This window comes from Tasmannia lanceolata, unplaced genomic scaffold (assembly GCF_043159265.1).
Source record: "Tasmannia lanceolata isolate RefF3 unplaced genomic scaffold, GAP_Taslan_0.1 ptg000025l, whole genome shotgun sequence".
NCBI classification, from domain to species: Eukaryota; Viridiplantae; Streptophyta; class Magnoliopsida; order Canellales; family Winteraceae; genus Tasmannia; species Tasmannia lanceolata.
In genome coordinates this window covers 13,279,596-13,330,161 of record NW_027518702.1, presented here as the reverse complement: position 1 = coordinate 13,330,161, position 50,566 = coordinate 13,279,596, and the positions used below count along the sequence as shown (strand labels likewise).

General features: G+C 40.3%; 2 protein-coding genes and 1 pseudogene across 2 annotated transcripts; 1 reads left to right on the top strand and 2 right to left on the bottom strand.

Annotated features, from left to right (window-relative positions):
* The first annotated feature begins 3,341 nt into the window (after window positions 1-3,341).
* On the top strand, window positions 3,342-9,647 carry LOC143857760 (phosphatidylinositol 4-phosphate 5-kinase 1-like). Its single transcript, XM_077368226.1, has 8 exons — window positions 3,342-4,770; window positions 5,359-5,526; window positions 5,699-5,864; window positions 6,177-6,287; window positions 6,409-6,602; window positions 6,725-6,819; window positions 7,011-7,104; window positions 8,713-9,647. Exons 1-8 carry the CDS (start codon window positions 3,596-3,598, stop codon window positions 9,020-9,022), a joined length of 2,313 nt encoding a protein of 770 aa, XP_077224341.1. The 5' UTR covers window positions 3,342-3,595; the 3' UTR covers window positions 9,023-9,647.
* Window positions 9,648-22,949: 13,302 nt separating this feature from the next.
* LOC143857663 (alkane hydroxylase MAH1 pseudogene) lies at window positions 22,950-24,479 on the bottom strand (annotated as a pseudogene).
* A 2,356-nt stretch (window positions 24,480-26,835) lies between these two features.
* Window positions 26,836-47,630, bottom strand: LOC143858304 (oxysterol-binding protein-related protein 1C-like). The gene is made up of 10 exons (XM_077368957.1): window positions 46,797-47,630; window positions 45,607-45,963; window positions 40,256-40,355; window positions 39,120-39,568; window positions 37,973-38,128; window positions 30,656-30,823; window positions 30,422-30,562; window positions 28,027-28,257; window positions 27,811-27,924; window positions 26,836-27,303 (listed from the first exon to the last, which is right to left on the bottom strand). Exons 1-10 carry the CDS (start codon window positions 47,361-47,363, stop codon window positions 27,133-27,135), a joined length of 2,454 nt encoding a protein of 817 aa, XP_077225072.1. The 5' UTR covers window positions 47,364-47,630; the 3' UTR covers window positions 26,836-27,132.
* Between the last annotated feature and the right edge of the window lie 2,936 nt (window positions 47,631-50,566).

The following is a 50,566-nucleotide window of genomic DNA, read 5'->3' as shown; positions in this document are numbered from 1 at the left end:
AGTCAACTTCTGTTTATCCTTTACCTATTCTTGAAGAGCATGATAATGATACACGCCCATACCATCTCTAATTCTCCGCCATCCGTCGCCACCACCACCTCACTCAATTTCACCATTCTGCTCGTCACTCGACTACTTTGCACGTATCCGTCCAACTTACTTAAATGACTATGTTTGTTCTACTGCTACTTCTAATACTACCATCATCTCTCCACAAAAAGAAGCTTCCTTAGGTAATCCATATCCCCTTTCTAACTACATTTCATATCATCAATTTTCTGCTTCACATTTCACTTTTCTTTCAGCCATCTCCTCGGTATATGAGCCTACTAATTTTTCTCAATCAGTTCATGAACCAAGATAACATGAAGCAATAGGACAAGAGGTGGCAGCCCTTGAAAAAAATAACACATGGATATTAGAGGCATTTCCTCTAGGAAAAACCCACATTGGGTGGGTGCAAAGTGGATATATAAAATCAAGTACAAGGCCGATAGTTCGATTGAAAGAAATAAGGCCTGACTGGTGGCAAAGGGTTACACTCAAGCTGAGGGCATCGACTATCATGAAACCTTTGCCCCTGTAGTCAAATTAGTAACTATTTGTTGCCTCCTTGCAGTCTCGCATCTCCATGAACTCGATATCAATAATTCTCTCCTTCACGGTGATCTCCAAGAAGAGGTGTACATGAAATTGTCACATGGTTTTACTCGACAGGGGAGCAGAGAGTATGCAAACTTCGAACGTCTTTATGTGTAGGCTTAAGCAGGCCTCACAAAATTGGTTTGAAAATTTTACTAATTTCTCTTCAAGAGGCTGGTTTCCATCAATCAGTGACCGACTACTCTCTTTTCACTTTAACAAAGGGAAATAACTTCATTGTCGTCCTTGTTTATGTGAATGATTTGATTATCATTAGCAATGGTCCTCAGCAAATTACCTCTATGAAATGCTTCCTTGATGATCACTTCCATATTAAAGATCTCGGCACCTTGAAATATTTCCTTGGGACTGAGGTTGCTCGTTCTCCTAAGGGCATTTTCTTATATCAACGTAAGTACACTTGACACTCTTACCAAAACTGGATTATTGGGAACAGAATCGCCTGCATTTCCCATGGAACAACAACTCAAGCTCATAAATGAGGTTGGAGATCCCATTTCTTATCCTAGACGGTATTGTCAGTTGGTTGTCTACCTAATATACTTAACTATTACACGATCCAAAACCAGTTACTTCGTCCACATTTTGACCCAGTCCATGCATGATCCAAGGGCCACACTACGATGTTGCCTTGCGTTTGAAATCTTCTCCAAGAAGAGGTATATTTTTGCCTTCCAATGGTGATCTATCTTTAAAGGCATACTATGATTCGCAATGGGCTAGTTGTCCCATAACTCAGTGTTCTACTAATGGTTTATTTCACCATGCTAGGCTTGTCTCCTCTTTCGTGAAAACCAAGAAACAACCTACAGTTTCTCGTTCTACTGATGAGGCTGAGTATAGGTCTATGGCCACGGCCACATGCGAATTACCATGGCTCAAGATCCTCTTGTTAGATCTTGGAGTCCCAAAAGATGGCCTATGCATATTTTTTGTGACAATCAAGCAACACTCCATATAGTTGCTAATCCCGTTTTTTCACAAGCGGACAAAACATATTGAGATTGACTGCCACTTTGTTCGTGAAAGAATTCAATCCGTGGACATCTGCACTGCATTCGTCTCTTGGCCGTGAGCATTTTCAATCCATGTTGAGCAATTTTGGCATTTTGGATCTCCATTCACCAACTTGGGGGGATACATATTAGAAATTTGAGATGGCAGGAAAATCCCGAAAATCATGGATTTTAATGTTTGATCTCCTTTGTATGGTAATTCTAAAATCACAGGACGGGCAACGTGTAACATTCACTTTTCTTTGCCTATTTTTAGTTCTTTCCCTGCAATCCCAAAAATCATAGGATTGAATGTAATCACATTGTAACACTATGTTTACCTCTCACCTAGAGAAAATACGCAAGAATCAAAGGATAATTTGAAAGATTCATTTTTTCAAAAAATGCACATGGCTTATTTTTCTTAAAATACCCCTGAAATAATACTTAAAGTTATAAAAAGATTAGAGGATATTTTTATAAAATAGTAAAATAAATAAGATTTAAGACTCTACACTGTTTTAGGAGTATCATTGTGATTAACCTTAGTGGTTGGGGGAGACTGACTTTGTTGGTCTCATTCTCATACTGAGAGTTGGTCTCATTCTTATACTGAGACGGAAGAGATACGAGTGAATGGGAAAGAAAAACTTAAAGATAAAGAGGAATTCCATTTTTGCTAGAGAAATCTTTTCTCGATCCAATCCGTCCTTCCGTGCCTCTCAACACACTCTTGATACGAATGAAACCTCCCGCCATAAAGAAGAGAAAGTCTAGGTCACCAACAATTAAAATTAGAAAGCGACACACAAGATGACAGTGATTGTATCTGCAAATTTGATGAGCCCTCCATCTCCGAAAAAAAAAAAAAAGGAAGATGCACTAATCATTTGGTGGACCTTCTGGAAGAGTTTTGAATAATTTTCATTGAATATATTGAATCTAAAATAGAAATTATGATGTAGCATGTTTTTTTTTCCAGTTTTATGGATTCAATAGGCAATGGTTTCGGATCCTACAATAGGGTATGGAAATGTGTCCATGGATCCTAGTAATGTGTCTAGATCCTATTTGTTTAAGTCCGGAGGCTTGTCCATCGGACCGTCTGACACCCACTTTGTTTGGCTGAAAAAGTTTGGAAAGAAAATATGTCCAAATTTTCCTAATTTTTTAACACATGAAAAAAGATAAATTGACCAACCCTGTACAATTTTTACTTGGGATTTGCTAGGGCATATCGCAGAAGGCATTTCGTTGGCTGGCTGTCGCATGAGAGAGCAGACACACAGGCACAAATCCTGTCTGATTCATTCTACTCATCGGAGGTGGCTGCACTCTCATGCAACAGCGGGGCCTACGAAATGCCTTCTGCAATGTTCCCTAGCAAATCCTTTTTTACTTAGTGGGACCTTTAATTTACAATAATATCCCTCTAAATTAAGCAGAATCATATCAGAAGGAATTTCCTTCTGGATCATATTTTATGACTAAAATCAAGTTAATGACTAATGAATCACATCAAATTACCTGATACCCAGTTGCAATTAAGAATCATTCTGTCATAAAAAATAAAAAAATCATAGAATGAAAAAAAATCCAAGAAATCAGAAATTTTTTTCTCACCCATTAAAAAAACAAGAAATGTTTCTCTCAAATCTCAATCCAAACAAGGCCCATCAAAATTGAGACTGTTGAGGGGAGAGGGAGAGAGAGAGAGAGCTCCCTTTTTCTCACTCACTAGTCACTATCACTTTTCTTTTCTAATTTTTTCTTCTTCTACTGCTTGTTTGTCTTGACTCTCCTTCTCCCTCTCCTCCAAGGCTCCTCCAAAAAGCAAACAAGAAGACCCTTACAGAGAGAGAAAGAGAGAGAGAGAGATGATGCCTCCATTTGAGAGGCAGAGATTAAGAACCCATAAAGGGTAACAAAACAGAGAAATGAGAGACTCATTGAGAGATGAAGAAGACCCAGAACTACACCACCAAATACCCTTATCTACAGTGGGCCCCACCACCCAAAGAAAAACCGATACTACTACCAAGCTCCTCCCAAACGGAGATCTCTACACCGGAACCTTCACCGGAACCCTACCGCACGGCACCGGAAAATACCTCTGGAAAGATGGATGCATGTATGAAGGCTCATGGCGGCGCGGCAAAGCCTCCGGAAAAGGAAAATTCTCATGGCCCTCCGGCGCAATTTACGAAGGCGAATTCAAGGCCGGAAAAATGGAGGGTTCCGGCACGTTTACCGGTCCGGCCGGTGACACATATTCCGGCGACTGGATCGCGAATCGGAAACATGGGTTTGGGAGAAAGAGTTATGTGAATGGGGATTTTTATGAAGGGTTTTGGAAGAGGGATTTACAAGAAGGGAAAGGAAGGTATGTTTGGAAGAATGGGAATGAGTATCTTGGGGAATGGAAAAATGGGGTTATTTCTGGAAGAGGGGTTTTGATTTGGGGGAATGGGAATCGGTATGAAGGGGAATGGGAGAATGGGGTTTTGAAAGGGAATGGGGTTTTTATGTGTCCAGATGGGAGTTTTTATGCTGGAATTTGGAGTCAAGACCTTGATTTTTATCTTAATGGGATGTTTTATTCAGGCAAGGAGATGGGTCTGATTAGAAACCCTAACCCTAGTTGCCCAAACCTTAACCCTAACCCTAACCCTAATTGTCTTAATTTTTATCTCAATGGGATGTTTTATCCCAGCAAGGAGATGGATCTGATGAGAAACCCTAACCCTAATCCTAATTCCCCTAATTTTTATTTAAATGGGATGTTTTATTCAGGTAAGGAGATGGATCAGATGAGAAACCCTAACCCTAATTGTTCGCCTTTGAGGAAGCGGTCTTCTGTGGACAGGGTTTTTCCACGGATTTGCATTTGGGAATTGGATGGGGAGAAGGGTGATATTACTTGTGATATTATTGACAATGTTGAGGCGTCTATGTTTTACTGTAATGGGACGGCGTTGGATCGGGGTTTAGGTTTAGCTCAGTTGCGGCGGAGCCCTTGTCGTTTCAATGGTGAGGTTAAGAAGCCCGGGAAGACGATATCGAAAGGGCATAAGAACTATGATTTGATGCTTAATCTGCAACTGGGTATAAGGTAATTTATTGATTTGATGTCATACATTATCCGTAAACTTGATTTTTGTAACATACATTCCCAAATCAGCATAAACACTACAAGAAGAATCAAAATCAGAATTTTTTTAAAAGAAATTCTACGCTAGAACTATGATTTGATTCTTAATGTGCAATTGTAATTTGTTGATCAATTTGTGTAGCTTGTGATTTCCTTTACTGCCATTGTTTTTGTTATGAACCCAATTCGGTTTGCAACGAGATTGATCTTCTTAGAGCGAAGATCAGCCTCTTGACCCACTTCAAGGGAAGGGTCGGTCCTCCTTTGTGTGCAAAACCATAGTTTTCAGGATAAATTTGTTCTTAAGGTTAAAAAAAAGCTACTTACATGTTATTTATAGAAAACCCACTTGACCACTTCCTCTAAATCTCTTACACAAGCCAATGTAGATCATCCTTATCTCTCAGACTCCTATCTATACCAAACAACTAGAGAGAAAATCCCACAAAGTATAAAAATATGAACTAATTTATTCTACCCTAAGTGGTACCCATCTAGGCAGGTAACATTTTTGTGGTGATTTCATAGTTGGGTTGATTGGTTTTGTAGGTATGCGGTTGGGAAATCTGTTTCAGTTGCTATGAGGGATCTTAGGCCGGCCGATTTTGATCCTAGGGAGAAGTTCTGGACGAGGTTCCCTTCCGAAGGATCCAAGGTCACTCCCCCGCATCAGTCCGTGGAGTTCAGATGGAAGGATTATTGTCCCATGGTTTTCAGGTATACATTCTGTAAATGGTTTGTCCAGACTTCAATTCACATAGTTTTGATTCTGTTGGGTCATGTATTTGGGTTCATTACTCTGTTTTTCAAAGGTGTTATGAACTTGAATTTCTTTATTGTGTCGTTATTTCATATATCATGCTTATAATGACTTTTGGTGTCTATTCAGACATCTGAGAAAATTGTTTGCGATAGATCCAGCGGATTACATGTTAGCCATTTGTGGAAATGATGCATTGCGAGAGCTATCTTCCCCAGGGAAGAGTGGCAGTTTCTTTTACCTGACTCAGGACGATCGGTTCATGATCAAGACTGTGAAGAAATCCGAAGTAAAGGTTAGCCAGCTCACTTCTGTAACAATTTCCTTCTATAATCCAATGTTAATTAATTTCTGCGTACTGAATACCCGTCTGTCGAATTCTTTAGCATGCCATTCTGTATCACTCTGAAATCCCTGAATAATGCAAACTCAATAGTATTTTCTTATTAATTGTTTCGGAAACGGAAATTCTATCTCTTCTACTTTTAACACCTTTCGGTTTTGCATTGTGATTTATTCGATATACTTTGATACTGTTTATCTGAAGTTCACAAGCCAAGTTTGAATTCAAGCACACATATTCATCTGATTTATAATTCATGTGCAGGTACTCCTTAGGATGCTCCCCAGTTACTACGAACATGTTTATCGGTATGAGAACTCACTGGTCACTAAGTTCTTTGGTGTGCATTGTGTTAAACCAGTGGGAGGTCAGAAGGTATGCCCATACACTTTGTTGTGGATATTGAAATCTTGATTGCTTTTGTTCTATAGATTTTGCGATAATGTTGTTTATGCATCAAATTGATCATTTGTCGTACTTTTATGGTTAAAATCAGGTACGCTTCATTGTAATGGGCAATTTGTTCTGCTCAGAGTATTGTATTCATAAACGATTTGACCTAAAAGGATCCTCTCATGGCCGTTCGGCAGACAAGGCTGACGGTGACATTGATGAGACTACCACCCTTAAGGATCTAGACCTCAATTACGTGTTTCGGTTGCAACGGTCTTGGTACCGAGAACTTATCAGGTATTTTGGTCTTTGTGGGAACAACTTAATTTATCTGCATAAAAGATAGAGTGATAGACCATATCTGGTTTTTCTTTCTGGTCTAGAATTCACTTACATATCTGTTTGTGTGATATATTCAGACAAATTGACCGAGACTGCGAGTTCTTGGAAACAGAGAGGATTATGGATTACAGTCTCTTGGTGGGTCTTCACTTCTGTGGTGACCTATCGGCCGGTAAGATAGGACTGTCACCATTTTTTGCACCTTCCAATAAGTTTGTTTCTTCTTTCCTTTGTTTTACTGGATTTTCTGCAACAGACTGACTTTATAAACTTTAAAGAATCAATGAACTGAATTTATATGACCATTGCAGAACCTGCGATAACCATACAAAGCTAAAGCAGTAGGCCTTTGGTGTTTTTCAGGTGAAAGGAAATCATTCAAGGGTGAAAGAGGTGTATCCGAGTGTCAGTTCTTTAAAGCAGAGGCCTGGGACATGAATCATATTCCATCTACACGGTAAGATATTCAATTTTAGTTTATTCCATCTTGTGTGTTTCATTTTCTAACCAAGCATGAATCCAAGTACCAGCTTCTCAAGATTAAAATAGAAAACAATTGTTTCTTAAAAACTGTTGTCGAAAAATCCGACCGGCAAAAAATGTATCTGATCAGGCACAAAGTAATTGATAGGAACAAACCACAAGATACACCCACCGAGATTTTATGTTGTTCGGCCATGATGCCTACGTCCACAAGCGAGACCACGATCTTCCACTATGAGAAATAAATAAAATGGTGACAACAGGATTAACCTGTAGCTCACAAGACATAATCCTTTTACTTTTTCTTCTCAACCAACACCATACACAAAACAAAGAGAAAAGATCCCCTCTCAATTTCTCACCAAAAGAAAAATCCCCGAGAAGAAATCTCTCTCTCTCTCTCTATGTGTGTGTGTGTCTGTAGAGAGAGAGTTTCTCCAAGGCCAAGACCTAGTTTTAGTCTAACTAGGAGACCCATATATGAACTCCCATCTTCCACTCTTAATCCAACAAAGAACTATGCTACATAATAATCATAGTTACACTAGATAACTAGTACAAGGAGAAACTCGCATAGAGTGGTAAACAAGACAAAAACCCAACTGTTTCTCCTCCATTTAATTTCAAGTATCTCTGTTGATGTGGTTTCTGTCACTAGGTAATGATGTCAATATGTTGTGGCAGTTGTTTATTTTATCCTCTTTTTTTGGCTTGGGCAGATGTAATATATCGTGGTCTCATATTCTTTCTCAACTGGATAGAAACAACCTCTCTTCAGATAACCCATGTCTTGATTTTCTCACTTCTTGACTGTTCAAAATAATTCTGATTGTATTGAGAGAGCATAATTTTCTCATAGTCAGATTTTAGATGTGGGTTTGGCTTCTAATTATCACTGCCCACAATAAAATTCACCTGCTGGCAGTGGAGTGTTACTCTGGTAAATAGATGGAGTTCTACGTCATGAGTAGGTTCTAAGTTCTAACATTTGATTCCATGCTGCCTGTATTATTGGAATGCCAGAAAACAAAGAATCAAACGTCGCTCTTTCAAATCAGGCAGCATGTATGAAATATTTGCTGTTGATTGATGATTATTTATGATTTTACGACAAGTATATAAAATTCTTGGATGCTTCAGTCAAAGTTCAATAATTTGTTTTTGGCGACGGCAAGATTGATTGCCTGCAACAATTGCGTTTGGTGTGAACATCATGTTTGAATTATTGTAGTTGATTGATGATTGTTTATACTTCGACACCCCCTGAACGTTGGGCCCCTCTTGTTTTTGGGGGTTAGCCCGTGAATTTTTAATATTTATTGGGTTTTGAACCCAAGACCACCTCTGAGGCAATAGCTCTGATACCATGGAAACAACCAATTACTTCATAAGATTAAGCTTTTAGAGTTGGTGTTATTTAATCATCTATACTTCGACAGAATATAAAATAATTTGTTGTTACTTTCAATCAAAGCTTTTTTTTTTTTGTTCCTAGTTCGATCTTGTCCGGAGCCGATTGCATTTCTTGTGTTTTTTTTTATTTTTGGACGTGTTCTAATATTCCAAAGCGCGTTTTGAACAGGAAACCATCGATAAGATTGGGTGCAAACATGCCTGGATGGGCAGAGGAGGTGGCAAGGAGGAGTGATTTTGATCAATATCAGTCTAGCAACGGATGGGATTCAACACCTGCCCGCAGAGGTGAAATCTATGAAGTGATCCTCTACTTTGGGATCATAGACATCCTTCAAGACTACGATATTAGCAAGAAGCTGGAACATGCCTACAAGTCTTTCCAGGTTGATCCTGCCTCTATTTCGGCCGTCGACCCCAAACTATACTCCAAGAGGTTCCGAGATTTCATTCACAACATCTTTGTGGAAGACAATTGATGCCCATTCTAAAATGAAGAAAAAGATCATTGTTAGGCCACCTGCAGATCATAGTGAGAGAAGCCGCTGAAAAGGAAAAGTAGGGAAATTTTCACACAATGGCGCGGGTTGGTCTTGGATCGAATGTGGATCAAATGTTGGTTCTTATGCGGAAATTCGAATTGGGGCCGCTGAGGTGGAGAATGGGAAGATGGGCAGGTGATGTTTGAGCTGAATTTTGGAGCTCAGCTAGCCCAAAATACACCGGGACCCACATTGTTTGGGTGATCCAAACCATTCATTTGTCGGGCCCTGAGATAGATAGGGGCGCCCACAAACCGGAGGGTTAAGATCATCCTATGAAGAAGATTTTCTGGGCATCCCTATCTATCTCATGGTCCAACAAATGAATGGTTTGGATCACCCAAACAATGTGGGTCCCACTGTACGTGCATGCACAGCCATCCACCATATAAAATCTTGAATATTTTAATGGGGGTTGGGAAATTGGATTATGATTTTTTTTTTCTTTTTGGGTAATTCAAGAAAATTTGAGAGAGAGAGAGAGAGTTTTACTTCAGAAAGATTTAGAGTTGGGGGTGAAGGGTGGATTGGGAATAAGAATTGTACAGTTAAAATGCTGAAAGACAGGCAGTGAATTTGAAAAAAGAGGTGGTGTGTTTTAGTTTTCTCGTTTTGTCTTTTTTATGTACGTCCAAGAAAAAAACTGGAAAACTCTCTTTTGCAGAAGTTTATTCTAGATATTATCGACCAAAAGGGTTGATGATGCATGAAAAGAAGAGAAAAGCAAACAGAGAAAGAAGAGATGCCTGTTTTTGTGGTGGAATGGGGTTTGTTTCCTTCTTTTCAAATGACTTGTTATTTTCTCATTGGATAAATTAACTACGAGGGTAGTTTAGTCATTTGAGGGGAACAAAGGGACAGTTATTGGGTTTCGTGTGTGAGCGGTCAAAGTCTGCCTACCTGCACTCTGCAACTTTGTGTCTCCTTTTTTTTTGGTGTGTAAATCTCATCAGCGTATTACCAATTTACCATTTACCCCTCGAACTTTAAATGTATTCTTAAAAAGCCGCCTGTAATTTTCAAATTTTTAAATAACCATCTACTCTTAGTCTGTCAGTCTATATGTCAAAAAAACCGCTTGCCATTAAGTAGGGCCCGTTTGGATACCTCATGCATTTGTATTTTGATTTGGATTTGAGTTTTGGGTACAAAACACATCAATCATCTTCATGATTATGTTTTAAGAGAGAGAGAGAGGGAGGGAGGAATGCCTCGCTGCTGCCGGAGCAACGTCGAGGAGCGGCGATGGTGACGGAAGTGGCCACAAATGTTGATTTCCAAATAATGTCTCGTAGAAAAGATTTGAAAATTGGAATTTTTTTCACTGTTGTAACTGATTTGGAAATTCTAAGGATCTGATCAAGTTCAAAATATCAACTAAATCCAAAATTTCCAAATCTAAATCTTGCTGGAATCCAAATGTGGTCTAAGGGCCCGTTTGGATACCTCCCATTTTGTATTTGGATTTGGAATTGAGTTTTGAATACAAAATGAATAGATCCGGCAGCTCATGGAGAGGGAGAGAGAGAGAGGGAATGTGGTACTTCCTAGTGGAGGGGAGAGGTTGAGGAGCAAAGAGGGTGAAGGAAACTGCCAGATCTGTGGTTTTCCAATTTCTTTTTTCCACAGCATATTTATAAATCTGATTTTTTTCACTGTCAGCTGCTGAATTAAAAATCCAAGAATTTGATCGGATCCAAATTACAATGCAAAAAGGGTTGCAAATGTGAGAAATCCAAATCCAAATCTTCTCGGCATCCAAACGGGCCCTAAGTGAATTTTTTTGCACGTTTGGCTGCCCTGAATTTCTTTTCCTGACAAATCAAAATCTCCAAGTGGAGATGAGAGTGAAATCACTACAAATCAAGAAACAAAATCCAGGCGACTGGTGTCTCTGGCGGTCATACCTATTTTGACTAGAGTTTCTTGGTTCATGATTTTTAGCCACATCAACACTAGGTTCCAGGATCTTCTTTCTGAAATTTTAGCATCTCACCCTCATCTCTACTTCGAGATTTCGATTTATTTGGAAATTCATAGCAGCCAAACATGCCCTTTACTAACGCCAAATGACTTGACGGTGCCCGGTCGGGCACCGTATGATTTCTCTAAAATCAGTTACTTACTTCCTAAGATGAGAAAAATGGTTATAGTCATTTGCGAGTATTTATCCTAGCCCTCCGATCTATAGAGGTTTCCATAATATGAAGTTCCTCTATAGATTGGAGGGTTGGGATCATCCTGTAGAAATAATTTTTTGTGCGCAACCTATTTACATTGTGGCCCATCATATGGACAGTTTGGATCATCCTATAATGTGGGCCTGTACAGTACATTTTGAAAAATACGGGACTATAAGGGCCTACAACACCATATAGTCAATGTTAAGGTAATTATTTGATTAATATGCTGAAAACTAAGCTACTAGTATTTAAGTTTTTAGATTCCTCAATTGTAGCAATTTGAAACCTATATTCGAAACTGGGGGCTCATCAAATTTACAAATTAGAGTTCCTAAACCTTTTTAAACAACTTTTTTATTTTTCAGATCTTCACCGAAAGACAGAACTTGATTTACATTGGTGGTAATTCTTGGAAAAATTCTGAATGGATTTAGATGTTTTCATCAATAATGTCTCGAATATCATGTTGCGGAAATTCAATGTTAAGGTAATTACTTGGTTAGATCCTTAGAATTCATTCTTAAGAAAATCGCATGCCTCCTTCGATGACATGACTCCCATTATTCTTGGGAATATAGTCTCATCTAATGCTTGTTGAATGTAGTATATGGCCTTTTCATCTTTTTTCCTTTTTTTTTTCTTTTGTCTTTGTACATTGGTCTACATTGATTCTTCTCGACAATTGTTGCTTGATCTATACTCCCCGCTAGGTATGCTCGACGTTTCTCAAACCTAAACTCCTCCGAAAGTCGAATTAGTGGCTTCTAATCCACGCTATGATGGAGGAAGAAGAAGAGAGCTTTGGGTTCCAAACCCAACTTGAAATCCTTAGCCTTCTAGTTCTTCCAAAGAACTAGAACTTCAACTTGAACTAGAACTAGACCTAGAAATGATCTAGAACTAGAAGTAGAACTAGGAGAGAGAGAGAGAGAGAGAGAGAGAGAGGTGGACCAATTTCTCTAGGGAAGATACCGTGTGGGCTGGGATGATAAATTCGTCCACCCCCTATACCCTTTATATAGAGCTCTCAAGGGACTTAGTTTTCCTCTAGGAATCACTCTTGATTTGAAAACTTACTTTGAGAAGAATTCAATTAGGGATAAAAACATTTTTGGGCGAGTGTAAAAGTGTGTAGAACTTTTAAAAGGTTTCCAAATCAAATTTAAACTCACTTTTCCTTTAGAAGTTCCACCAATAGAAAATCTCCAAATTGTAGTTAATAGGTATTCACATAATTCCCAATCACATAATTCCCAATCAATAGGATTTATGTATTTAATTAACAACATACAAAAAATCACTTAAATTCCAACTAATTGGATTTAAGTATTTAATGTTCCCATATATGGTGTTTATCTTCTTAAATATGGTGTTTATCTTCTTCTAATTAAGATGTATTGTAAGCCCAAGGGTTCTATACATTCACCTTTACCTTGTTGTTTTGATACTAGCAAATTTAAATTGATTAGTCTTTATGGACTAATGTGCTGTCTTTGAGTTTTGTAGCTTAAACAGGAACTTGACATGTCATATAGCCATTACACAACTCAGCCCACTCCCCTTCACAGTTTGGGGGATGGACATCTTGGGCCCCTTTCCACCGGCCTCCGGAAGGCGCGCGTTCGTAGTAGTCGCCATTGATTATTTCACCAAGTGGGTGGAGGCTGAACCTCTGGCCCAGATCACAGAGCAAAACGTGCAGAACTTCTTTTGGAAGTTGGTTGTTTGCAGGTTCGGGATCCCCCGCGTCTTAATAACAGACAACGGGCGACAATTCGACTGTCGGAACTTCCAAAAATTATGCTCTGACTTGAAGATTGAACAGAGGTTTACTTCAGTGGCGCACCCTCAGACGAATGGGCAGACAGAAGTGACAAACAGAATCCTACTGCAGGGGATAAAGAAGAGGCTGGACGAAAAAGCTGGCCGGTGGGCAAATGAGCTTTATTATGTCTTGTGGGCGTATCGCACCACCCCGCGCACACCAACGGGGGAGTCACCATTCAACTTGTCCTTTGGGACGGAGGCCGTAATACCCGTCGATGTGGGCGTCCCTTCTCCCAGAATTACCAACTTCAGCGAGCAGCTCAATGAAGATGGGCTCCGTGCAAATCTCGACTTACTGGAAGAAGCTCGGGAAGAGTCCCGAATCAGGGTCGCCGCCTACAAGCAGAAGGTGTCTAACTATCACGACTTGAAGGTACGCCCCAGAGAATTCTGAGTAGGGGATCTAGTCTTGAGAAAAGCTGCTGTCTCCCAACCGAGGAAGGTCGAAAAACTCTCCCCGACCTGTGAGGGGCCGTACCGAGTGAAAGAGATTATCCGCCCTGGGAGTTATAAGCTGGAGACGCTGGAGGAGCACCTATTACCCCATGCCTGGAATTCAAAGAACCTCCGCAATTACTACCAGTAGTAGGCTCCCCGGCGTGAAAATGACTTTGTAAATATATACTGAATGAGAATGAAAGAAGTTCTTTTTGCAAATCTCTTCGTACTCCTTGGAAACCCAGTTCACTAAAACTAGGGTACTCGCTGCTTGGTTCGCCACGGCTCGTCTCCTCAAAGACCGGGAATGCACTCCTGGTCTGGAACAAGCCCAGACGCAAAAAACCAACATCACTTGGAAACCCAGTTCACTAAAACTAGGATACTCGCCGCCTGGAAACCCAGTTCACTAAAACTAGGGTACTCGCTGCTTGGTTCGCCACGGCTCGTCTCCGCAAAGACCGGGAGCGCACTCCTGGTCCAGAACAAGCCCGGACACAAAAATCAACATCATTTGGAAACCCAGTTCACTAAAACTAGGGTACTCGCCGCCTGAAAACCCAGTTCACTAAAACTAGGGTATTCGCTGCCTAGAAGCCCAGTTCACTAAAACTAGGGTATATGCTGGTTAGTTCACCACGGTCTACCCCCGCAAGGACCAGGTTCAACCAAAGCTCGAAACGCCTGTCTGGAATATTATCGACACGGTATAGAATCAAACAGTATAAGCCAGAAACGGACAAGTGGAGAAGGAGCGGGCAACCAAATTTAATTTCCATTCATGAAGTAAGGCCTCAAAAGGCTGTTACAAAAGTTGGGCCTCCAAAGGACCATTACAAAAAAAATCAATCAAAATCAAAAAGAGAAGGAAGAAGGGAAGCTCAAGGCACCCCATGGCTACCAACCCGTGATGGGTCCGCCTCCAGGACTGCTGCGGCAGCAGTGGTGCCCGGCTCATCGTTGTCAAGCGCCGGTGGGTCAGGGAGAACCAATCTCGTCAAGGTCACGCCAGGGTTGGATTCCTTAACCTGCTCGAGGCAGTCAAATAATCCAATCTTGTAGGACTCACTGGACAAAATGAAGAGTTCATCCTCCTTTTTCTGAACTGCCTCTATCTGTCTCTCCCGGGCTCTCTCCATCTGGGCGTTGAGGGCCTCAGCTGCTTTCTGCTTCTGCGCGGCCAAGTCTTCTTTAAGCCGCTTGTTCTCCGCTGTCCCCTCCCCGACTAACCTTTGAAGCTCTTCTGCCTCCTTCATCAGTTGTCCGCTCTCTTCCTCGGACTTTGTTATTGCCTCAGAGAACTTCTTGCTCTTCTCTCGGAGGTCGTTGTAGTACAATGAAATCTACAGGCCAGCAAGTGTTAACACAGGAAAGCGAGGCAAAAGACAAGATAAACAAAAACTCACGGGCCATCTTACCTGATAAAGTGAAGAGAATATGGCCTCATCAGCTGCAGCTGGAGGTTCGTTGAGAACCTGGAGCTTGTCATTGCTGAGGAGAACTTTGGTGAGGAGCTCCTTAGCGACCCGGCTCTCACCGAGGCCGGTGTCACTCTTCTGAACGGTCCAGTTGGGCCGAAAAACATTGTCTTCAAACCTTGCCGGGGGTGGACGGGCTCCGGCGGATGTTCCTCCTGGCTTTGAGGTCCCCGCCCCCCGGCCATAGGCGCCGACCAGCTTCACCGTAGTCTTACTTTTGGGAGGCGGCGTCTCCTGGGTCGCAGCCGGACTCGCCATCTCGGCGGCTTTCCTTTTCTGGCCCTGCTGGGGCCGTCCAAAGGCTCCCTGCCTCACTCTCTCAACCTTTGATTGTTTCTGCATCTCTGAAAGTCAACATAGACGAACAAAACCAGTCAGAAGCAAGAAAAAGAAGAAAATTAGTTTTAAAATAGGACTAGCCACATACGTGCCGGGGTCGCCGTACTAAGGCCAAGCCCGACCAGAACCGCTTCCCCAAAGAACTCTGAGCAATGAATGAGGCCCCCTCGTTCCAACTCCTCACAGATGAGGGCGAACGTTCTCGAATCTTCGCCCTCAAGGAGCGGCTTGCGGCTCATCGCATGTGTATCTGGGGCGTCCCATTTTAGAGGAACCGGCCAAGGCTCGGTGGACTCCCTGTCCTCGACGTAGAAGAACGTGTTCTTCCATAAGTGAATAGAAGAAGGAATTCCAGTGATCATTTTCACCTCCAGGCGCTGGCTAATGTAAATCCAGCCCCCGTCCTTATGCCTCTTCAATTGCGCACAAGCACGGAATAACGACACAGACACATTTCTTTCGAGCCGGCCATGGACGAGGTACATGAACCCAGTCAGCGTCCTCCATGAGTTCGGCGCAACCTGAGCCGGAGCCAACCCATAATATCGAAGGACCGCGGTGAAGAATGGGTGCAGAGGGAACCTGAGTCTGGCCCTTAACGACTCGTCGTATATGCAGACATCAGAGCTTTCGTTGCAAGCCCTATCTCCCTCTGTCGCTACCCTCAGCCCGAACCTCGAGGGAATACAGTACCTATCCCTAATGTCCTCCATCATGGACTCATCAAGGTAATTCTCCTCGTCAAGAGCCCGTACGTTGTATTTAGGATTAGCATCTATCCGGGCCCTAGCTACGACCTCAACGGCCCAGCCAGGGAGAAATGTTGTGGACGCCTCGGCGGCGTCACTACCAACACTCGCCTCTGCTCGGAGATAACTATCCATTGGGAGCGGGGTGGTATTCAGATCCAAAATTACCTCCTCCTCTACAACCTCGTACTCACTATCTACGATCTCCACGCTGACATCAGGACTTGCCATTTTTGGCCTTGGAGTTCTGATCGGCTTATTTCGGGTCCTACTTGACGAACTAGACCCTGAGCTACTGGAAGACGACTTCACTGAACCGGACTCAGAACTAGAGCTACTAGTTGACATGAAAGCAGGAAAAGAAACGAATAAAAGGCGCGCTCAAGAAGATTACCGGTCTGAACAGAGGAGCTCCTAATCCTCAGACGATCACAACGACAACCTACGCGAGCCGAACAGGCAGAGCAAAAAGCGAAGAGGAGGGAGCGAAAGTAAAAGTGAAATGTAAAAAATGAAGGGAGAAAAACTTCTACTTATAGGCAAAAGCGAGGCGGTTTGCATTTAATGAAGGGCACACACTTCGAGGGCCCTTGAATGGTGCCACGTGTCTTTCATTAATGATGGGCACATACTTCGAGGCAAGGGCGTAAGCAGAACGCACGTACCTCCAAGGGGCTAAGGGCCTCCGCGAAGCGCTCGGGTGAGGGATAGCTCTTAGAGTGATTGTGCCCGTCAAGAAACTCAGTCCGGCCCAAACTGGACTGGATATAGCGCGCTGACAAAAACCAGTCCGGCCCAAGTCGGACAGGATATGACGCATCTCGCTACACGATAAAAACCAGTCCGGACCAAGCCGGACAGGATATGAGGCATCTCGCTACGCGACAAAAACCAGTCCGGCCCAAGCCGGACAGGATATGACATGTCTCGCTACGCGACAAAAACCAATCCGGACCAAGCCGGACAGGATATGACGCGTCTCGCTACGCGACAAAAACCAGTCCGGCCCAAGCCGGATAGGATATGACGCGTCTCGCTCGGACAGGATATGACGCATCTTGCTACGCGACAAAAACCAGTCCGGCCCAAGCCGGACAGGATATGACGCATCTCGCTACACGACAAAAACTAGTCCGGCCCAAGCCGGACAGGATATGACGTGTCTCGCTACACGACAAAAACCAATCCGGCCCAAGCCGGACAGACAAAATTCCGAACTGATCTCCAGGTCGGACAGACAGATTTTCCGGACTGATTTTCAGGCCGGACTGACGAAATTTCTGGACTGACAAATTTCTGGACTGATTTCGAGGCCGGACTGACAAATTTTCCGGACTGATTTCCATGCCGGACTGATTAATTTCCTGACTGATTCCCAGGCCGGACTGACAAATTTCCGAACTGATTCCCAGGTGTAGACATCCCATTTTGACCGGACCCTAAAGTGCCCGAAATTGATTAAAGTTCCCAAAACCCGAGTTTCGAAACCGAATTCAGAGTCAATTTCAAATTCTCAAAATCGATCTCAAATTTTCTAAAAATAAATAAAATCTAGTCCTGAGTGCGAAAGAGCCTGAAAAATCCAAAGTTCCCTCGTTTACATAAAAAAAAAAATATTTTTGAAAAAACCGGAAACAGGTACTGACATCCTTTTTCTTTATTCAATGTTGAAGGAGCGTGGCTTATCGAAGCGGAGATGTTCTCATGTCAGTTCCCATCTACTTTTAACCCAAAAGAGAAAGGGTGAGCTGGGGGAGTGCGTTTACCAAAAAAATGGTTGTTCTCATATCATTTTCTTAGTTAAACAAGACTAGAAGGGGGTTTATTTTGGACAAGGGATGTGTGCCAATACCAATCCCTTTGTCCTAAAAGAGAAATGATATATTTGCCCCTCCCCTCCCCTTTGCCTAGCCACCCTCCATATGATGAGAGAGTAGTGATAAATACACTAGTAGGGGCTGCCCATGGGAGAAAAGGAGGCTAAATATATCATTTTCCTTTGAATAAAACCCGTTAACTAGGGTTTCCAAAAGGGGGGTTTTCTTAATTTAGGAGGAGCCGCACAGAAAGATAGAGAGAGGGAGAGCGGGAGCTGCAAAGGGAGAGCCGAGCTCCATCTCACCCGATCCCCGCCTCCATCTTCTTCACCTCTACACCTTCCATCATCCACCTCTAACACCATACCCCTTTATCCCATCTTGATCACCAAACCCATTTCTACCATACCTTCATCTCCCCTCTTAAACCCATCTTCATTTTCTCCGGTGGCTCCAACCGGAATCTGGCCGACACCTTCAATCTTCTCCATTTACTCCGGCCAGCCCATTCCGCCGTGAGATCCGACCTTACCCCCCATCCACAACCCCCTTCTTCTTCTCTACCGGACCTTCACCACCCACACCACCATCGTATCTCTTCTGCTTCACCACCTACACCACCACATCTCAGCAACCCTCTTTTCCTAAATCCCCATCACCTCTACCCCATCAGACCATCAAAACTCCCTTGGAACTATCCAATCAAACCCCAACTCCTGCCGAAATCCGGCCATCCACCATGGAATCCGGCCATCCCGCGCAAAATCCGAGACCACCCCTTCCATCTTCATCTTCTTTGCCATAGAAACCTCATCTCCTCCGATTCAGCCACCATACCCCTTCTTCTTCCTCCGTTTAACTTCCATTTGTCATCATATCTACCTAAATCAGCCACCATCATCTCCTTTATTACTCAGCCATTTTCTCAATGGGGTTTGCTAATTTTCAGAGAGAAAATCCAAGAAGGAGGAAGAGAAATAGCAGAGGAAGGGAGGGAGAACTTGCAGAGCTTGAGCTCCACCCATCCAAGCCACCGTCGCCCCCATCTTCTCAGGCTAACCACCATTTTCGCCGACCACTTCATCTTCTTCGGCCAGCCCATTCCCGCCGGTAGATCCCATCTCCCTGATCGTGTTCCCAAGCCCAAACCCACCATGCTCGTGCATATAATTTTGGGAACGATATCAACTTTGGGGGAGGGATTTGTAGATGCCTTGGCAGCCACTCAGACGCCTGGTGAAGTTAGAATGAATTGATTCCAGGGCACGACAGATGCAGTGAGACAATTCATCTGGGTATTTGAGAGTCAGATCATATCTTACCCCCTTTGAAGAGCAGGGAAGGTGATTTAAGAGTTGGATTCAAATGATTTTGGCTCGTTGTCCGGATCACATCTGTAGCGAGAAGTGATTTTTCTACTTTGAACCCTCTTTGGATAATATTGCAGGTAATATCTCTTACATTCTTTTACTTTCCATAACTAATTTACTTTTGCTTTGAATGTCTTCTTGATTGGATGGTGTGTGACCCAGGGATTTGATTTTAACTTGGTTCTTGAATCTAACATGGGGTTTAATTTCTGTTGAAAATGGATGGTGGAGTTATGGATGCTTATTTGATGTAGGGAATCAAATGGTTACTCTACTCCATGTCTTGGGTACGAGTACCATTTGATTTCACAGGAGACCCCGTGTCGAGAGTTTGATTGTATGCATTATTTGATCTCGTTTCGTTGCCCCATGTCGAGGGTACAAACAGACGATTCATTTGATTAACAGGTGCATGTATGGGCTCGGATCATCTTTTCATCCTACTCTAACAGAATTCATTCCTAGTAGAACAGACCGATCGGGATAGTTGATCCCTCTTAGTCGAGTTGACTTCGTTTCCTATGGAACAAGTCAATCAAGGCGGCAAGCCCCTCGCCTTTTTCCTCTTCGACTCTCTTTCAGGCCTTGCCTCGGTGTTTGGGATTATTGTAAGGTTCTTGTAATCTTCTCAGATTCATGGTTTCTTAGGATTTTTAGGATCATCCCTTTCTTTTTCGATCTACCTCAGTTCTTTAGGATTACTCTTTGTGCGTTTTCAGGTTTCATTGATCATGGGATTCCATCTTCTTATAGAGTTTTTGTCGATCCCCTTTAGAAGTTTACCCTTAGGGTTAGAAGCTTTTCATCTATCGTTTGTTTAGGGTTTTCCCTCGCGGGTTAGATATCGTCTCCTTTGGAGATTGATTAGGGCTCGTTAGTTTTGTTTTCGTCTCTTCGAGATTGTTCTTTTCTTTGAGATTTTATTCTCCCCTATTTTGATTTCTTTCCCCTTAGGCTTTAGGGATCCCGTTTCCCTCTAAATTACTCTGCCGCGATATGGTGGGTATAGAGGCTCTTCTATCGGATCCCCTTTAGCCGAAAGGGTGTTAACACACTTTTAAAACACCAAAAATATAAAAAACACATCAAAAGCATTTGGAAATTTGAAAAGCCTTAAAAAATCCTGTGTGTTGAGTTTGGTAGTAGTTTAGGAGAGTTCGTTTCGAACTACGTTGGCTTGATCCTCTTCCACGAGGTACGTAGTGAAGCTTGGGATTCTTATCCCAAGTCCAGCCAAACCTTTGCAAATAAATCATTTAACCCTTTTAAAAAAAATACCAAAAATCTTTTATACCTATTTTCAAAAAGCTCTTCCTCTAGAGGTAGGAGTTTCTCCTAGATAGAGAGTTTCTTTTAGAGTTAGGGGGTTTGTCTTTGATTTGTTGTGTGCTTGTGTGTATTTGTTTTAGAGTTAGAGGTTTGTCCTAGAGTTCTAGGGGCGCCTCCGTCCGGTCAGTTGGCGATTCACATCGCTGACTGATGACTAGGTCTAGAATACGCTAGGGATCCCATTGTTTTCCTTAGGACACGCAGCCTAGTTACACATAGGTTGTAGGAACCACCTGCATTAGCTTAGGGCGAACCTGGGTTTAGTTAGGGCATATAGGGTGTCCTAAAATCCACAATCCACTGGAATTTAAATAATCGCATAAGAAGCTTCAATAACTAGTCCGGTCTTTTAGGTCGAGTCTAGGATAGAGGTCTAGATGTCTTAGACATCATAGCTTAGAATAGGTGCGAAGAACTACGTTGCCCTGATTCTCGTGGAGGCGGGGATACGTAGGCTTCTTTGGGTGAACATCAGATCATCTAAAGACTCGGGCTTAAACATTAGAGTCTTAGGATCTTTTGTTAGCACTTAGGGCTTTTGTTTGTACATCGATTTTTACATAATATCATGATAGTGTGTTCATTTCTTGGCTTACTCACATGCTTATTCTTTTATTTACCTGTATTTCTATATATTCTTTATTTTGTTTATCGTATCTTAATTCTTTTTCATGATTAATTGCTAATTTTAGATTTCTCATCTTGTGCAGACCTTATACTTTTAGCGGTAGCATGCATGTATTCTTTCACCAGAACTTAGACACCTATTAGGCATGTCATTCATAACCTAGTTATTCTTAGGTGACATTTATTTCGGTTATTTTGTGTGTGCTTATTTTCATCTCTGAGACATGCATGATTGATAGACGTTTTCTCGGAGATGTGTGTTCCCATTTCACTTGATTTTCGCCTAAAACTCTTCAAGGTTAATAATAAATGGCATAAGAGACCAAGTGTTAGCACTCGGGCGAATTGGGGGTGCTCTTCGGACCTTCTCCATTCGTCATCAGGCACGGACCTTCTGTATTTCTGGTTATCTGTTGCAAACAGAGCATTTGGTTTTTTGGTTCCATGGCGTATCCATGGATGGCGACTCTGAGTTATTTTGAGGTACATCTTGGTTTCGAGCCCTGGCTCCGGATCAGGATGTATCTCATTCGTTTTGTATCGCCACTCATGCTATGCTGTGAGAGTGGCACCTGTTTCGAGAGTTCCTTGGTAGAGCTCTCCTTCACATTGTGGAGATCTTTGAGGATTGCAGGAGGGATCTCGCGTCCCTCGCCGCACTGGTCCTCTCAGGATCGGGGTCCACACCAGGCCGGACTGACAAATTCTCGGACTGATTTTCAGGCCGGACTGGTGAAATTTCCGGACTGACTCTGCGGGCCTGGTGAACGGCTTCGCCAGACAGACTCACTCCCCCGATCAGGAATGTAACTCACCGCACTTCCCCAAATCACTACAATGACTTGGGGAACTGGGGGGCAACTGATGGGGTATAAAAAAACAGCAGCCTATTAGCTGTCGACACGTGGCCCGAGGATGGCCCACCGCAGATCCCGCGTCAGTGGGGGTAGTTTGGTAATTACCGCAGAGTAGGTGAACTCGAACCTATAGCCGGCCGACACCTGTCCTGGGATAATAACTCCCCAACTACTCCAGATTTCCCTCTATAAAAGGGCTTCCAAAGCTCATAAAAAAGGGTAATAACTTCTCACCCACCACTCTTAAACTAGCTCTGCACTCCTGCTCATACTGACTTGAGTGTCGAAGGGCCGGTCCGGAGTAACACTCCGGTTGGTCTTCTGACCTCGTTCGCTCCTTGCGCAGGATTCAGTTCATAATCTCCCTCACTTCGGCTCCTCGGGTCCTCCAGCTCAGCTTTTACGTCACTGCCGCATCTGTTACCGATTTTAAGCATAACAGTATTCTTACTCACAATCCTTTTTAAAAATTTCTAAAATGAAGCATTAGATAGAAAGATTTTATCGATTACTATAGAAAGGGGGATTATTTTTTCACCCCCACCCCCTGTAGGATTATGTGCACCCTCTTTTTAGGGTGATTTGACATCAAAAAGCTTAAAGTCTGCCACAATGCACATTTAAAAGGGGGCGCATAATCCTACAGGGTGGTGAAAAAATCTTGTCAATTTAAATTTTTTACCTGTTTATATGTTGATGTTATGTATCATCCTCAGCTCGATCAACTCTCACTTTCTATGGGTTTCTTTCCAATCTATTAACTTCTAACCCGTGCATCGCACGGTTGGTCCAACTAGTATTAATATATAGCAATATGGCTAAGATACAGCAGAGTAAAGTAGATTTAGATTCAGAAACTGGCCCTTTCTGTAAACTTGACCATGAGCCCATTAGCCATATGATTGTTAATAGATGGTTTGCATGAGGCTTGATGTCCTTCCACTAATTGAACATGGTAGTTGAAGAGAATATTAGCAGTTGCCACCTTCATCATGGTAAGAGACATGTCCTTACCCAAGCAACTCCTATGTCCATTGTGGAAAATTGTAAACCTCGACGTCGAAACATGGCTCAGTTTTCCATCTTCATCGATCCATCTCTCCGGCTTGAATTCCAAGCAATCCTCTCCCCAGACCCACTTCATCCGACCTTGGGCTTGGATCGAGAAAATGATTCTCACGCCTGGCCGAACAATTGTGCCGTCGGGGAGCACATCTTCTTCCACCACACTTTTTAAGTTGAAAGGAACTGGAGGATACAACCTCATAGCTTCACATATGGAAGCATGTAGATAAACTACACCTTTTAGCTCCTCTAAAGAGAATACCCATGGCCATTTGAGGCCATCTCTCTTCTTGATCTTCCTCAGCTCCTCCAAGATCTTCGATTCTACACACGGGGTTTTGCAAATCAACCAGAAAAGCCAGGTGAGTCCTTTGCCAGTTGAGTCGCGGCCAGCTAGAAGCATGTTCAAACTTGTGTCTTGGAGGAACTTGTCACCTTGAGACAATAGGTACCTTGCCTCTTCTTCTACCTGAGTATTCATCATTGTTGAGAGCAAATCGTTTCTTTTATCGCCTTTAACCACAAGTGACATGTACCCTTGAATGATGTGTCTAAATGTCTTCAATGCCTTACTCATTCTCCTCTCCTTCCCCACGTTGATCCAACCCTCCAATTTCCACCAAGAATTAGGCGTTATTATCCGATAAAATATGGCAGTTTCCGTGTCATCTATCGCTCTCGAGAACTCGCACTTTGGAAATTCGATAGAAAGACTCCTTGGATTTTTTCCAAAGATAGTAGTAACATTAGCATCATTTGTAAACCTTAGTAACACATCTTGCAAATCTACAACACACCCATGTCTAGCCATGTGGGTACACACAGGGAGAAGTCCATGTTGCACAATCTCCATGATCACATTATCATAGAAACTTCGGAACTCTTTTGATAGGAAGCAGTTGTGGAGCATCTTACGCTGCAAGCGCCACACATCATCATCCACATTGAATATCCCCTTGCCGAAAAGGTCGAAGATCTCCCGGAAAGTAGTCCCTTTTGGGAAGTTGGCAAAGTTGGTCTTGGTAATGTACTCAATGTTGAGTGGATCACATGTGATTATGAATTCCAAGCTAGTGAAGATGGGGCCCTTAAGCACAAGCGTGCCACTTCGCTTGTCATTGAAGGCATCGACTAACCATTCGTTTATGCGGTGAGCATTTTGGAGGAAAGATGGGAGGTTGTGTAGTATAGGCCAATCCACTATGACCTGATTCTTGTGCCTTAGGTACCATATTACACAGAAGAAACAAAGAGCAAGACAGAATTCAGGGAAATAGTTCAGGATATAAGCCAAGGAAGAACAACAGAATTCCATCTCTTTGATTGTGGTTAGGAGTATTTGCATGTCACTAGCCTTTTGTGTTGTAAAGAGAGTAGTACTACACTGAAACTTAAGGGGCAGTGAAATTAAAGTCTCTCAAACATCCAACCATATCATAAAAGATCCAACAACAATTTCATAATTGAGTCTGACAGAACATCTCACAATGTAAATGGGGCAGTAATGTGAAATTATAGAAAATGGTACGTCCAATTGATGTGTATTGATTAGGAAAACTAATGACCGGGTAAAAATCGTCACACAATTACTTTAAGGCGGCATGGGCAAAAGGGTAACTTAACAATCCAAATAGGGGTGTAAACGAGCCGCGCTGAGCCGAGCTTGGCCAGGCTCGGGCTTGGCTCTGCTCAATCAGGCTCGGCCAGACTCGCGAGCCTCACCGAGCTCGGGTTATATTAAGTTCACACCCGTCATCTTCCTGAACATCCCTGAACAGCCTTATCTAGTGTAATTTGACTACTTTTTTACACTATGGGGGGTGGTCCAAGTAACAAATGGGGTTCCAAAAATGAAGTGACATATTTTGCCTTCCCCTTTCACTCCCTGGACAACCCTTTTAGTGTATATATTAATATAGAATATATATATTTTAATATATTAAATTCTTAAGGAGCCGAGGCTCGGCTCGTTAAGCTTAACGAGCCTGGCAAGCTGGCTCGGCTCGGCTCGTTAAGGATTCGAGCCGAGCTTTTTTGGAGCCGAGCTCGAACGAGCTTCCGAGCCCGAGCCAAAATTGACACCCTGAAATCCAAACCCTCTCAAAAACCACATGGGCATTCTAGGAAATCATTCTCTGCGGAAACCACCTTGTAGTCACGGGTGCAACCCAAGAGGGGGGTGAATTGGGTATTAAAATAAGAGTAGTGCTAGGGAAACCGAGAGTAGGACCTAAATGGGGACCGAGCAAATTGATTCACGCCACAACATCACATGTGATGTGAATCACCCCTTACATTTTAGGAAAATCATCAATAAGTAAAAAAAAATTTTAACACATGGCACATTCTCATTGCAGGTCCCCTGCTATGTCCTATCCTCGGTCTCCATATCATTTTCCTCAATGAAAACTTTTTTTGAACACGGAATTAAAATAAAACTTATATTTAATTTTAAAATCAATATCAATTTAGACTAATTAACTAATTGATTACAGTTAAAGAACTTTAAATACCATTCAAAAAATAAAAAAAATAAAAATTAAAGAACTTTAAATGAAAAGGACAATGACATAAACAAGAAAGAAGTGGGGTCCAATAATTATCTAATTATCTATTAGTGAGAGCATATAAGTAGCACTTATTATAGTCTGATATGCAAGTGGTTTAAAGTTAAACATGCTTATTTGCTAATAACAGTTACTGCAATTTTAAAAACACTTGAGCTTATGATACATTCAAGGGTGTTTCTTCAATCAAACTATGTACACTCGAACTCAGCTACAAAATTGCCTTGGTGTATATGTTGGATATTTTTCAAAATAGAAAATTGAGTTTTTTCATGGAGACACCCTCTTTAGTCTTTATGCGAGCCGCATCAACCCAACCCCAAAATACCTTGGGTCAGGTTAGAAATCATAGGTGTTGGTGGGTTGAGTCAGTTTTCATGTTGGAAAACACCCAACCGAATCACAGAAGATTGGATTGCCTGAAAATGAGTCTTTTACATATTGATAAAAAGTCCCGAAAACAATTTGAAATGGAAATAAAGAAAGGGTGACGATAAATTCTCACCCCCCCTAGGATTATTCGCACCCCTGATAACATGATTTGACGTCAAAAAACGTTAGTCTGCCACAATTCACATTATAAGGGTGCGAATTATCCTACATGGGGTGCGAATTTATCATCTCCCTAAAATGTGCGAATTATCCTACAAGGGGTGCGAACTCTCTCTCTCTCTCTCTTGATGACATAGGGTATCCCACGCCAATTATATTTGGGGACTGTGTAGTGTGATAGCTTGTTAGACTTAATTCAGAATTGAGAACTAGCTTCAGGATTCTCTCTCTCTCTCTCTCTCTCTAGTTATTTTTCCAGATTGCGTAGTGTAATGGATTGCTGGACTTGATCCCAATGCATAATTGGAGAACGAGTCTGGATTCCTTCTACTTGACAAAAATTCTTGCAGTTTGTATTTGTCAATTGGATTTCAAAGGTTTTAGTTGCAACAGTTTGATACGGTAGCAAGGCAGATAAATTAACCCATAATCATATTATTTCCTTCTATATTGTGGAAGGAAAAAAACTCCATGAGAAATGTTTTTCTTGCAATCCAAACAGGGAGACTTCCTCATTTTGGATAGACAAGCATAAATTTGAAGACAGTGGAATGAGATGAAATCAGGATTAAACATCAAAATACTACTATCTTTCTACAAAGGAGATGTCACATTTTAATGGACCATTATCTACTCACAATGAGAACACTATAAAGAGAGAAAAAGAAACCTCTTTTATTAGAGATGCCAACAACAGCTGGATCTCCCTGTGTTGACATGCCATGGAGCACCTCGACTGCTCGAAAATGGCGAGCATGGAATCACAAGATCCCTGATGAGAAGGGAGGAGAAGAAATATATGGTGAGGTAAAAACAAAAAAATGAGGGCGAGCCATCTCTTACGCAGGCTCAGTCAGACGTTTGGACATCAGTGATCACTTGGCCAAAGATATCTGGACATGACTCCCAATTGTGCTGTTCGCGAGCCTCCCAGTAGCCACCTATGTACCTGTATGTGTCACTTCCTTTATCCTTGGCGAACCACCTTGGCTTCCATCCCCTCTCTTGCATCTTCCGGGACTGCTTGTATCCTCATTACGATCAACTGTTAGTATATTCATCATTTTGGCTCGGTTTCTTTTCGACGTAAATTGGGTGTAAAACAAATTTTATGCCCATTTTACGGTTCAAAATGGGTGTTAGGTTTGTTTTACGCCCAATTTACGTTGAAAGAAACATAGCCTTATAGGACAAGGCAAGCGAAAAGGTATTCATCTAATTGACTAATATAAGCAGAACCAAGGGAAAGACAAACACATAATGGATACAATGCAGAAAATATCGTTTTTCTTGCAATGAAAATTTGAGGCTATGGGAATGTTCTCTGATATGGCACTTCAAGAAATTCTTGGAACGAAACAGGATTTTAAAATTTTTGGGAAATGGGTCGAGATAAACTGCATCCGACACAAATGATTGTACTTTGGGGGTTTTTTTTTATAGATTTTGGAAATTTAGTCTCATCAAAAAGCAAAAAAAAAAATGCAAAATTTTGTTTACTTGTGAATCTTAAACATGTTTTTTTACCTGCCGTTGCCTCTGCTCTAGTCGCAACTTCTCTGCATTTGCCATTTCGTACTCTCCATTCTCCAGGCACTTCTGATCAGGCCTTAGCCTGGAATCCGTAGGTGGCAATTTTTCCTGCATATGAATATGTGTCATGTTAAAAGGGCTTCCACAAAAAAACAGTTACACTCATTCAAAAATATGACTAATGTGTTGGAAGTGAAAATTTATGATCACCTTTAATCCAGGGGTGAGCTCATTCAAAGTAATCGCAAAGCGTGAAAAGTTATATCTGGTGGGGAACATAGATGGCTTGCTTCGTTTCCAGAGCAAACGGGCCTCAGACAATGGTTCTGATCCTTTGCTTTTCCCAGAGAAGTCACCTAACACATAATGCATGCTCTCATCCCATTTCCCAAATAATGTGGCCACTGTTTTCCCATTCCTGTCTTGGACTATACCTTGCACCTGCAATAGAACTAACATTCACGACTACGGTTTGTCCAGAATCACAGTTTCAGTCACAAGTTGCAAATATATATATAATCATCATTATAAGCAGCAGCAACATATATTTTCGTTGTTACTCTATAACACCCTTTGTGGTTACTCTACAACACCCATATTTACAGTTTCACACACAGAAAAGTTACTAGGTCTGTTCTCTCTAATATGGATCATGACTAAGACCCTGTTCGTGAAAGATTATGACAACCAATTATGAGTGCCAAACAGATTTTTGGGCTTAAATTCAAACGAAATTTTGAGCCCAGTAATCGGTTTGGCGCGCACAATCGGTTGTCATAACTCATAATCTTTAACGAACAGGGCCTAAAACCACATACCGTCTTAATTACAGGAAAAGTGTATTGTAGCCTAAAACAAAGTATCAGCTCAATATATAGGGTACACATCAATACATAAGCATCTACCGTATTTGGAATATCACAAAAATATTTATTGCAGCGTATGTAAACAATGTCCTAGCCTGTAACCAGCACAATAGTAGGCCTGAAAATATTCAATTATATCAGCTTATATAGTTTATTATACTTGTCACATGATGTGAAATGCTCAAGGGAATTGTGTTTGAAATGAACTGCCAAAGACCATGAGACACACCCATGATGTGAAATCCTCAAAAAGGAATTGTGTTGAAATGAGCTGCCAAAGACCATGACACCATCTTAACTCCCAACATTTACCACACCAGTAGTTGAATATTAACAGAAGTCAAAATCTTCCAACGCAAGGTGCTGATCATAAATCGTTTTCATCTCAGAATGGTGTACAGAACTAAAAGCCAGCTTCATCAAATGATCTTATAAAAAAAGGATAAGAAAGATTTCACCTCTTCAGGGTTATGCTTCAAAAACCATTGAACAATAGGGAATAAAATATGGTCAATTCCGTTATTTTTTTTTTGGAGATACGTATATGGCACTAGGGGTGCAAGTTTGGCCTTGTCAGCCCTGACCCGCCCTGAGCCCGAACAGGGTCAGGGCTGGATTTTCCAACCCTGAGGGCGGGTCAGGGTTCATTTTTTTAGACCCTGACTCAGGTCGGGTCGGGTTCTGGGTTAATGCCTCGGGTACCCTGACCCGGCCCGACCCTAAGTTTTCTATTATAGAATTGAACCATCTGGGCATGTTTCTTTTGCTAATGTTTTCTATTATCTTGGATTGATGTTTCTTTAGATTATTATTATTAATTGTCTCTGTTGCCCATCATGCTGTTGAATTCATATTGTCTTATTTTGTTCCCTTTCTCTGTTTATTGATCATTTTGTTCTATATGATAAGTGGTTGCTTTATTTTTGGCACTCTTAACAGGGATTTGCACTAGGGTCAATTAGGGCCGGCCCGGCCCAATCAGGGTGGGCCGGGGCCAGCACTGAGCCCTGTAGGGCAGGCAATGGGTTGAGGTTTTTCGGCCCTGACTCAGGGTCAGGGGGTCAGGGCCGAGATAATGGGTTCCAGTGTTGGGCTAGGGATTTGAAAAACCCAACCTAACCCGACCTTGTTGCAGCCCTAGTATATGCTATAAAAATGACTCCAATGATACAATAAAGGTGTAAACTTATGATAGCTGCATCGAATTTGAACAAAGAATTGTCAGCACATACAATATTTTTTTTCAAATGGCAGTCCACAAGGGCGATGCCACTTGAAGGGAAAGGGGGACAATTGCCCCCCTTAATTTTTTGGAAAAAAAAAAATGTACCTTTATTTTTTATACTTACCCCCTTTTAAAAAAAATATGCCCCCCTTTCCAATCATCCCTAAGATAGAAAATAAGTTTAAAATTTTAATTTTACCATTTTTATCTCCCTTCCTTGAGCAAAATTTACTATAATTTTTGCCCCTTGTGCAAAATTTCAGATAGAAATTTTTTCTATCTTAATTTTAAGATAGAAAAAAAATTACTATAATTTTTGCCCCCCCTTTGCAAAATTTCTGGCATCGCCCCTGGCAGTACATACAATATTATTGCAATTATGCCATTGAGATCATGCTTATGCCATTGAGATCATCCTCAGGAACCAAGATCTTTCAGAAGTTGAAAAAAAGTATGAAATTATAACATATTACAATTGACAGGTTGCAAGTAGATGAGGCAATGTATTAATCACCTGATGAGGATTTCGGTCTATGATCGACTGCTCTTTGAATTTCAGCTTACATGAATATTCATGAGTTCCTTGTAGACGCATGGTACCATAGTGATCACAGTAGAGCTTACCCAATATAAGGTTGTAAATTGAAGTGGTGACCTAAAGAAAGAATCTCCAGTATTCAGCATGCACCTCCAAAAAAAAAAAAAAAAAAAATCTACAATGTTCATACTTCATACATTGCCTCCATACCTTGCTCCATTGAAAAACCTCGCCATCATCAAACTCAAGAGTTAGAATACCAACAGGATCAAGCTGAATTGAGCGACCCCAAAATTTGCTTTTGAGATTGCTGTCTCCCCAAAATTTCCATCCACTACCTTCACAGTGACATGCAACAACCATGGGATGATGACTGACCTGCCTCAAAATAAAGTGAACTTTTAAATAACGAAATTGACTCAGTAGTTTTAAATATCAACAAGAAAAGAGAAAAGAAACTGAAATGAGATACATACAAGAAAGCATCAATTGTGTTTGACAAACGAAGACATATTTGATGGGTTAAGAAATAATATAATACTATCAAAGCCTTATAACCTAAGTATTTAAGGCGTACATGGAATAAAGCCATCTGCTTGTAGAGATATCTAGGACCCAATACATATAGTGGAAACTTTCAAATGGATAAAGTGTCACCCAAGAAACAAAAATCTAGCTGTCACAGTTTATTCATAGAAGGAAAAGAAAAGATGGAAACCCTTGATCTCCAAGAATGGGAAATTATACGTAGACCTTTTCAAAGTAATCTGTACAACACAAACTTGAATGGACTGGTCGGTTAAAATGGAAACAGCAATCCTAGCAGGCTGGTTCACCCCTAAATCCTGTTCTCAACATACACTTTATTTTCTCGTAAAAGGACTGAAAATAGGTACTCTTGTTGTGTTCTTTTAAAGTCCACCTAACTTGTTCTAGTTGGATTCCCAAATAAACATGTTAAAATAACTGGCACAAGAAGAGAAATAAAGAGGCATAGTGTTCTCGTTTTAACTTCTGCAGGCTTATTCAAAAAAGAAAAAGAAAATTATTTACATCTTGTTATTTCAGTTTGAAAGGTTGGAAACCATAAACATAGTCCCGGTCTAGAACAGTCGCTGAACCCTCTTTATTATCTTATTGAAGCCACACAATTCATAATTTTCTGAACTTTTTTAGTACAGAAAAGTAATTCAGAATATAGTAATGGCACCCATGTAGCTATAGCCTAAAGGGTAAGAGCTCTTAGAAACCGGGAGAGATATCTTCTAGTGCAGTAATTATTATTTAATAACAATTTTATGCGTTTTGGTTAACATGGACCATTTAAATTTGTTATGCAAGAGTAGATGGTAATTGGTGCAGTTCTGATTTTTAGTCAATTTTTTGTATATTTTTGCTTCAATTGTGTTATTCAGTTTCCTTTATTTATTTAATTACTTATATCGAAAAAGGTCAGGATCATGCCAGTCCAACCAAAAATATAGGTCAAGAAGCAGAAATCATGAATTCTACATAACACTTACCATTTATCAGGTGATGAATTGATATAAACAAACACAGCGAAAAGTCTTTCCATTGTGTTAGGTGCTCTTAGGATGACACCAAATTCTTTCCTTACTTGCAAACAGGAAAATTGGCTTCCCTTATTTGCAAACAGGGAAATTCTACTCAGAACGTCGCTTTTATGCTTATTCCTAAAAGACATGTATTGGGCCCCACATCTGCCTCGTTTACGCGATCAGATCCATTGTTCCAAACAGCAACCACAATTCCGGAAAAATGTTTTCTCGAACACCTTGATCGAATGATCCTAAGCTCTTGATCCATAAAGCCTTGTTTAGGGTCTAGTCAGGAAATGCTAAACTGTTGATTTTTGTAGTCCTCTATCAATGGTTTTAAACTTCCACTTCCTTGGTGGCCAATGAACCGACCAAAGTCGAAATCTGGACCGAAGTCCAAAGTTTGATTCTTTGTGATGTATACTAAAACACCCAATATGTCCAGGAAATATTAATGGCATTCCATTAATAACATAAGCTGAAAAGTAAAAGGAATGGCACGATCATCAACTTTCAAAACATGTGAAATATTTATGTTTAGAATGAACATTACTGTTCCAGACATGTGAAAATGCATGTCACTAGGCATTTGATCTTGTTAAACCATTATGGATGGTTATCATGCTTATGTGATGGTGTGTTGCTAGGCGTCTTATTCAAACATTATCTAAATTTTTGTCTTAAATTTCTATTATTGTGGACTTCTATAAATTTCCATAATTTTTACATGATGTCCAAGCACGGCCATAAACTTCCATGAAGTACTTCCACTTTCGTGGACCAAACTACATAGCGAAACCAACATTGGAAACCATGCTTTTAATCTTACACATGGGATGTCTGCTCAGGGTGGGACCAAGACCATGTGGGTCACCTATCGAATCCTTTTGGAATGTAGCGTTTTGTACTACTAAAGAGCCTTCAGCCCAAATCATTCCTACAACTGGTCTCACATGTTTTCCCAGTGAGTTAGGTTTTTTTTCACTCTCGTGTCATCCACCATTCTCTCACACGCCCGACCAAAGCCATCATTGCAACTTGATCATTTAGTCATTGTCCAAGTTGTGCTTCACAAAGTACTCTTCTAGTGTGTACCCAATCAACACACACTTTCTTGTCAACACTTCCATGGAACTAAGAGACTTCCATGTTCGTGGCAAGTCTCTTGCAATAGATTCAATTTGTGACAATTGTCGTTCCATACTGTCCACTATGACATATAGATTTAATAGTCCTTCGTTACCTCTGAAATGGGGTTCTTTAGCTGATAAGTCCTACAACTACAACTTTTTAGGGTGGGAACCTGTGCTCTGATGTTAGAAGGTGTATATGTGCCTAAGGGCATTTTGGTCATTGTACTCATTTCTCTTTATACACACACACACTCACACACACACTAGTGAGGGGGAGCTAGTCTCTAACTCATTGATTCTTCTCACTCTCCCATCCCATCTCTTCTCTCAACATGGTATCAGAACCCTAGGGTTGTGGTGCTCTAGGGACAACCATTGGGAGCCACCATCTTCTTCCACCCTTCTTCCTTCCTCTACCAGCCCCTAAACCAGACGACGCCACCACCTCCTCCCTCTTCTTCCACCCGATGCCACCACCTCCCTCTTCTTCCACCCGACGCTTGTGATATGTCTATCTTTCGGAGCCGCGTTATGGTGCGTGGGACCATGTGTTGATTGCCCTTTGTCCGCAACTCCTATCCCCATCTTGTAGTTATTAGTTCCACACCTCTTTTGTCCCCATGGATCCTCCAGCCATCACGCCGCCTCCACCTTTGATTCCCTCTTCTAGTTCTTCCCCTACTGTAGAGGTTCCTTTCCTACATATGACTTCTATAAACTTGATGGGACCAATGTTACCTGGAACGTGGTTCGTTCCGGTATGCGGTACCGGAACCGGTACGGGGTACGATGGTAGCACGGTACGATGAGGGTAGGCTAAGTTGGTTCGCTATTTGGGGTCGCGGGTCAGTTTGGAGCGCTAATCTGGGTCACTCTAGTGCTCTCTCACTCTAATTTAATGTTACGCCAAGAGATGCTAAAGTATTGTTAGGCCTTATCTTAAATATGACGATCAAGCATATCAACTGGGGGTTGACGACAGTTTTTTGGGAAAGGTAAACACGTTTGATAGCTGTTTAAAAAGGAGATTAAAACTTTTAGTGCTAATATCAGTTTTTGGGAAAGGTACATTTGACAGTTGTTTAGAAAAAAGAGGTTAAAACTTGTGGTGCCAAATTGCCAATATCAGTAGGCTTGTGGTCAGATTTTTTTGTTTAGGGTTATTAAGTGTCTGCATGCCTTCCATGAGGTCCCTTTTCCCTCCTCTTATGCCATTTACACCCCTCTCGCTTTCTCCCTGCAAAAGCAAGGAAGCAGGGAATGAGGTTTTACAACACTATACATGGATTGTATTTTGACATGCGATCTTCAGTGGGAGTTTCTGTCGAAATAACATCTGTTTCAGGTTAGTCTCTTTACCTCTTCTTTGTTTCTTTTTCTCCCTCTTTTTTTAGCCTCCAATAAGGTATGATTAGATTAAAGCAGGGAAGGAGAGTCGTTGTTTGTGTTCTCTTTCCTCATTCTTCCCCTATCTCTATGCATTTCTTTCTTTCTTGCGGGTCGCTCGGGTCACCATTTTTTTGCGATCCGGCTCTCAAATGACCTACATTTGGGGTTAGCAACCCCGAATTGCGGATCGGAGGGTGGGAGGGCCAGGGGCGATGCCACTTGTAAGGAAAGGGGGGCAATTGCCCCCCTTATTTTTTGGAAAAAATATATATATACCTGTATTTTTTAATATTTTTTTATACTTACCCCTTTTTAAAAAATATGCCCCCCTTTCCAATCATCCCTAAGATAGAAAATAAGTTTAAAATTTTAATGTTACCTTTTTTATCTCCTTTCTTTGTGCAAAATTTTAGATAGAAATTTTGTCTATCTTAATTTTAAGATAGATAAAAATTACTATAATTTTTGCCCCCCTTGTGCAAAATTTCTGGCATCGCCCCTGGGGAGGGCGATCCCGGTAACCTTGGACGGGACCAATTATCTTCCTTGGCGTATGGCGTTAAGACCTACCTCCTGGCACGAGGTAAGGTTGATTTCATTGAGCATGATCCTCCCTCTTCCACGGATCCATCAGATGCTAAGTGGCGGCAAGATGATGCCCTGATCCACACTCTCCTTTGGAACAGTATGGAACAAAATGTAGCTGGCACGATGATGTGTCTCAAGACTTCCAAGGACATCTGGGAGCATACAACGACTCTCTATTCTGGGGTTGGTAATCTCACTCATATGTGTGATACCTACTCTGAGTGGATGTGCATCCAGTGCGGGGACCAGCCTCTACCTACCTTCTACAGTCAGTATGTTGCCCTCTGTCAACAGCTGGATTTGTATATACCGTTCACCGTCGACCCGACTCTCCTTGCCAAGCGTTAGGTAGACCTTCGTGTCGTTTGTTTCCTTGATACCTTGGGTCCAGACTTTCTCTCACTTCAGCAGCGGATTGTTGGCTCCGGCTCCATTCCCTTCCTCGTTGAGGTCTTCTCTTGTGCACAACGATGTATGCAGAGTGATGGGTCCAGTGATCCTTCTATTGATAGTTCCGCTCCTGCCGCGTATGTTGGTAGTGATCGCTCTGGTCGTGGAGGTGGTGGCTGTGGTGGTGGCCATGATTCTGGTGGCGGTCGTGGTGCCGGTGAGCGTGGGCGTCCTTATTGTACTCATTGTCAGGTAGCGGGGCATACTATCGACACTTGCTATGCTTTAAATCTGGAGCTCCATCCACCCCGTTCTGGTCACATCACATCTGTCAGCCTTTCTGATGTCTCTACATCATCCTCTGCCGGCCTCATGACCCTTGATGATTCTTTCCTCGTCTCCCGGGCCGAGTATGATGACCTTTTGTCTATGATTGTCGACACGGACACGGGTGTCGCGTGTCAACACGGACACGGAGCGTCGGACTTGGCAGACCCCCAAAATTTAGAAACAGGGACACGGCTAAAATAGAAAGTATATATAGGATACAACAACAAATACTCGTTAAAGAAGAGCTAACAAAGAGTTTATAATAAAAGAAGAGTTAATAATAAAAGATATAAACACTATGCAATAATAAAACAGAATGTCACACCTGACACGGCACAAAAACGTGTCCACACACCCACATTAAGTCTAACACTAATAGCAGTACATTTAAAAGTGTCCAAAGGAGTGTCGACATGGGTGTCGTGTCAGACACGGCGGGACACGTGTGTCGGGAATAAATTCAAAGTGTCGGATAAATCATAGCCTTTTGTGCTTGCGTGAGCGCAGCCGACCGTCTACTGCGACTTTTGCTCAGCAAGGTAGTTCACCTGCTTCTCTCCTCATTACCTCCAAGCTCATGGGTTATTGATTCCGGGGTCTCTACATCATCCTACACCGGCCCAGCCTGCCGCCCACTATATGATTCATCTATGCAGTGTTATTTCCCAACTTTGTCATTAAAAAGATTTCACGGCAGTCAACCAATTTTTTAGCCAAATAAAACATTATTCAACCAAAGTAGCACGCTTTTTTGTACATAGAAAAATATTGATAATTCCAAGTTAGCAGAAAGTAAATGAGATTTTTGAGATAGCAATGTCTATCGTCTCACCTCTCTCTCCAGATTATGCCTAGTTACTACTAAAATTAAAAGAACTCTTTATATATGAAAGAAAAACATCCAGGGATGAAACCACCAGACTTAAAGTGATGTTCACACACTCTGCAGTAGTATCCAAGGTAGATATAGATCATATGTTGTTTGTTAAAGCTTTAAACTATCCAAAATTAGAAACTTTAACAGTATATATTGCAGAGTGTGTGTGTGTGTGTGTGTGTATATATATATATATATATATATATATATATATATAGAGAGAGAGAGAGAGAGAGAGAGAGAGGAATAAGATTGTGCGCTCGACCGCACCAAGCTTAGGTGCAGTCGAGGGCCCAAAACTCATGTGGGTCCATATTGTTAGGATGATCCAAAGCATTTATTTGCAAGGCCCTTACATAGATAGGGTGTGTACAAAAAATCAGCTCCATAGGATCATCCTAACCCATCCAAAAGTGGAGAGCAAAATGGACAGACACCGTTTGCCACAAATCTGCCCATTTTTGCCCTCCACTTTTTGGAGGGGTTAGGATGATCCAATGGAGCTGATTTTTTGTACACACCCTATCTATGATGGGGCCTTGCAAATGAATGGTTTTGATTACCACCCAAAATGTGGGACCCATGTGTTTGGGCCCTCGACCGCATATAACCTTATATGCGGTCAACCGCACACTCCTTTCCCTCATACATATATATATATATATATATATATATATATATATATATATATATATATATATATATGAGTAAAGTGTAACTACACACGCTAACTTAGCTACACCGACGGCTTAAAATATAGTGGGCCCACATTGTTTGGGTGATCCAAACCATTCATTTGATAGGCCCTCACATTGATAGGGTGTGCACAAAAAATCAGCTCCATTGGATGATCCCAACCCTTCAAACTGTGGAGGCAAAAATAGAAAGATTTGTGAAGGTTTTTACACGTCCATTTTTGCCTCCACAAATCGTAAGGTTTGGATGATCCTATGGAGCTGATTTTTTGGGCACACCGTATCTATGTGAGGGCCCATCAAATGAATGGTTTGCATGACGGAAACAATGTGGGGCCCATTGTAATTTTAAGCCGTCGGTGTAGCTAAGTTAGCTACACGTACGTGTAGCTACACCTCTCTCTCTCTCTCTCTCTCTCTCTCTCTCTCTCTCTCTCTCTCTATATATATATATATATATATATATATATATATATATATATATATACATGCCGAGACATAAGAAAACGGAGAGGAAGATTTAACTGATCTCATAACATATCTAAGAAGGTTTTGAGCGTAGACACCTTTTCTGAGAAAAAACGGAGGCCTTTGTCTGGATAGTCAGCCTCATATGTCTCTCCCAAAAGTGGATTAAATGGCTTGCAATTTCTTCCTTCAGTGGAAGCATACCCAGATACAGCAAATGCAGCTACATTAAGAATCCTCATAAGGCTATTACCCTATATATTTCCACCAAGAAGGCAAATATTAGAAGCAAAAAAAAAAAGTATCCTATAACAAACATAAATTATTCATATATTCTGGCCAAAAGAGTGACTTTTTTATAGCTCATATTACAAGTGAAGTGGAATTTTAATGTGAAAAATAATGATATGGAAACAACTAAAAGATCTCCTGATGAAAGCACTCAAATGCATCAAGTGAAGAACTACTAACTTGAATATGGAAAATGAATTTCACAACTTAAAAAATACAAAACATTGAATAGTTTGGAAGTTTAGACATCAGAAAAAGTTGCAAGTAGCATATGAAGGCTTCTTAATTGATAAAGTTTCAACCTTGCACTGCTGAAAAATTGAAGCCCAACAAGGCCGGATACTACCATTAAGTGTTGGCGATAAGGCATAAAGAAGGTGAATAATATGTGATGTTCCTTGTAAGATACATATTCTAATAACTTTTTTCTGAAAGAGATTGGACAAGCTGTCATGGAAGTCCGACACTAAAGGATAAAGAAATTGCCAAATTAGTTGAGATAACCATAGCAATCAAAATCAAAATTAGACTAACTTTGATCAAACACCGAAAATCGCATAAAAACAATCTAAAGATGAAACTTAGGAGTTTGGACTGTACATCACATGATGAAATCACAACCAGAAAGCATGGAATCATGATGAAATATAGAACTGCAGAAATCATTGAGAGTTGAGACTATTATTCCAAGGAAATTTAGGAAGGTATGCTGTGCTATCTTCCATGGTATTCAAGGAGATAAGCAAAGGGCTTTGTGGAGTCCAACCCAGCAGTAATGAGAATCACAGCATTCTCATACTACAAAAATACCAGTTTGTCAGGTGGAATCACATTTGCCTCACAGGAACTCCTCCAGCTTTCTGATAAAATTAGGTTATAATACCAACTCTAATTGAAAACACTAAAAAATTATATTTAGAAAAGAAACATAGCTTTTGAGATCACAAAACTTACCCTTTTACCCCATTCATATGCTCGATCTATAAGGAAGGAGTACTCCAGATCTTCAAAACATTTCTGTAAAGAAGATAGAGGCTCATTAAAATACACAGGAAGGCATACTTTGGTAAGATCCTTCCCAATATTATCTTTAATCATAGACCAGAGGCTGACTCCTTTCTCTTTCTCAACCGGATCAGGCAATTTTTTACGCCGTTTGATGTGAGGATGGTTAAATCCCACATATTTTATGGAAGCGTCACTACCATTCTCAGAACCAATGGAATAATCCTCTTCATCTTCTGTATCAAATGATGATTTCCGAAAATCGGACCCTGTACTTTTAAAAGAACTTGACGACAAGAACTCCTTTGTATCAAAAAACGTGTTGTCCTCTTCATCTGTTTCTTCCTCTGCGGCATCATTTCTTTCATTGTCATCATCAGATTCAGTGGCACTTCCTTCTGAAAAAATCATTTCAGACATGCAAATAAGACTCACTAAGACACCAATTAGGAAAGACTGTAGAAAAAGCATCTACAATAACAAGTCCTTCAGAACAAGTTAAACAGGAGAAAACAAGTTGGAAAGCAGTCTTTTATTCCAGAAAAGTTTTCCTGGGATGAGAAAAATGATAAGCATCTTAGAACAAAGTCAACCAAAGAAGAAGCACGAAGCAAAATGCTCCAAAATTATCAGAAGTTTCTCAAAAATTACAACTACTTGGTCTATTTCTTTGAGAGAGTATGTTGCAGTTCAATAAATTAATTTATGGAGAAACATATATAAGAAGAGATAATAAAGAAGCGTGAAATAAAACAACTTTTACAAAATATCAATCAATCCACAATGAAAGTATTATCATATTTTTAAGTCATGTATCAACAAATCTGCTTTTTTGTTATACATAAATAAATAGATAATTTAAAGTCCATTTAATCTTTTTAGTTGATTATGGAAGAACTGAAATCCTTCGTGCAGAAAGAGACAAAGTAAGCAAATATTTAAAAAAAAAAAAACAAGAACTACAAATTAGAACATATGCAAGCATCAAATAAAGATAAGCAGATGAACATATAAAGATAAGGACATGATATAGTTTACCAAATTAACAATCATGGACAACACAGAAGGTTTACCATTTGACATACCGCTAAATTTTTCGTGCCTTGGTTTTGAAGAAGCCCCATCCTCCTTTGACTGTCTTTGGCTCTCATCAACGAGTGTATTCTCCAAATCAACTTTTTCTGTCTACATAACATGGTATTGAAATAGCAATTTTTTAATACACCAATAAGAAATGAGCAAAGAATACAGTCCATTGTAGATCAAACTTTCAAGTCGATAGACATGGATACAACACGTCATCGAAAGGTTTCATGGAAGACATGTCATAAGCACAAAAACAAGTGTAAAATGTGTCATGACAAGGGGAAGTCAGTACAGTTAATTTTAGTTTTATGGGAATCTTTGAACTGGATAGATTTTTTTGAACCCCACAAGTGCAACTCATAGGCTTGTAGAATTGTGAGGCATCCCACTGTAATCTATACATATGCATATTGTCATAAATATTAACTGCATGATTCATGTTATGAAAAATCTTGGATACTGAAATCAATGGAGTCTCCAATCAAGGCTTGTGAATACCCACCCTTGTGAGAGGTTGTTTATTAATGCCCTCAGTTACCCCCAGTGGCAACATATACAATCATTGAGGAAACTATGAATTTATTGGTTGCTGCATAATCTATGTCGAACCCACTATCAACTCTTATTTAAATTTGTTGAGAACTTTGAAAGTCCCAAATGGAAACAAAGCCTCATGAGTTTGGTGGATCATAAACATATTGCCCATAAGGCATAAATAATAAAGGACAAGGGTATGAAGTGTGTTCAATTGATTCAATATCAATGAACCTAGAAAAGAGAGTTGAAGGTTGGAAGGAAAATATTGTCTTTCTTGTTATTGTTGTTTTATTTTCTTGTAATTTTGGTTGAGGCCCACCTCGGTCCCCTTCCTTTTTAATGAATTCATCTTGCCATTTCAAAAAAAAGGTTGGAAGGAAAATATTAAAAGAATTCTTGGAATCATCATGGGAATCTTGATTGGCAACATGGTTTTAAATTTCCACCTAAATCGACATGAAACAACAGAAATGTTTCCGTTTTCATCCCACCGAACTGATACCGAAATCTATACACATACCGAAACCAAAATCGCAAGTGCATTAATGGTATATTATATCAGGATATTTCACATAATTATATGCTTCAGGAGTTCTGTGCGACCGTAAAATACCTACCAAGTTAAAAGGAAAGTTTTATAAGACAGCTGTGAGGCCAGCCATGCTGTACGGCTCATAATGTTGGGTCACCAAGAAGCAGCATGTGCATAATATGTGTAGCGGAGATGCGAATACTTAGATGGATGTGCAGCCACACAAAGTTAGATAGAATTAAAAATGAAGACATCCGCAAAAAGGTAGGGGTGGCACAAATTGAGGAGAAGATGAGAGAGCACCGCTTAAGATGGTTTGGGCATATCCAACGTAGGCCTTTGGATGCTCCAATGAGAAGAAGTGACTCATGCAAATTGATGGAGTAAATAGAGGTAGGGGCAGACAGAAAACAACTTGCGTAGAAACAGTGAGGAAAGACTTGATGTCTAGGAACATAACAGAGAACATGTCCTTCGATAAAGAAAACTTTATTCATGCAAAAAATCCGTGCTTAAATTTCAATGAGGTAAGAAGCCAAATTTAAAAATGTAAGGTACTTAAGAGCTATATGCATATCTATAAGGTATTTAATAGCTATGGAAAAATTTAAAAGCACAAGATATTTAGTAGCTATAAAGAAATTTACATTTATAAGGTATTTAATAGTTAAAGGAAACTTTCAAGGTTTTAAACAACCTTAGGGTCCACTCCGGTTTTTCCATTATATATAGTATACATGAGTAGATGCTAAATGAAGGAGGATATTTTTGTATGCCCTTCCCAAGAGGTTACAAGCATCGGAATCTTAAAAGACGCACATGCTAATATCTCTTGCCTAATAAATTTGCCTATTTAATATCTCATGGAGCTAAAATTCCTCTCTTAAGTGTTAGAACTCAATATCCTTTACTTGACACTTTACTTTCATGCCTCCAAAACATGCTTTCAAGTTTCCTAATTAATTTTTAAGCTTCCTAATTAACTTTCATATGCCTCCATATTTCCTCCAAAACATGCTTTTAAGCCTCCAAAACGTGGCTTGGACTTCCTAATTAACTTTCATGAGATGATACAATCATGAGAAATGTAACTAAAACATAGGCAGCATGACATAGCCCAAACTACAAGAAAATATGCATAAAATGGAACAGACAGGCAACTAAATATAGTCATGCACAGATTCGACAGAGAAACTTGACTTATAATACACAAACTATTGCCATTCAAAAAAATAAAATACACAAACTACGAAATTTCTGCTTCAGACACAGCCAACCGGTACAAGCATTAAATGAACATAAAGGAGTTCGGCTCTAATTAAAATAAATGAAGAAGTCCAGGGCTCCCTTCCAACACGAGACAAAAAAAAAAGAACATGCAAAGGTTTGGCTCTTCATAAAAGTCAACTATGAAGTTCATTTTTCATTTCCTTCGACTGCATTTGGCTCTCTAGCACACATCCATCGGTAATCTTTGTTATAAGGACTTTGGAATATAGATGTGATAGAACAATGACGCAGTTCATTTTTCATTTCCTTTGAATGCCTTTGGCTTTCAAACACATATATATTCATAGATAATCTTTGTCATATGGCATTGTCTGTACTCTAAAGACAGATGAGATAGACCACATTTTAGTGTTTGAAGGACTTCAACAGTTAACATAGAGAGATATTTGGCTGGTAAAAGGAGTTTCGAATTATCAAGGCAATGACATCTGAGGCTGTAAAATCTAGCTAGAATATAATAAAGATGAAAAAATAGATAAGACGAGAGGGGAAATTTCAAATGGGAGTCTAAATCAATCCTGTTCAACATTAAAATAATGAGTTACATGTCATATACAAATATATATATATATATATATATATATATATATATATAGAGAGAGAGAGAGAGAGAGTTAAGTGAAGCTACACATACGTGTAGCTAACTTAGCTACACTGACGGCTTAAAATACAGTGGGCCCACATTGTTTGGGTGATCCAAACCATTCATTTGATGGGCCCTCACATTGATAGGGTGTGCTAAAAAAATCAGCTCCATTGGATGATCCCAACCCTTCAAACTGTGGAGGCAAAAATGGACAGATTTGTGAAGGTTTTTACACGTCCATTTTTGCCTCCACAAATCGTAGGGTTGAGATGATCCTATGGAGCTGATTTTTTGGGCACACCCTATCTATGTGAGGGCCCATCAAATGAATGGTTTGCATCACCCAAACAATGTGGGGCCCACTGTATTTTAAGCCGTCGGTGTAGCTAAGTTAGCTACACGTATGTGTAGCTACACTTTTCTCATATATATATATAGGGATTTGCAAGGGACCATCGTAGAAAGGCATTTCACGGCTGGCTGTTGCATGAGAGAGCAGCCACCTCAGATGAATTAAATGAATAAGACAAAATCCGCTGGAGAGTGAGCTTGTGTGGCTGCTCCTCATGCAACAGCGAGCCGCAAAATGCCTTTCTGCAACGGTCCCTAGCATATACATGCGCGCCCTCAACACTGATTTTGAGCACTCCTAACAGAGACCAATTCTGTTCTAAAAGACATTTCCTTAACCATTTGTTCCCTGATCATAATCTGTCTTCACCGAAACAGCTTAATTGGTGGACAATGTAACATATTTGCATGTAATATGAATGGGAATTGAGTTTGTACGGAACATAGTTACCGCAAACTTTCTAGTTAGATGTGAACTCACTTCCCCGAAAGCTCGCTGAAATTTAATCAGTCACAGAGTCTTCTTTGCTATTTGCAATGCTTACCTAAATTAACTGTTATCCTTAACCTACTACAATAACCCTACTCTTTCTAGACACTAATTATTCGCTTCCAATAAGGCTTATTAAATGTTTCATGTAGAGTTTCAATGACACTTCCCACATATCTCCTCTTTACTTTCTTTAAAGATTTTTGCTTCTCACATTTTCTCTTTTCTAAATCCCTCGCTTCCCACTTTTACTTTCCGCATTGCTTCTTGCACTCGCTTCCCAGGAAACTATGGTATGGATGGCTATGTAGCTTTAGACACTTCCCAATAAGGCTTATTAAATGTTTCATGTAGAGTTTCAATGACACTTCCCACATATCTCCTCTTTACTTTCTTTAAAGATTTTAGCTTCTCACATTTTCTCTTTTCTAAATCCCTCGCTTCCCACTTTTACTTTCCGCATTGCTTCTTGCACTCGCTTCCCAGGAAACTATGGTATGGATGGCTATGCAGCTTTAGAGATAGAAAGGTTTGTGGGTGTGATCTTGTAAAACCCAGCATGATCAAAATGCATTAATAATATTAAGAAAAATTGCATAAGTAATAGTTCATATAAGCATAAAAAATCTAAAATAATCTCCAAATAAATAGAAATATATAACATTTTAAAACTTGCATTAAAATAAAATAGCATAATGGCTTTAGTGTAATAGCTGCGCCAATGAACGTCCAGTGCATGATTGTGATACCAAATATTCTTGAAATAGAATTTCCTTGTTAAAACTTATAAGTATGGTGTGTGGGTGCATGGATCCATGAATATATGGAGGTACCTATCATGATTAATATCCTTCCCATGAAAAATTTGGCTTGATTGAGTATTGAACTAAGACGAAAGCGACCCTCCAACATAGTAATTTGTGCTTTTCATGCAGAAAAAGGATAAAGGTAATCCTCGAAGAGAAGTGCATAAAGGTAGTGTCAACGTGCATGATCTCTGGGTAAAATAAAAGGTCCAAATGGGGATCAATGGGAAGATAATCACATCTCCATAGGATTCGGTGGGAAACAACACATTCGGTAGTTTCCCCTCTTCTGTTTGAAGATTTGATGCATATGACTGCCTTTATCTCGGCATAAAATGAGGAAGGAATGCCAAAATATAGCAAAAGAATAAGAATCAAAACTAAATCAGATGGGAAAAAATTTTAATCAATTGAAGTCTCTGTGTACAGAGGATTTAAGATTGAAAGATTGACATAATCCGATACCAAAAAAATGCTTCCATCTTATTTTTATTCATGTCCACAACGAATAAAATGTACACAAAAGACCCCCACAACAGTCACTCTTCTTCCAAATTAGTGACACATAAAGAGAATGAAGAAAAATAGCAAATCCATAACCAGATGTAATATTGTGGAAAGAGCTGCAATTACAAACCCATCATTAAAACCAAGATTGGGTTCATGAAGCAACCATTGTATTAAAAAAATCAAATGAATGGTATTGAAGAACAATTACGAATTCCACAGGGGATTAAATTTTCTACAAGTTTTTATACCTCCAGCTGCCGCAGAGCATCGAGGAGTAACATCTGTTTCTGTTTGAGAAGCATCAGCTGATTCTGCAACACCGAGAACTCATTCCTCATAATCTGTTCACAGTCCTGGATGGCCGCCTCATTTAGCCCCTCCTCCAGAAGCCGCTGCCTCAGCTTCTCTGTGGAGACAACAAAGTTGTCAATGGGAGCCATGAGCTCACTGTTCGATATCCGTGGGAACATGTCTTTCACCGCCTGTAATGCTTCCATCCATGCCACTCGATCCTCCCGTGCCTCGGCTCTAAGATGGAGCCTCTTTGTGCCCGTAAAGATCGAAAACCGCTTGTCATCAGATCTGCTCTCCCGGATTGAAGAAACCTAAATTCAAATAAAAGACAGAAAAAATCAGAATCAACAGAAAAAAAATCAAAAAATTCAATCTGAGATTGAAAACCGTTTGTCATCTGATTTGCTCTCGGATTGAAGAAATCCTAAATTGAAATAAATGACAGAGAAAATATTTGTACTAACAGAAAAAATCTTCAATCTAAGATTGAAAACCGTTCGTCATCTGATTTGCTCTCTCGGATTGAAAAAAACCTAAATTAAAACTAAAGACAGAAAAAAAACAAAAAAAAAAAAGAGATCTGAATTAAAAGAAAAAAAAAACAAAAAATTCAAATCAAAATCGAAAACCGCTTCTCATCCGATTTTCAATCTCGGATTGAAGAAACCTAAATTGAAATAAAGAACAACGAAAAAAAAAATCTCACATAACAGGAAAAAAAAAATCAAAAAATTCAATCTCGGATCTTGAAGTGGACTCCATCCGCACCGTAATTCACTAAATTAACAGAAAAATTTTTTCAAAAAATTCAATCTAATATCCAAAACCACTTATCATCAGATTTCCTCTCTCAAATTGAAGAAACCTAAATTGAAACAAAAGACAAAGAAAAATTAAAAACGATCTAAATAACCAGAAAAAAAAAAACTCAATCTAAGATCCAAAACCTCCAGTCATCCAATTTGCCCTAAATTGAATCAAAAGATCTAAATTAACAGGAAAAAAAAATCCAAAAACTCAATCTAAGATCCAAAAACCATCCGATTAGCCCTAAATTGAAATAAAAGACAGAAAAAAACGGTCTAAATTAACAAAAAATTCAATTCCAAATCTCATACAAAGAAAGATAATAAAATAAATCTACCTTGAGATGAACCTCTCCAAAAGGTTTACGACGTAATTGAGAATGTCCACCCTTACGTCTAGAAATACGCTTAAAAGATTCTTCACCAATGATCTTCGTTCCTTTATCAATCTCTTGATTAAGAAAAACCTTATCAGGACCATGAATCTTATAATAAGACAGAACACCATCTTGTAAAACAAACCATCTAGGTCTCCAACCTTTACCATAATTCACCCACTTATACAAAATACCAGAAATACCATTCCCTACTATATCATTTAAAAGGAGGTGTTGTTGATCGTGAGAGAGAGATCGAGATAAGATCTGGTCCGTTGATTGGATCGGACGGTGACGGGTTTGATCGCCGCTCATATTGCCGTTACGGAAACCGTTAACGGATTGGAGAGGAGGAGGGGGAGGAGGAGGAGGAGAATCTTGGCGAGGAGGTGGAGGCATGGAGAGGAAATCGGTTAACGGTGACGGAGATGTAGGGCTCCGTTCTACGCCTGGAACGGTCGATACGCAACAGAATGGATGCATGTGATAACGGAGATTGACGGAATTTTGCCCTTCGGTTCGGATCATGGAATATTAATCGCCCGATCTTGATCGATCATATCGGCGATGATTTTTCTGCTTGTTGTCATCGTCGAGAGAGAATTAGAGAGAGAGAGAGAGAGAGAGAGGCGGGGATTTTGATTTAGACGAGAAATTGGGGGGTGGAGAGAGTATGGATGAAAAGTATATGTTATATTATTATTATATGAATAATAATTTTCATCATGTATATAATAATAGCGTGGGGGTATCAGATATCGAGGAGGCCTTCACGGCACGAAACCGAGAACTTCACCGGAGGGGGTGAGATTCCGGTACTTGGACGGCTAGGGAAAACGGTTTTTATCTATTTTTAAAGGATATTGATATTGGGACTACCATGTTTTGATAATTGCACCAACTCAGCTTGTCTTTTCTTCTTTATTGATGTCTGAGAGCTGTGCAACTTGGGTCGGGTGTTACGTGCTTAGATAGCAAGTGATGGAATAAATTAGTTTAGATTTTATCTGGCTTTTCTTTAAATAACTTGTACTAAATGAATGAAGGAAATTGTTTCTAAAAGTGTCTTTCTGCACAAATGACAATTAATCCTTCCGTTGAAGTGGATCAAGAAGCTGATCTTCCCTCTGAGAAGATGATGTTCGTAATAACAGGTATCAGAGTTATTTTGTGGATTTATCTCTCTAGTTGTTGCTATGGATATGAGTCTTCGATATTATGGTCATCTAGATTAGTGTGGGTAGGAGTTTAGAGGAAGTGGTAGGTGGATTTCTATTTATAAATAACATGGAAGTACTCTTTTGAGAATTAATGAAGAAATTATCCTTGAAACTGTGTTTTTTGAGCACATAGGAGGAGCTACCTTTCCCTCGAAGCGGGTCAAGAGAGGTTGATCTGCCCTCTGAGAAGATCAATCACGTTGCAAACCGGATTGGTGAATCCAGTTAGGTGGGTTGGGTTAGGGTTGAGAGATTCAGAGGCGGGTTGGATTAGGGTTGATCATCCTCGACTTGAGGATCAGGTTGGGTTGGGTTAGGGTTGAAGGAGGGTTAGCCTCTCAACCCGACCCGATTTGTACCCTTACTGTTTTTTGGGACTATGATTACTTTTCACATCTGTTTAAAAAATAAAAGACAAGATGAGCTAGTGAAATTATCAAAACATTGCAGTGCCAACATCAATAACCTTTTTCAAAGGTCGGTTGTTTTTGGAGTTGGGGCTTTTGGTTTCTTCTGCTTTCTATTCGATTCTCTTCTATCACTCACGTACGTGCCGGCCACATAACCATCCTGAGTGACAGCTGGCACAATGCAGCTGGTCAGACACGTGGCGTGAAACTGTTGAACGTTAAAGAGGGGGGGACCATTTAAGATCCGAGTTCGTCCAGATGGGTCGCGTCGTTCCAAGTCAAGGTCTTTTTATTCCTTTTCTTCTTTTTGGGAAAAAGGGGTGTAAATATCATATTTTTCCTTTGTTTATTTTCTATTTTCAGATTTCACGGACTTTCGAATGGGGAGTTATTCAGTACTTTTCTGAAGAGGAGTACGCGTTAGAGACTATATGTTTTTTGGTGGATCATTTTTTCACCTCCTTGTAGGATAATACAGCCCTCTTGTAACGTGAAATCACATTAAAAGGGGTGTCTTATCCTACACGGGGGCGAAAAAATCATCTCCCTATTTTTTTAGGAAGCACGACTTTCAATTGTTTATTAGTTCAACGGCCAAAACGAGTACGCGAACAGATCACATGACTTTCATCCAAATTAAAAAATTGATAACAATAAGAAAGTTTGGATAAAACAAACAGAACGAGGAATCTCGTTGCACAAAAACATACCTTGAGATTGGATTTAGGCTAAAAATTCTTGGAAAACATTTTCCTTGGAAAGTGAGATTTCCATCATTTAATAAGGTCATTGCCTATAGAATTTTTTTTTTTTTTTCCAAAATAGATAGTTGTTCTTGTTTTTCAAGGAATATTGCAAGCCTAGTAGGCCATGCAATTTATTTTCTATGGAAAATTTTCTTGGAAAGTGAGATTTCCAAGCCTAAGCAAACTCATTTTCCATGGATTTTTTTATTTTTTTTACGAAATAAAAAATTTCAATGTTTTTCATGGAAAGATTGCAATCCTAGTAGACCCAGGATTTTTATTTTTCACTGTATATTTTTTCAATAAAAAAATTACTTTTCATGATGTTCTTTTCCTTAAATCCAAACACCTCAACCCGAAGGGTGTGGCTCTTTGGCGTAGAGTCATGGGTTTGGTCCCCGGTGACGAGCGTTCGAATCCCCCCTTGCTTACCCGATGCACGTGGTTTCCGGGTGATTGCGCGCATCCGTAGGAAAATAGTCCTACCCCCGAAGGAGGTGGGGACACCCTTCGTTACCATAAAAAAAAATAAAAAAAATCCAAACACCTCCTAATGATCATCTCAAATAATTGCACTTGCACCGTAATATACCATGAGGTGCTGTTTGAATTTAGGGTAAAAATTCCAAAATCAAAATTTTTTTCTGTTTTCAAGGAAAATTGCAGACCTAGTGGGCCTTGGAATTTATTTTCTATGGAAAATATATCTTGGAAAGTGAAATTTCCAAGACTTTGAAACCCATTTTTCATGGATTTATTTTTTACAAAAAAAATAATAAAAAAAAATTCCATGTTCTTCAATGAAATTGCTAACCTAGTAGATCCTGGAATTTAATTTTTCATGGGATATTTTTTCCTTAGATCCAAACTCCTCGTGATGATCATCTCAAATAGAGTTAAAAATTGAATCTTTTATTAATTAAGTGGGTTATTAAGATAGTAGTTAATGTTATTGTATCATGTCCTTAAATCATTGTTTGGTCTCACATAGAGATGTATTTATCATGGAGACCATTAAAGTGGTTGACCATTATGAGGCCATTTAATGGTTTGGCTGTTAATAAAACAGAGGAACCATAATGCGTTGAGGGATCAAGGGATAAGATATATTTAAAGTTCTAATAATTAATGCTCAATAAACTTATAATCTCTTATACCCTCTGCTCCTCAGGTTAGGTACCTTACCAATCCGTCAAAAGCTTCAGAGTTCATGGAACGCATTAGGCAAGGCCCATTCTATGACGGCTTTCACTATGGTCTTTTTTATTTTTCAGGTAGACCTTTCCACGGGTCGCCCCTTCCGCGGTGGCCCACTCCTTGGCAACTTTCACTCTGGCTTTTTACCAGGTAGCCCT

What these genes read in the sequence shown, in the direction of transcription:
- LOC143858304 (XM_077368957.1), bottom strand. Translation starts at nt 47,363, where the DNA reads ATGATCCGAACCGAAGGGCAAAATTCCGTCAATCTCCGTTATCACATG. An exon ending in TAGACCGAAATCCTCATCAG is followed by an intron (nt 28,258 to 30,421) that starts GTGATTAATACA and finishes GTTCTATTGCAG; the next exon opens with GTGCAAGGTATAGTCCAAGA. An exon ending in AGCTCACCCCTGGATTAAAG is followed by an intron (nt 27,925 to 28,026) that starts GTGATCATAAAT and finishes ATTCATATGCAG; the next exon opens with GAAAAATTGCCACCTACGGA.
- LOC143857760 (XM_077368226.1), top strand. Translation starts at nt 3,596, where the DNA reads ATGAGAGACTCATTGAGAGATGAAGAAGACCCAGAACTACACCACCAA. An exon ending in AATCTGCAACTGGGTATAAG is followed by an intron (nt 4,771 to 5,358) that starts GTAATTTATTGA and finishes TTGGTTTTGTAG; the next exon opens with GTATGCGGTTGGGAAATCTG. An exon ending in TGAAGAAATCCGAAGTAAAG is followed by an intron (nt 5,865 to 6,176) that starts GTTAGCCAGCTC and finishes ATTCATGTGCAG; the next exon opens with GTACTCCTTAGGATGCTCCC.